This window comes from Cetorhinus maximus, chromosome 1 (genome assembly GCF_964194155.1).
Source record: "Cetorhinus maximus chromosome 1, sCetMax3.hap1.1, whole genome shotgun sequence".
Lineage (NCBI taxonomy): Eukaryota > Metazoa > Chordata > Chondrichthyes > Lamniformes > Cetorhinidae > Cetorhinus > Cetorhinus maximus.
Window position 1 is genome coordinate 153064693 of NC_135879.1, and position 72089 is coordinate 153136781.

Below are 72089 nucleotides of genomic sequence, written 5' to 3' on the forward strand. Positions count from 1 at the left end.
AGCCTCGTGCAAGCGCCCTCCCACGCACGTGGAGCTGTCCTCCATCACACTCATCTCACTAACCTGAGCATTTTCAGTGCTGCCTGCTCCGGTTCACTTTCAGTTGTCCATCTGAGCTGAGCTGCATCTCCGCCCACCCACTGCTCACACTCCCATGTTGCACCTGATCTCGCCCACCATGAAGCTCCGCCCACTTTCGATTTCGACAACCACGGCCGTCGTTAAGTGTCTGACCAGCTCCCCGTCCTTTCCCCTCCCCCAGTCACCCATGTCCTTTCCCTCATCACTGTTGATCCCCCTGGCATCAACTTCCACCTCCCCAACATCACCTACCAACCAGAATCCTTGTTGTTCCAGAATACCCAGGTGAACATGTTCCCTACCTTCCTGAGAATCCCACCCCCATCCACATTGACCTCCCCAACCTCCCCCTTCCCATCCCCAGGGTCCGTGTCTGCCTCCAAATCCCCCCCAACCACTTTCACCATCCCTTCTTCCGCTACCATCTCACCCTCACACTCCCACCCTTCCGGCTCCCTCTGCCAACTCCTACCACACCCACCCTCAGTTTGCATCCCAGGAGGCAGCCATTGACTGCACAGGCCCCTCCCTTGCATGTTCCCCTGGACATCCCTTCCCCTTACTCCCTCCTCCACTCTTACTGCATCCCGCCCCCAGACACCTTCCTGTCCCTGGACTCCTTCCCCCTTCTAAAGACCTTCACCCACCCCGAGACACCTTCCTCCCCCCAGACTCCTCCCTCACCCCAGACTCCTTCCTCCCCCCAGACCCCTTCCTCCCCCCAGACTACTTCCTCCCACCGGACTCCTTCCTCCCCCCAGACTCCTTCCTCCCACCGGACGCCTTCCTCCCACTGGACTCTTTCTTCCCCCTGGACTCCTTCCCTCCTCTGAACATCCCCCCTCCAAACTCCTTCCCTTACACCTTCCGCCTCGCTTACACCATCCGCCTCCCTTACACCCTCCGCCTCCCTTACACCTTCCGCCTCACTTACACCTTCCACCTCGCTTACACCCTCCGCCTCCCTTACACCCTCCGCCTCACTTACACCCTCCGTCTCACTTACACCCTCCGCCTCCCTTACACCATCCACCTCCCTTACACCTTTCGCCTCGCTTACACCTTCCACCTCGCTTACACCCTCCGCCTCCCTTACACCCTCCGCCTCACTTACACCCTCCGCCTTACTTACACCCTCCGCCTCCCTTACACCTTCTGCCTCACTTACACCCTCCGCCTCCCTTACACCCTCCGCCTCACTTACACCCTCCGCCTCCCTTACACCCTCCGCCTCCCTTACACCATCCGCCTCCCTTACACCCTCCGCCTCCCTTACACCCTCCGCCTCCCTTACACCATCCGCCTCCCTTACACCTTCCGCCTCGCTTACACCCTCCGCCTCCCTTACACCATCCGCCTCCCTTACACCCTCCGCCTCGCTTACACCCTCCGCCTCCCTTACATCCTCCGCCTCGCTTACACCTTCCGTCTCCCTTACACCTTCTGCCTCGCTTACAGCTTCCGCCTCCCTTACACCTTCCACCTCCCTTACACCATCCGCCTCGCTTACACCCTATGCCTCCCTTACACCTTCCACTTCGCTTAAACCCTCCACCTCCCTTACACCCTCCACCTCCCTTACACTTTCCGCCTCCCTTACACCTTCCGCCTCGCTTACACCCTCCGCCTCGCTTACATCTTCCGCCTCGCTTACACCCTCCGCCTCCCTTACACCCTCCGCCTCACTTACACCCTCCGCCTCCCTTACACCCTCCGCCTCACTTACACCCTCCACCTCACTTACACCCTCCGCCTCACTTACACCCTCCGTCTCACTTACACCCTCCGCCTCACTTACACCCTCCGCCTCCCTTACACCTTCCGCCTCACTTACACCCTCTGCCTCCCTTACACCCTCCGCCTCACTTACACCCTCCGCCTCCCTTACACCCTCCGCCTCACTTACACCCTCCGCCTCACTTACACCCTCCGCCTCCCTTACACCTTCCGCCTCCCTTACACCTTCCGCCTCCCTTACACCTTCCGCCTCCCTTACACCCTCCGCCTCACTTACACCCTCCGCCTCACTTACACCCTCCGCCTCCCTTACACCTTCCGCCTCCCTTACACCTTCCGCCTCCCTTACACCTTCCGCCTCCCTTACACCTTCCGCCTCACTTACACCCTCCGCCTCGCTTACACCATCTGCCTCCCTTACACCCTCCGCCTCCCTTACACCCTCCGCCTCCCTTACATCTTCCGCCTCCCTTACACCTTCCGCCTCACTTACACCCTCCGCCTCACTTACACCCTCCGCCTCCCTTACACCTTCCGCCTCCCTTACACCTTCCGCCTCCCTTACACCTTCCGCCTCCCTTACACCTTCCGCCTCACTTACACCCTCCGCCTCACTTACACTCTCCGCCTCCCTTACACCTTCCGCCTCCCTTACACCTTCCGCCTCCCTTACACCTTCCGCCTCCCTTACACCTTCCGCCTCACTTACACCCTCCGCCTCGCTTACACCATCTGCCTCCCTTACACCCTCCGCCTCCCTTACACCCTCCGCCTCCCTTACATCTTCCGCCTCCCTTACACCTTCCGCCTCACTTACACCTTCCGCCTCGCTTACACCTTCCGCCTCGCTTACACCTTCCGCCTCGCTTACACCATCCGCCTCGCTTACACCTTCCGCCTCCCTTACACCTTCCGCCTTGCTTACACCATCCGCCTCGCTTACACCTTCCGCCTCCCTTACACCTTCCGCCTCGCTTACACCTTCCGCCTCCCTTACACCCTCCGCCTCGCTTACACCCTCCGCCTCCCTTACACCCTCCGCCTCGCTTACACCTTCCTCCTCGCTTACACCTTCCGCCTCACTTACACCTTCCGCCTCACTTACACCTTCCCCTTCGCTTACACCTTTCGCCTCGCTTACACCTTCCCCTTCGCTTACACCTTTCGCCTCGCTTACATCTACTTCCCAACTTGCCACATTCTCCCTCGTTACACCCTCCTTCCCCCATACTCCCTCCTCCCCCTTCCCAAACTCACCCTCCTGACAACTTCGGTCCCCACCACCCAACCTCACATTGCCCTGACACCTTCATTCTGCTCCCCCAACCTCACCCTTCCCCAAAATGCCTTCCCCTCCCAGTCAAACCTAGACCTTCCTCTCCCACTCATAGCTGGACCTTCCTCTCTCCCCACTGCCTCGCCGATCTTCCATAGCAGGCCATGGCCATTAGCAGGATGCAAAGCGGGTTTACGCTGGCCTCCAGCAGGATTGCCATTCCACCATGGTGGACACCATCAGATGATCCAGCTGTGCTTTCAGGCCAGCATGAAGCTGACATTTGGCCTTCTCCACCCTCCCCACCTCCCCGCCCACTATGACGCCCAGAGCCAATGGGGCAATAAAATTTCAGTCATAATCTCAAGGAGAGAAGTGTTTCATCAGATCAGACCTATTTGGTTTGCCTGCTTAGCAAGCATGTGAATTTGAGCTGAGCTCTCCATAGTGTGCACACTTGCTGTTGTAGCAGCACTCACTGGAGATGGATTCATTTATTGCTGACTTGTGCACCATGCTGACTGTTTCGATTGTCTGTTTGAGTTTGGTTCTATGTTTCCACACTGATATTTTTTGTGAATGAGCAGAGACTTTGAGATGAAGAATCAGAGAGATGTAGATGTCTTGGGACATTTACTTACATCTGAGATTTTATTATGGGTACATACGATTCATAGGATGCACCACACAGAAATAGGCCATTTGGCCCAACCGGTCCATGCCTCTGTGTGTGCTCCACTTGAACTCCTCCCATCTTTCCTGAAGTACATCTACCATCATAACCATCTATTCTCTTCTCCCTCATAAGCTTGCCTGGCTCCCCCTTAAATGTATTTTTAACAACAACTTGCATTTGTATGATATCTATAATGTAGAAAAAATTCAGAAGGTGCTTAACTGTTTGAGAAATTTGATCATTGCCAAGAAGGCATAACCTGTCTTAGAGGAATCTATGGAGAGAGAATCAAATAATACTTCAGGTTGGTGGCTACTGAGATCACCGACTGAACATTAGCTGTCTTTCTCTCTCCATAGATGCTGTCTGACCTGCTGCATATTTCCAGCACTTTCTGTATTTATTTCAGATCTCCATCATCCACAGTATTTTGCTTTTGTTTGAGGAACCATTGATTGGTTATTACATTCATTACCCTTTTTCACCACAAGAATGAACAACTTGCATTGACATAGCACCTTTCAAGGGAATGGAGGTGGGCAGAAAAAGAAACAAAGTTTTAGGACACCCCAAAGTGCTTTATAACCTCAGAATGGAGGAGCCCCCAGACAGGTATTTGACAATTAAAATTTAGGGGCCGAAAACAGTAAGGCCTGCAAAACAGAGGGGAAACCTTTCCTGCCCATGGCCCCTCTTTGGTTCATAAGGCATCCTGCTCTGAAGGCCCAGCAGACAGCTTGCAGGGAGGCCATCTCCATGAAGTTGGCGGCCATTCAGCATGGTAGGGGTCCAGTCCACCATCAGTAAACTGAGAAACTTATTGAAAAGCAGAATACTGCAGATGCTGGAAATCTAAAATAAAAACAGAAAATGCTAAAAATGCTCAGCATGTCTGGAAACATCTGTGCACAGAGAATCGGAGTTAACGTTTCAGGGGAATTGGGAAAAGATAGAGAGATAATAGGATTTGAGCAAGGGATGGATGGGACAAGGACAAAAGGAAGGTCTGTGAAAGGGTGGAATACAGGAAAAATCGAATGACAGAAAAGATAGTCCTACAGGGCCAAAGGGAATGGAGGTGGACAGAAAAAGAAACAAAGAAACAAAAGATGTGCCGAAAGCAGGTATGTTGCTGTCTGAAGGCAAAAATAAAGAAAACAGAAACATGCAAAGAAAGGGACACAAAATTGGGGGGACAGATTGCTACAGTCTGAAATTGTTGAACTCAATGTTGAGGCTAGAAGACTTTAAAGTGCTTAATCGAAGGATGAAGTGCTGATCCTCAAGTTTATATTGAAAGGAAAGGTGCAGCAGGCCAAGGATAGAGATGTCAGTGTAGATTCTGATAAAAAGTCAGCAACCTAAAATGTTTCTGTGGGAGACATCCCCAGTGGTGAGACAGTAACAGAGACCATATGACCATAAGACATAGGAGCAGAAGTAAGCCATTTGGCCCATCAAGCCTGTTCCGCCATTCAATGGGATCATGGCTGATCTGAAAATCCTCAATTCTGCTTTCCTGCCTTTTCCCCATAACCCTTGATTCCCTTTCTGATGAAAAATCCGTCTATCCCAGCCTTGAATATACTTAATGACCCAACCTCTACAGCCCTCTGCGGAGAAAAATTCCACAGATTCACTACCCTCTGAGAGAAGATATTCCTCCTCATCTCTGTCTTAAATGGGCGCTCCCTTACTCTGAGATTCTGCCTTCTGGTGCTAGCCTCTCCCACAAGGGGAGACAACCTCTCAGCATCTACCCTGTCAAGCCCCCTAAGAATCTTATAGGTTTCAATAAGGTCGCCTCTCATTCTTCTAAACTCCAATGAGTACAGGCCCAACCTACTCAACCTCTCCTCATAAGAAAATCCCTCCATACCTGGGATCAATCTAGTGAATGTTCTCTGGACTGCCTCCAATGCCAGTATATCTTTCCTTAGATAAGGGGACCAAAACTGTTCACAGTAATCTAGGTGTGGTCTAACTAGTACCTTGTATAGTTTTAGTAAGACTTTCCTATTTTTACACTCCATTCCCTTTGAAATAAAGGTCAATGTTTCACTTGCCTTCCCTATTACCTGCTGAGCTTGTATGCCAGTTTTTTGTGATTCATGCACGAGAACCCCCCAATCCCTCTGTGCTGCAGATTTCTTCAGTCTTTCTCCATTTAAATAATATTCAGCTCCTCTATTCTTCCTGCCAAAGTGCATAACCTCACATTTTCGAAAATTATATGCCAAGTTTTTGCCCACTCACTTAACCTGTCTATATCCCTCTGTAGACTCCTTGTGTCATCCGCAAACTTGGCGATAGTACATTCACTTCCCTCATCCAAGTCAAATATATATATTGTAAATAATTGAGGCCCCAGCATCTGATCCCTGTGGCACTCCACTAGTTACAGTTCGTCATCCTGAAAATGCCCCTCTTATCGCAACTCTCTGTCTTCTATTAGTTAGCCAATCCTCTATCCATGCTAATGTACTACCCCCAACACCATCTTGTTTTATCTTATTAAGTAGCCTTATGCGCAGTACCTTATTGAACACCTTTTGGAAATCTAAGTATTTTACATCTGCTGGTTCCCCTTTATCTATCCTTGTTTGTTACCTCCTAAAAGAATTATGATAAATTTGTCAGGCATGATTTCCCCTTCATGAAGCCATGCTGACTCTGCTTGATTAGATTGGTCAGAATTTTAGGCCGGCAGGCAGATGCATGCCTGACCCAATCGGACACGAAATCGCGCAAGATGATGTCGGGTGAGCATCCCAACATCATCAGGCACTCGTGCGACATTTCGGTCATTGGGCACATGCATAAGTCGGAAGTGCGTCCGCTGACAATGAAGAGGCCAATTAATGTAAATAAAGCTGCAATTGTCTCCAATTTTTCATGGTCTGTCCAAAGTTACTGTTGGCGGATGGGCGAATCGGCCAGGCAAACTTAGCATTTTTCGTGAAATCTCATCCAAGGGCAGGATGAAGTTTTTGTTACTAAATTTTAAAGAATCTATGGACAGCATTTTCATCATGTATATGTTCAGGTGACTGATTGTGATGCTTGGACATTTCTCTCCTGATTTTAAAAACTTTATTTAATAATTTTCAAGTCTTCAGCTCCCTGAGGTTGCTCTCTGCCTTCAGGGAGCTTTCATTCAGCACTCGCCTGTACTCGCAATTACATCATCGCCCACTTTCCTCCCTCCCCCACCCTGGCAGTGCAGAGGCTTTCAAGGCACAAGTCGGGAGTGTGATGGAATACTCCCCACTTGCCTGGATGAGTGTAGCTCCCACAACACTCAAGAAGCTTGACACCATCCAGGACAAAGCAGCCCGCTTGATTTGCACCACATCCATAAACATTCACTCCCTCCACCATCGACGCATAGTAGCAGCAATGTGTACCATCTACAAGATGCACTGCAGGAATTCACCAAGGCTCATTCGACAGCACCTTCCAAACCCACAACCACTACCATCTAGAAGGACAAGGGCAGCAGACAGATGGGAACACCACCACCTGGGAGCTCCCCTCTAAGCCACTCACCATCCTGACTTGGAAATATATCGCCGCTTCTTCGCTGTCAATGGGTCAAAATCCTGCAACTCCCTTCCTAACAGCATTCTGGGTGTAGCTACACCACATGGACTGCAGTGGTTCAAGAAGGCAGCTCACCACCACCTTCTCAAGGGCAACTCTGTGTGGGCAATAAATGCTGGCCCAGCCAGCAAAGCCCATATCCCATGAATTTTTTTTTTTTATTCATTCACGGGAGGACAGTACATGGTAATCAGCAGGAGGTTTCCTTGCCCATGTTTGACCTGATGCTATGAGACTTCATGGGATCCAGAGTCAATGTTGAGGATTCCCAGGACAACTCCCTCCCAACTATATACCACTGTGCCGCCAGCTCTGCTGGATCTGTCCTGCCGGTGGGATAGGACATACCCAGGAATGGTGATGGTGGAGTCTGGGACATTATCTGTAAGGTATGATTCCATGAGGATGACTATGTCAGGCTGTTGCTTGACTAATCCGTAAGACAGCTCTCCCAATTTTGGCATTAACCCCCAGATGTTAGTGAGGAGGACTTTGCAGGGTTGACATTGCTGAGATTGAGTCGTTGTCATTTCCGGTGCCTAGGTCGATGCTGGGTGGTCCTTCTGGTTTTATTCCTGTTTTGTGACTTTGTAGCGGTTTGTTACAACTGAGTGGCTTGCTCGGCCATTTCAAAGGGCATTTAAGAGTCAACCACATTGCTGCAGGTCTGGAGTCACATGTGGGCCAGACCAGGTAAGGATGACAGATTTCCGTCCCTAAAGGACATTAGTGAACCAGATGGGTTTTTACAACAATCGACAATGGTTCCATGGTCATCATTAGACTTTTAATTCTAGATTTTTATTGAATTCAAATTCCACCATCTACCGTGGTCAGACTCGAACCCGGGTCCCCAGATCATTACCCTGGCTTTCTGCATTACTAGTCTACGAATGAATAATGAATTTTAAAAAAACCACCACCTGGAAGTTACCATCCCAGCCACAAACCATCCTGACTTGGAAATAAATCACTGTTCCTTCACTGTTGCTAGATCAAAATTCTGGAACTCCCCCACTAACAGCACTGAGGGTGTACCTGCACCACATGGACTGCATCAGTTCAAAAAGGTGACTCGCCACCACCTTCTCAAGGGCAATTAGGGATGGACAATAAATGCTGGCCTAGACAGAGATGGCCACTTCCCATGAATGAATGAAAAAAATGATTTTGAATATCTCTATCAAATTTCTTCTCAAGTCGCAACTTCTCCTATCTTTTTACATAACTGAAGTTCCTCATCCCTGGAAATATTCTTCTGAATCTTTTCTGCACCCTCTCTAATATCTTGACATCTTTCCTAAAGAGTGGTGCCCAGAACTGGATGCAATACTCCGGTTGGGGCTGATCCAGCATTTTACACAGGTTGAAAGTAACTTACTTACTTTTGTACTCTATGCACTTCTTGATAAAGCCCAGGATACTCCGCCTACATTTCCCATCATCGGATATTGGGAACCTCATTGTAATACATCAGCATATCATTATAAGGCCAGCCGGCCGGAATCATCACCATCCCCACCCCCACCAACCCCCCCCGCCCCCCACTCCCCCGCTGTGCCCCCCTGCTGGATTGTCCGCCCACATAGACATCGCTGCATGCTGACCTGTTTGAAATAGCATATAAAAAGCCTGCACTTGGTGGGCTGCACTTTGAGCAGAGTTCGGAGGCGAGTGCACAGTAACATTGCGCAGCACTCACCCGGGTCGTCCGTTGGACTTCAAGGTTGAGGCATGTTGGTGCGGGGGTTGGGAGTGGGGGGGAGGGCTACCCTGTGGTTGAAGGTAGTGCACAAGCACGTGCGGGTTGTGGGGGAGGGAAGTGGCCACGCATTATGGGAACCTTGTACAAAGTGACCATTCCTCCGCAGATGAGACAGTTCAGGCGCAGCCACAATGACGTGCGTGGACTCAAGCTTCTAGCTTACCTGCCCACTCAAGCAACGCAGAGGCATCAAAGTGCATCACATGCTCCAGAGCTTTTCATCCCTTGGGTAAAGACTGTAAACTAATGAGTGTTGGACTGCAGAACAGTTGGACAACTGGACATGTGTAGAATCTCCTCACTAAAGCTGGCCATGGAGCAGTCACTGGTGGAGGTGCTCACAGCCCCTTGCAATGTCAGCATCCCGGTTTGGACCAGTCACCCCCATGGTTCAAGCTAACAGGGCAGCCTTGCAGTGCGGGTTAGGAGAATGCCTGTGCCTGAGCTGGGAGCACAGCATGCAATCCAGTGGGCAAAGCTGCCGCCGATCATTCAAATGGTGTGGGATGGAGGTGGATGGGGTCTCGGGCAACCATGCAGTGCACTAAACTCTGGCTGTCCAAGTGGTGGTCAGCATTCTCCGGAATGCATTAAGGGGTCTTCAGAATCAACCAAGACAGGTTCTTTGTATACCAAGCTAACCCACACATCTCTCTCTTTCATCCTGCAGGAAGAGTACATCAGGATCATGGAGCCTGGTGACATAGCTGTTTGTCTCATAGCTTACAGAGCGCAAAGACAATAGGGAAGGAAGTTACTGAGGCACCTGGCTGCGCAGAGAAAGGAGCAGCATGCTCAGTAAGAAGGGGCAGCTGAGGCTCCCGCACACGCCACTGAAGAGCACAGCAAGCTGTCGCTGGTCGGCACCTAGTGAGACACAGGGTCAATAGAAGCCACCTTTCATTCTTGCAGATGACCGAGAACCAGTGTTGCCAAAGCTTTTGCATGTTTAGGGAACTGGTTGGTCACATCTGCCAGCTACTGCAGGATTTGGCGCCTTAGGGACATGGAGGGCATCCACTGCCAGTGGTTGTGAAAGTGACTGCGGCGCTCAATTTCTACACCAGTGGCTCTTCTCAGGATTCCACAGGTGACTTCTGTGAGATATCACAGGCCTCCACCCACAAATGTATCCATGAGGTCATGGATGCCATCTTTGCGAGGGCACACAACTTTGTGCATTTTGCCCAGGATCAGGGCAGCAAGAATGCAAGAGCGATTGGATTCACCCAGATCTCAGGTTTCCCACAGATGCAGGATGCCATTGACTGCACTCATGTGGCACTCAGATCTCCATCACAACACACGGTCAACTATGTTAACTGCAAGGGATCCCATTCGCTGAATGTGCAGCTGGCGTGCGACCACCACAAACGCATCCTGCAGTTCTGCACAGTTTCCAGGGAGTGTGCATGACTCCTACATCCTCAGTCGGTCACAGATCCCTGAAGTCTTCCAAGATCCACAGTAGCTGCAGGGATGGCACCTCGGGGACAAGGGCTGCCGACAGAGGCTGTGACTGATAATACCCATGCGGCGGCCTCAGACTGCAGCAGAGCGAAGGTATAATGAGGCCCATACTGCAACTCACAACTTAGTGGAGCAGGCCATTGTAATGCTGAAGATGAGGTTCCGGGGTCTGGACCGGTCTGCTGGAGCCCCACAATATAGTTGACTGGCATGAGGCCCTCGCACTGGTTAGATGAGGCAGGCGTGCTCAGGCGGCCCGCATAGCTGCTAGATTTGTGGAGGATGATGACGACATGCAGTGAGGAGACACCATAGATCCTCACATTGCATCTATGAGCGTTTGACTCTAGTCTGGCTTATGACAGCACACACACCCTCTGTGATAATGCTACTGTCATGCAGATGCAGTGGAGGCCCTAATAGTCACGGGATTGCAGGAGGATGATGACGACATGCAGTGAGGAAACTCCAGAGATCTTAACATAGCCTCTGAGAATGTCTGACTCCTGCCTGGCCGAGGGCTGCTCGCTTGTGCTCTGTGATCAGGGTCATATCGTAGAGACGCAGCCATGAAACTTTAAAAGTATCTGATCCTTTGTCCGCCTTCAGCATCTGACCCCTTCAGGAGCACAGTGAAACTGGTCACAGATACCGAAGAGATGGGAGCAAGCCCCACCTTAAAGGAGCTGAGAGCACAGAGAGAATGATTGAACTTTGTGACGCCTGCCCACGACATTCTGGCAACAATGACAAGCACCGTCGAGGTGCAGGCATCAGTAATGTTTCCAGGGAGTGTGAGGCCAGACCATCATTTTGTCTGAAGGCTGCACAAAGCACAGGGAAGAGGCCCTACACTGAGACATCTGAGTGACACGAACACTGCTCATCAGAACAAGAAGCCATAGGCAAGGGGACATTCGTGGGAGTTTATTGACAATAGTGAACAATATGTACAAGTGGCTAACACCCGTGGCTAGACTGCGCAACTCGTAGCCGATGAGGTTTAACCAAGGCACGATTATTGCTTATTCTACATCTTCTTAACCTTCCTAATCCTGCCGCTACGCCCTGGTGCTGCTCTGATATCCACAGCAGAGATGGATGCAGCCTGCTGACTGCTACTCCCTGTCTGTGTTGACCTTGGCGGGCGCAGGCTGCTTTCGGGGTCCTGCTGTGTAGTAGTGGCACCCTCCTCGGTCTGTGGAGATAGATTTGCTGGGGTCACAGGAAGAGGGGATTCGGATCAGCCAGACACTCTCGGAGTCACCTGGGTGGATGGCCTCAGCAAGTGCACCTGCTGATCCCCCTCCCTATGGATGCCCAAGGGTCCCTGGATGACTCCTTGATGAGAAGGGGTAGCTGGAGAGAGATCGAGCTGCCCCACACCCCTCTTACATACATATTGTTGGAGGCCAACTATGGCATCAAGCGATGGAGTTCAGCCCATGCAGGAATGACATCCTGGACCAAGATCTCCATGACAGACGTCATCCTACCAATGTTGACTTCGGTGCATTGGCATACTGGCACTATTGCCTCAGCTTGAAGGTGGATGGACCCCTCCATCATGCCTTGCAATCTGAGGAGTGCAGTGGACATCCCTTCCTGATGTTCCCGAGCTTCCCTTTGCAGCTCCAGCAACTTTTCTTTTTTATATTTGTTCATGGGATGTGGGCATCACTGGCTGGGCCAGCATTTATTGCCCTTCCCTAATTCCCTTATGAACTGAGTGGCTGGCTTGCTAGGTCACTTCAGAGGGCATTTAAGAGTCAACCACATTGTCTGTGCATCTGGAGTCACATGTAGGCCAGACCAGGTAAGGATGGCAGATTTCCTTCCCTAAGGGACATTAGTGAACCAGATGGGTTTTTTACGACAACCGGCAATGGTTTCATGGTCATCATTAGACTTTCAATTCCAGATTTTTATTGAATGCAAATCCATCTGCCATGGTGGGATTTGAACCAGGGGCCCAAAAGAGTGATCCTGAGTCTCTGATTACCAGTCTTATGACAATACCACTACTCCATTGCCTTCTTCTAAGACATAACCAAGTCCAGAGGCTCATCATCTGACTCGGACTCAGCAAATTCCTGGGCTCCAGCAGTCTTCCATGTGCCAGACAGATGGAAATTCCTTGCCTCAGCCTGCTGTGGATCAGACAGTGCTATGTACTCAGCAGACTGTGACCCCATGGCTACTGTAAAGCTAAGTCCCACCGAGGTGTGTGTCTCTGCACTGGTGGAGGGTGTGGGTGAGCGCTGTGATGGGACTTCAGGGAGGGTGCCTTCAAATTCCTCTTCAGGGATTTCTTTGGTACTTGATTGGAGGCCCTGGATCATGGACTCTGTTGGCTGTTTCCCAGATGTGCCTGCGGAAACAACAAGAGATAATTAGTTTATGGCAGTGGCCTGTGAAACAGGACACATCACTCACAGCATGGTTATCGGATAGATGTTGATCTGCTGGATCATCACTTGGTAGAGCACCAACATCACCATCAGCACAGGAACGGTCCATATCATCCCAGCCAGCTGCGTGGCTTTCAGGCATTCCTCCATCAGTAAGCGACGTCTCCACCTTGTTGTGTGCCAGCTTGTCCTGCATGAATAGAGATTGAAAGAGTGTAAGCAGGACACCTGCAAAGCCAGATGATAATTATGCCTGGCATGTGTGGGTGGTGAGTGGTCCCATGGAAGGATGAGGACAATATCGGTGAGTGTGAGAGAGTGAATGGTGATGTCCCTTGAACCGGCAGTGAGAGAGGGCCCTGTGGATGTGTGATGGGCTTGTGAGTGTGAGAACAAATAACAAAGAACAAAGAAAAGTACAGCACAGGAACAGGCCCTTCGGCCCTCCAAGCCTGCGCCGATCATATTGCCCGTCAACTAAAACATTTTGCACTTCCGGGGTCCATATCCCTCTATTCCCATCCTATTCATGTATTTGTCAAGCTGCCTCTTAAACACCACTATTGTACCTGCTTCCACCACCTCCTCTGGCAGCGAATTCCAGACACTCACTACCCTCTACGTAAAAAACTTGCCCCGCACATCTCCTCTATAGTTTTCTCCTCTCACCTTAAATCTATGTCCCCTAGTAATTGAATCTTACACCCTGGGAAAAAGCTTCTGACTATCTACTCTGTCCATGCCACTCATAATTTTGGAAACTTCTATCAAGTCGCCCCTCAATCTCCGTCGCTCTAGTGAGAACAATCCGAGATTCTCCAACCTCTCCTCATAGCTAATAACCTCCAGACCAGGCAGAATCCTAGTAAACCTCCTCTGCACCCTCTCCAATACCTCCATATCCTTCTGGTAATGTGGCAACCAGAATTGCACGCAATATTCCAAGTGTGGCCTAACCAAGGTTCTATACAGCTACAGCATGACTTCCCAGCTTTTATACTCAATACCCCTGTCAATGAAGGCAAGCATGCCATATGCCTTCCTGACTACCTTATCCACCTGCGTTGCCACTTTCAGTGACCTGTGGACCTGTACACCCAGATCCCTCTTCCCGTCGATGCACTTAAGGGTTCTGCCATTTACTGTATAATTCCTGCCTGTATTAAACCTTTCAAAATGCATTACCTCACATTTGTCCGAATTAAACTCCATCTGCCATTTCTCCGCCCAAGTCTCCAACCAATCTATATCCCGTTGTATCCTTTGACAATCCTCTTCACTATCTGCAACTCCTCCAACCTTAGTGTCGTCTGCAAACTTACTAATTAGCCCAGTTACATTTTCCTCCAAATCATTTATGTATACTACAAACAGCAAAGGTCCCAGCACTGATCCCTGCAGAACTCCATTAGTCACAGCTCTCCATTCAGAAAAGCACCCTTCCATTGCTACCCTCTGTCTTCTATGACCAAGCTAATTCCGTATCCATCTTGCCAGCTCACCTCTGATCCCCTGTGACTTTACCTTCTGTACCAGTCTGCCTTGAGGGACCTTGTCAAAGGCCTTACTGAAATCCATGTATATAACATCCACTGCCCTTCCATCGTCGATCATCTTTGTCACTTCCTCGAAAAACTTGATCAAGTTAGTGAGACACGACCTCCCCTTCACAAAACCATACTGCCTCTCACTAATACGCCCATTTGCTTCCAAATGGTAGTAAATCCTGTCACGAAGAATCTTCTCCAATAATTTCCCTACCACTGACGTAAGGCTCACCGGCCTGTAATTTCCTGGATTATCCCTGCTACCCTTCTTAAACAATGGAACAACAATGACCATTCTCCAGTCCTCTGGGACCTCACACATAGCCAGTGAGGATACAAAGATTTGAGAGTTGAGAGTAATGAAAAGAGTGAGTTACCCTGGCGGAACGAAGGAGATCATTCATCCTCTTGCGGCAGTGGGCGGCTGTCCTCTTTTGAAGGGCATTGGTGCTGACCACCGCTGCCACCGCCTTCCAAGCCAGATTAGTGAGTTTGCTGCCCATCCTGCGGCCAGAGTGGGGGTAGATGACATAATGGCGAGCCTCCACTGCAGCAAAAAGGCACTCGAGGGATGCGTCATTGAACCTGGGGGCTGCAGTCTTTTTGCAGCAGTCATGGGCTGGAAGCACTGAGATGTGCGCGCGCGGCTGCACTTTAAATATGGCGCCCGGCGTGCTGAAGCGGTGAGGTGATGGCGTGGTGGATGAATGAGAGCCCACCTGCCATCAAAACAATGTGTTTCCCAGGAATGCATAATTAATGGGACGACACAGCATGAAAAGCTGCTATTGCGGCCGGTGGGTAAAACAACTGCTACCGCACTTAGCATAAATCTAGGATGATTCTGCCTCATGATAGGGTTCCCCTCACCTTCACCTTTCACTCCACCAGCCTCCATATTCATTTTCACCAGCATTCCGAAGGGACCGTTCCCTCCGCAGCACCCTTATTAACTCCTCAGTCACCCCTAACACCCCCTCCCTTCCTTACGGCACCATTCTGTACAAGAGCAGGAGATGCAACGCCTGTCCTTTCACTTCCCCACTTCCCACCATCCAAGACTCCAAACGTTCCTTCCAAGTGAAACAGCGATTTACTTGTACTTCTTTCAAGTTACTATACTGTATTTGCTATGTGGTCTCCTCTACATTGGGGAGACCAAACGCAGACTGGGTGATCGCTTTGTAGAACACCTCCGTTCAGTCCTGTTCAGTCCTGAGCTTCCTGTTGCTCGTCATCTTAATTCTCCACTTTGCTCCCACTCCGTCCTTTCTGTCGTTGGCCTGCTAAAGTGTTTTACTGAAGCTCAATACAAGCTCAAGGAACAGCACCTCATCTTTCATCTTGGCACTCTACAGCCTTCTGGACTCAGTGCTGTGTTTGACAACTTTAGATTCTAACCTCTGCCTCCAGCGGTTCTATGTGTTTTTTTTTTATTTTTTGCTGGTTTGTTTCTTTCTTTATCCCTTCATGTTGCATTCAGGTAGCTGCTATGTAGTCATTCGCACCATCTTTGTTTCTTTATTATGCCCATTACCGCTATCTTTGGCTTTTTCATCATGAAATCTTTTGATAGATAATCTCTCCTACACGTTCCATACAACCATGGACCTTCCCTTTTGTTCTTCCTGCCCCCACCCTCTTTCTATTAGCTTAAATCTCTTACATTTTTATCTCTCTTCAGTTCTGATGAAATGTCAACGAACTGAAATGTTAACTCTGTTTCTCCCCACAGTTGCCTGACCTGATGAGCATTTTTAGCACTTTTTTTTTGTTCCTCTTTCGTTTACTCTTTGTTTCCTGTCACTCAGCCCATTTCATATCCATGTCCTTTTTATTCTATGACTATAACTTTGCAAACAAGTCCATTATGTGGAACTTTATCAAATACCATTTTTTTTGTTCATTCATGGGATTTGAGTATCGCTGGCTAGGCCAGCATTTATTGTCCATCCGTAATTGCCCTTGAGAATGTAGTGGTGAGTCACCTTCTTGAACTGCTGCAGTCCATGTTGTGTAGGTACACCCACAGTGCTGATAAGGAGGGAGTTCTGGGGTTTTGACCCAGTGACAGTGAAGGAATGGTGACATATTTCCAAGTCAGGATGTTGAGTGTCTTGGAGGCGAATTTCCAGGGTGGTAGTCCCATGTGTCTGCAGCCCTTGTCCTTCTAGGTGGTAGTCGTCGTGGGTTTGGAAGGTGCTGTCTAAGGAGCCTTAGTGAGTTCCTGCAGTGTATCTTGTGGATGGTACACACTGCTGCTACTGTGTGTCGATGGTGGAGGGAGTGAATGTTTGTGGATGAGGTGCCAATCAAGCAGGCTGCTTTGTCTTGGATGGTTTCAAGTTTCTTGAGTGTTGTTGGAGCTGCACTCATCCATCTTTTAGATGTCCATGCACACCACATTAACAGCATTACCCTCTTCAACCCTCTCTGGTACCTCATCAAACTCAAGCAAGTTAGTTAAACATAATTTACCCTTAACAAATCCATGTGGCTTTCCTTAATTAACCCACATTTGTTTGAATGACCACTAACGCTTTCCAAATTATTGTTTCTAGAAGTTTCTGCATCACTAAGGTTAAACTGACTGGCTTATAGTTGCTGGACTTATCTTTATCCTCTTTTTTTGAACAAGGGTATAACATTTGTAATTCTCCAGTCTTCTGGCCCCACCACTGAGTCTAAGCAAGATTGGAAAATTATGGCCCGTGCCTCTACAATTTCCACTCCCACTTCCTTCAGTACCCTTTGATGCATCTCATTCAATCCTGTTGCCTTATTACATTTCAGTACAGACAACCTACCCAATACCTCCTCTTTATCAATTTTAAATCCTTCAAGTGTCTGAATTATTTCCTCTTTCACCATTTTTTTGTCAACTCCCTTCTGAACCTTCTACATTTTTGCTGGTTCTAATTGTATTATCCACTTGACACCTGTCATAAGCACAGTTTTTCTGCTTACTTTCTATCCCTTCTGCCACCCAGGGAGCTCTCGAGGGAACTAAGTAATAGATCAGGATTTCAGCAGCAGTGAAGCTGAGGCAGAGAGCAATGTTACAGAGATGGAAATAGGAAATATTAGTGATGCCACAGATATGTGTTTGGAAGCTCACCATGGGGTCCAATACAACATCCAGACTGCAAATAGACTGTTTTAGCCTCAGATAGTTGCCATGGAGAGGAATGGAGTCAGTGCCTAGAGAACAGGGTTTACAGTGGGGAATGAAGACAATGGCTTCTGTCTTCTCAACTTTAGTTAAAGGGATTGCCTGCAAATCTGGTATTGGATGTCAGATAGATCCTCGTGGGATAGATCCTTGCAGAAGCAGAAGTGGAGATAACGATGCAGGAGCAGGAAGGGTAGCTGTCACAAGTGATCCCTTGGCTGTATCTGGGTAGGTAATAATGGAAAAGGCAAGTGCAGTCCCACCAAGCTAGTTAACAGTGGAGATAATGGTTGGATAATGAAGGAGCATGGTGCAGTCAACGGTTTCAAAGTCCATGGACAGGTCAAGGAGGATGAGCTGCAACCTTTGTTGCAATCATATTGGGTGTCATTTGTGACTTAGATAAAATTCATTTTGATACTGGGGTGGGGTGGTAAACTGATTGGAGGGATTCAAACATTGAGCTCTAGGAAAGATAGGCACAGATTTAGGAAGCAACAGCACATTCAAGGATATTGGAAAGGAAAGGGATGGGAGATGGGATGACAGATTGCAAGGACAGTGGAGTCAAGGGTTTTTCTTTAGGAGACGGGTGGTGATGGCAGATTTGAAAGAAAGAGGGACAGAACCTAAAAAGAAAAACATTTTTACAATGTCGGCTAAGATGGGGTCAGGAAGAGGATTTGGGTGTCGAGTAGTTTAGTGGGAGTAGACTCAGGGAGCAGAAGGTGACTCTCATAGATAAGATGAGCTTGGAGAAGACATGATAGGAGATAGGAAGGAATCTAGAGAACAATGTAAGATCAGGGCTAGGAAATGGGGTAACCTTAGAGAAGTTCATCATTGGAGAAGATAGGGAAGGAGCAGAGGCAACTGATTGGATGGCCTCAATCTTAGTGACAAAGAAATCAATGAACTCTCATACTTGTTGTTGCAGGTGAGGGTGAAGGAGATAGCAAGAGGGGTTTAAGAAGATGACTGACCTTTATTCTGTTATTAATGCCAACTTTGGACAAATGCTTTGTTTTCTTACTTCTACAATTACCATTCTCTTTGCCTTTTGTTGCATGATATCTTTGTCATTTAATGTCCCCCGCCCTCTAACCTATCCATGAGCTTCCCTTTTGTTCCACCTGACCCTACCCTGCTTTTTAACAACATAAAACCCATCACATTTCTGCCTTTCTTCAGTTCTGAATAAAAATCATATTGGACTTGAAATGTGAACTATGTTTCTTTCTCCACAGATGCTGCCAGATCTGCTGAGATTTTTCAGGCCTTTCTGTTTTTATTTCAGATCTCCAACATCCAAAGTATTTTTCTTTTATTTTAGGGTTTAAGAAGATGGTTTGCAGTAGAGAAAAGAACCTGGGGTTACCTTTGAATTGCAGGATGATCCTGGAATACTCAGCAATTTTGGCAGATGAGAGCAGGACCCCTTAGTGTTTAATGTGGTCCAGCCAGATCTGGCACTTAATGGTTAAACCAGTTGCCCACTATTTACATTCAAGTCTACATCCCTTGGACTTAAGGGAGTAGCGATAAGGGCCATACAAGGGGCAGCAAAGAGGGTGAGAAAGAGCAATTGCTTTAATGGGGACAAGGGTGTAACAGGTGGAGGTGAGGATCTGCTTCAGCTGCAAAAATGTTGTGGGGAATGGAGGGCCAAAGGCTAGACAGATGGGATTTTGAAAGTGCCTTTGTAAGAGGGATTTTTTTTTCCCAATGATGGACACGGAAAGAAGTAGGATTGGGAGGGAAAAGGCAGATGTGGCTGGAGAGTGATACCAGGAATTGACCAGATATGGCCTTATCTACGATTGACATGATAGGAGTAGTGAGGCTACTTGAGATGGCAAGGTTAAGGAGGTAGGTGTAAATATGGGATTGTGGATTTTATAAAGTGATAAAAACTAAGGGAGGATAAGAAGGAAGTGAAGTCAGAGGAGAGAGAACATAATGAGTTGAGATGAAGGTTGAAATCACTGAGGATGAGAGACACTCAATGCAGAGGTTGAGGGAGGAAAACAGTGAAGATATCTCAGTAAGCAAACTTCCGTGGTACTTGGTTGGGCGGTAGAGTGTAAGGATTTTAGATAAGAAGCAAGGGAGTGAAACAAGGTGAGAAGCTCAAAGGGAGAGAAGGTGCCAGAGGAATCAGGAGACAGAAGACAGTGTAATTTGGTAATAAAAGCCATATGACTGCCACGATGATCTAGGTGGGGTAAGTGGTGAAAATGCATAGCCAGTCAGGGAGGCTTAATTTACAGGGAAGGTGGCGTCACCCCTCAACCAGGTTTCTGTTAAGGCCATGGTGTTGATGCAATCATACACAAGTGAACAGATATTCTGGTGGGAGTTGCAAAGAAGGGCAATGAGAATTGATCCACTGGCAGAATCCACTGAGTCAGCAATGGGAGGGCTGAATCAGATGGGAACAGATTGGCAAGATTTTCTCCCAGTGCCTGCACTGGGCATGAAAGTCAGTGACAGGGTAGGGGGCAGTTGGGGTTCCTGCTCAAAAGGAGACAACAATGGGTGCCACAATGGGACCTTTAGAAGATACCAAGGGGGCAACAGAGGAAAGCTTGCTAGCTTAGTTAAGAGGGAGTCAAGCCTGGGACAGCAGCTGGAGATTAGGAAGGCTGTTGTAACTGTTTCTATTAAGGATTATATTAGGAGTTAAGAATGTAGAGTTTTTGTTTCAGTATAAGGTGAATTAGGGGTTTTGTACTTTTGGTTTGGATTAGTATGCCTGGGTTCACAAATAATGCTTGAACTTTTGACCCAGCTGAGAGGCTTTTAGAAGCAAGAAAGCCCTGAGGTTGCTATGGAGAAAATTGCTGAGGGTGGGGCTATGCTCTAAAAGGAAAACTGGTGGTTTTTGGTTTGCCAGGAAATGTAAGTGTAAGAGAAGTTGACCTGGTGGCTACAGACATCCAGTCTGTTATGCTTAACCAGAGAACTCAGTTTTGTGCACTTAGAGAGGGACAGAGGGAGTTCTAAGAATTGGGTAGGACCAAGTAGCTCTGTAAAGAGAGGCGAAGTCCAGCTACAGAATAGATGCAAAGGGAGAGTCTTTGTGTGTCTGGTGGCTTATTGCATGTGACCATCAGTGACACCTATGTTTGGACCAGGATGTCATGTTGATAGGAAGATATCATGGACCTGAACTGCAGCCAGACTCAGAGACAAAGGATAAAAACAAAGAGATAAAAACAAAAAGCTAAAAGCTACTGCGGATGCTGGAAATCCATAACATGGTCATGAGGACTCGAAACATTAACTGATTTCTTCTCCACCGATGCTGCCAGACCTGCTGAGTTTTTCCAGGTAATTCTGTTTTTGTTTCAGAGACAAAGGAACTGCCTTCCAGTGTATGAGTATGTTTAAAAGCATATCAGAGTGAAAGCCACAGTAAAAAGGTTAAGCTGCGATAAGTCTGTCGGGTGAGTTTAAGGTTGGAGCTCATATTGTTTAGAATCATTATCTTATTTGCTCAGATATCTATTTGCTCATTGTTGTTTAGGTTTGTTTTGTCCAAGTTTGTATAGTAAAGACTCTTTGGTGCTTCAATTTAATCTTCGAGCTCTGTGCTTATTTCTTTACCCTTGGTCCTTCCATGCATTACATTTTTTTTAATGATTATGATCTATCAAGCCAGATCCCAACAAGTATCCAGCTTGTCCAGAATTCTCATAACTGAGATCATAACAAGGCCAAGAAGTGCTGAAAGATTGGGTCAGGGATATGGCAAAATACCCAAGAGGAGAGGAATGAAAGGATATATGAGGACAAGAGAGAAGGATCTGGGGAGAGTACAGAGAAAAGAAAAATACCTAGTTAACCTTCATTGCAATCTCGAAAACAAGTAAACCCTTCCTTAAGTAAGGAGACCAAAATAGTATAAAGTAATCTGGTGTGGCCCTAAATAATTGCAGCATGATTTCCCTACTCTTATACTCCAACTCCCCTGCAATAAGAGTGAACACACTGGTCGGAAGTCTCGCCACCAGGGTCGAAAGTGGGAGGCAACCCTGCTTTGGCCAGCAGCCAGACCAGTGCAGGCATATTCCTAGCGGTGGTCAATTAATAGGTTGCCACCATGTTGCTGTAGCAATAATGGATGGTGGCGCACCCCTAAGAGTTGTCAGTCAAACCATAGGGTCAGCAGCCTCAGCAGCTCTACCACTGGCAGTGGTTATTGCTGGGGCTGCAGCTGCAAAGAGAATGTGCTTCAATGGTGGATGTGCCCTCAAAGAGGGGTAAGTGGGGTCAGGGGGCACCTAGGCCAGTCCCTTAGGCCCTGGTGATCGAGGGTGACGTTGATAGGCAGAAGTGATGCAGTTGCCGCGGGGTCAACCGTTGTCGCCAGGAGACCCCTCCATGGGCCATTGTGTGTCCAAAAAGGAAGACCATCCCTGCCCCACCAGAGGTCCTTGCTGAGGTGGAGATAGATGAAGTGCTCTCTGAAGGAGGATATGGCCTTCCATTGAGAACTCTCTACCTCCTTCCCACTTTGCACTCAGCGTCCCCTCTCTGCTGCCTGTGCACCATGTCCCTGACATGCTGCAACCGCAGAGGAAATGTAACTATAAACTCTATTATTGATAGGAGGCTCATCTCTGCTGGCAGGAAATCAATGTCCTCTGAATTCCTTGGAAATGTCTAGCAACAATCCCTTCTGAGACCAAAGCCTTTTCGGAACTCCTCAACAAAACTGAGCACAATACTTCCACTCTGCAGCTGGAAAAGAAAGTCAAAAGCACCTCAGCCAAAAGTCCTATGTTGATCCCTTTAAATAGCAGTAGTGAGCAGTAGTTGCCATGATAATAGTTGGTTGTGATAGTGGACTCCAGTATTAGATACTATACGGCACTCTGTACTAGGATTGGGGCCACAGGACCATGGTGAAAGAGGAGGTAGTTCAGATGCTTGACGGGTTTAAAATTGATAAGGATGAGGTATTTGAAGGCTGACTGTACTTGAAGCTGATAAAACAATAGCACTGTATGAAATGCATTCATGGATACTGAGAGAAGTGAGAATAGAAATTGCAGAGGAACTAGCCATAATTTTTCTATCTTCCTTAGACTCAGGGGTGGTGTCAGAAGACTGGAGAATAACAAATGTTACACCCTTGCCCAAAAAAGGGTGTAAAGATAACTAACAGTCCATTCAGTTTAACCTTTTGTGAGAAAAGTTAGAGCTCATTGAATAGAAAGGATAGTAGGTGTATGGTTATAAAACTGGATGAGTGATAGGAAACAAAGAGTGGTGGTGAACAGTTGTTTTTCAGACTGGAGAAAGGATTGTTGTTGTGATTGCAAGTAAAACCTTTCATATTGCTGAGGATCACATGACTGTATAGATGAATCAGCCTTAAGTGCGGGTAATCCTATGGGCGGAACTTTCCAACCTTGGTCTTGGTTCAAGCATGCAGCTTCATCAGGAACTCTGTAAATAAAGTTTACTGTTTCTAATAAGAAATCTGTCTGGTACACCTAGTTCATTACATTTATAATGGAGTTCCCCAGGAATCTCTGTTAGGGCCCCTGCTCTTCCCGATATATATTAATGATGTAGGCCTTGATGTAAAGGCACAATTTCAAAATTTGCAGATGATACAAAACTTGGGAATATTGTGAACCATGAGGAGGGTAGTGTAGTACTTCAAAAGGACATAGACAGGTTTGTGGAATGGGTGGGCAAGTGGCAGGTGAAATTGAATGCAGAAAAGTGTAAAGTGATTCATTTTGATAGGAAGAATGCAAAAAGATAATATAAAATAAAAAGGGTGTGGGTGCAGAGGAACCTGGGTGTATATGTGCATATCATTGAAGGTGGTATTTCAGAGCGGTTAATAAGCATACAGCATCCTGGGCTTTATCAATAGGGGCATAGAGAACAAAAGCAAAGATGTAGAGGGAGAAACTTTAAACTCTTTTAAAAAGTACCTGGATCTGCACCTAAAGTGCTGTAAGCTGCAGGGCTATGGGCCAGGTGCAGGAAGGTGGGATTAGAAAGGGCACCTGGGTGTCCTTGGGCTGGCATGGACAAGATGGGCCGAATGGCCTCCAACTGTGCTGTAACTTTTCTATGGTTCTATGGTTCTATGTTATGTTAAACATATATTAAACACTGATTTGGCCTCAACTGGAGTATTGCATGCAGTTCTGGGCACCTCACGTTAGGAAGGATGTGAAGGCATTAGAGAGTGTGCAGAAAAGCTTTACAAGAATGGTTCCAGGGATGAGGAACTTCAGTTATGTAGAAAAATTGTAGAAGTTGACACTGTTGTTCTTGGGAAAAGGGAAGGTTGAGAGGAGATTTGATAGAGGTATTCAAAATCATGAGGGGTCTGGACAGATAGGGAGAAACTGTTCCCATTGGTGGGAGAATGAAGAACCAGAGGCCAAAGATTTAAGGTAATTGGCAAAATAAGGAATGGTGACATGAGGAAAATCTTTTATCATGCAGTGAGTGGTTAGGAACCCAAATGCACCACCTGAGTGTGGTGGATGCAGGGTCAACTGAGGCTTTCAAAAGGGAATTGGTTCATTATCTGAAAAGGAAATAAATTGAAAGCTACATGAAAATGGCAGGGGAGTGGCACTAGCTGAATTTCCCTTAGAGGGCCAGCATAAACAGTTCTCTGCTGCAACCAGTCTAGCCCCAGATTTACATTAAGTTGGGTAGCGGATGGGTAAAATGACATTTACACACAGGCGATGGTGGGTTTCCATGCCGTATCATCCCAAACCTGCCACACTATTTATGCATTCCCAGGAAACATGCTGTTTCCATGGCAGGCGGGATCGCATTCACCCACCTGGCATCACCTTGCCACTTCATCTCACCGGGCACCATATTTAAAGTCCAGCCACGCACACACCTCTCAGTGGTTCTAGCCCACGACTGCTGGAGGGAAGATGTCCAGGAAAGGCAAAAAGACTGCAGCCCCCAGGTTTAGTGACATGTCACTGGAATGCCTTTTGGAGTCCGACTGGTATGTGCCATACCCACGTTCTGGCAGCAGGATGGGCAGCGGCGTGACCAACCAGGCAGGGGTAGTCAGCGCCAACGCCCTTCAAAAGAGGACAGCCACCCAGTGCCGCAGGAGGATGAATGATCTCTTTCGTTCTGCCAGGGTAAGTCACTCTTCTCATCACTCTCAACTCACACTCACAAATCCATCACGCATCTGCAGGGGTTTCACTCACTGCCAGTTCAAGGGACATCATCATTCACTCTCTCACACTCACCGTCATTATCTTCATCCCATCTATGGGACCACTCAACAACCACACAGGCCAGGCATACTTATCATCTGGCCTGGCAGGCACCTGCTTACATTTTCTCCATCTCTATTTATGCAGGACAAGCTGGCAGGCAACAACAGGGAGAGGTCGCAGACTGGTGGGGGAATGCCTGAAATCAAAGTCCTCATGGACTTTGAAAACAGAGCCATCCAGCTGGCCGGCGACAATCTGGACTGGTCCCGTCCTAACAGTGAGGTTGGTGGTGCTCAAATAAGTGAGGGTCCAGCAGTGCAACATCCATCAGACAACCATGCCGTGAGTGATGTGTCCTGTTTCATGGGCCACTGCCATGCACTAGTTATCTCCCCTTGTTTCTGCAGACACATCTGGGGAACAGCTGACCAAGTCCATGACCCAGGGCCTCCAATCAAGCCCCGAAGAAACCTCTGAAGAGGAATCTGAAGGCACCCTCCCTGAAGTCCCATCAGAGCGCTCACCCACACCCTCCAGCAGCTAAGAGACACACACCTCGGTGGGACCTAACTTTAGAATAGCCTCGGGATCATAACCTGGTGAGTGCATCACACTGTCTGATCCACAGCAGGCGGCGGCAGGGACTTCCCAGGTCCTCAGCACTTGGAGGACTGCTGGAGGCCAGAAATTTGCTGAGTCCGAGTCAGATGACAAGCCTTGGGATTCGGTCATGTCACGGTAACTGGACAAGGCAAGCTCGGGAACATCAAGAAGGGATGTCTGATGCACTTCTCAGATTGAAAGTTGCGATGCAGGAGTCTATCTGCCCTCGCTCTGAGGTGATATCGCCGGCATGCCAGTGCACCGAGGTCAATGCTGGTAGGATGGCGGCTACCATGGAGACCTTGGTCCAGAACGTCACTCCTGCACTGCTGTGCAGGCTCAACTCCATCACTGATGCCATAGTTGGCCTCCGACAGTGTGTATGAGAAAGGGGTGCGGGGCAGCTCGATCTCTCTCCAGCTTCCCCTTCTCCTCAAGGAGTCAACCGGGGCTGCTAGGCACCCATAGGGAGGAGGATCAGCAGGTGCATACCTCAGGGCCATCCACCCGGTGACTCCGGGAGTGTGTGAGCCATCCAGGTCCCCGCTTCCTGTGACCCCAGCAGCTCCAGCTCCACCAGCCGAGGAGGGTGCCACTGCCACACAGCAGGACCCCAAAAGCAGGACAGGGCCCTTCAGGTCTCAGCCCTCCAGAGGACGCACAGCAAGGTCATCACAGACAGGGCGTCGCAGTCAGCAGGCTGCCTTCATCTCCACTGTGGATGTCCAGGGAGTACCAAGACGTAGCAGCAGAGCTAGGAAGGTTAAGAAGAATTAGTTGCACAGCCCGGGCACAGGTGTCAATCACGAGTACATAATGTTCACTATTGTCAATAAACTGCCAAGAATGTCTCCCTGCCTGTGCCTCCTTGTTCTGATCAGCAGCGTTTGTGTCACTCAGATGTGAAACCTTTCTGCACAAGATAAAGGCAGGTGACTCAGTGCAGGGCCTCTTCCCTGTGCTTTGTGCAGCCTTCTGACCAAAGTGATGACCCAGTCTCACACTCCCTGGACAGGTGACTGATGCCTGCACCTCAGTGGTGCTTGTCATTGTTGCCAAAATGTAGTGGGCAGGTGTCACAGAGTCCCGTCATTCTCTCTATGTACTCTCAGCACCTTTAAGATGGGGCTGGCCCCCATCTCTTCAATATCTGTGACCAGTGTCACTGTGCTCCTGAAGGTGCTAAAGGCAGACAAAGGATCAGATACTTTTAAAGTTTCATGGCTGCATCTCTATGATATGACCCTGGTCACAGAGGTCAAGTGAGCTGCCCTTGGCCTGACAGGAGTCAGATATTCTCAGAGGCTATGTGAAGATCTATGGAGTGTTCTCACTGCATGTCATCATCATCCTCCACAAATATAGCAGCTATGAGGGCCCCCCAAGCCCACCTGTATTGTTTAGCCAGTGCGAGGGCCTCAACGCCGTCTTCGTCGTCTTCGAGGAACTCCTTACCCTCATCTCCGTCACTGTCCTTCTCATCAGAAGAGACTTCCAGCTCCCCCAACTCCTCCTCAGCCAGCTCCTCTCCCCGCATTGCAATGCTAGGTTGTAAAGGGCGCAGCAGTCGACAACAATGTGTGACACCCTCTACAGACTGTATTGCAGGGCTCCACCAGACTGGTCCAGGCACCAGAACCTCATCTTCAGCATCCCGATGGTCTGCTCCACCAAGTTGTAAGCTGCTGCGTGAGCCTTATTATACCATCGCTCTGCTGCAGTCATGGGCCGCTGCACGGGTGTCATTAGCCACACCCTCTGAGGGTAGCCCTTGTCCCCGAGGAGCCATCCCTGCAGCTTCTGTGGACCCTGGAATACTTCAGGGACCTTTGACCGACTGAGGAAGTAGGAGTCGTGCAAACTCCCTGGAAACCGTGCACACACCTGCAGGATGCATTTCTGGTGGTTGCACACCAGCTGCACGTTCAGCGAATGGAATCCCGTGCGCTTGATGTAGTTGACTGCCTGTTGCAAAGGAGACCTGAGCACCACATGAGTGCAGTCAATGGCGCCCTGCACCTGTGGGTAACCCAAGATCAGGGCAAATCCAATCGATCTTGCATCCTGGCTGTCCTGGTCCTGGACAAAATGCACAAAGTTGTGTGCCCTCACATAGATGGCAGCCATAACCTCATGGATACATTTGTGGGTGGAGGCTTGTGATATCCCACAGCGGTCACCTGTGGAGCCCTAAAAGGAGCTGCTGGCATAAAAATTGAGCGGCCACTGGCAGTGGATGCCCTCCATGTCCCTGTGGCACCAAATCCTGCAACAAGTGGCAGATGTGACTGACCAGTTCCCTAGACATGCGCTGTCTTCAGCGACACTGGTTGTCGGTCATCTGCAGAGATGAAAGGCAGCGTCTATAGACTCTGGATGTCGCTAGGCGCCAGCCTGCAATGACTCACTGTGGCTCTTCAGTGGTGTGTGCGGGAGCCCCATCCTTCACTTCTTCCAGAAATTGCTGGTCCTTCCCCTGTACAGCCAGGAGCCTCAGTTGCTCTCTCCTCCATCACCTTCGGTCTCTGTAGGCCATCAGACATACAGCTAATTCACCAGGTTCCATGCTCCTTATGTACTCCTCCTGCAGGATGAAAGAGAGAGACATGTGGGTTAGCATGGGTGTACTAAGAACCTGTCCTGGTTAAGTCTGAAGGCCTCTTAACGCTTCCTGGAGAGTGCTGGCCATCACTTGGATGGCCAGAGATTAGTGTGCTGCATGGGTGTCTGAGACCCCACCCACCTCTGCCCCGCTCCATCTGACCGATTGGCGGCAGCTTTGCCCACTGGACTGCATGCTGTGCTCTCAGCTCAGGCACAGGCATTCTCCTAACCTGCACTGCAAGACTGCCCTGTTAGCTTGAAACATGGGGGAGACTGGTCCAAACCTGAATGATGACAATGCAAGGGGCTGTGAGTGCCTCGACCAGTGACTGCTCCATGCCAGATTTAGCAAGGAGATTGTAAAACGTGTGCAGTTGTCCAACTGTTCTGCCATCAACTAAAACATTCATGACTTTGCAATCTGTGCCAGGGGGGTGAAGTGGGTGAAAAGCTCTGGAGCACTTGGTGGCACTTTGATGCCTCTGCTTTGCTTGAGTGGACAGATAAGCTAGAGGCCCGACTCCAATCATATCAATGTGACTGCGTTTGAACTGTCTGAGTTGCAGAGGAATGGTCTCCTTATATAAGGTGCCCCTAGTGCGTGGTCACTTCCCTGACCAACCCTACACCCCACCCCGAATGCTTGTGCGCTATATTCAAACGTAAGGCAGACCTTGCCCCCGCCCCCTCACAAGTTGCCTCAACAGCAGGGCTGCACCGGCCCCCCTCTTCCTGACAACACCGCCTCAAGCTTGAAGTGCAACAGGCGACCCTAGTGAGTGCTGCACATCGTTTCTGTGTAATCACCTTCAAGTTCCCCTCAAAGTGCAGCCTGTCAAGTGCATGCCTTTTATGTGCTGTTCTGAAATACGTCGGCGTGTTTTCCCGCCAATGTGGACGGATGATCCAGCGCGGGGGGGGGAACGATTCCAGCCGGGTGGCCTAATAATGATATGCTGATGTATGACAATGAGGCTTCTGACATCCGATGGTGGGAAACCCAACCAACCGTCAGTAGGCTGGGTGGACAATTGCAAACTGGTTTCACGCTGTCGTGAAACTGATCATGCCATGTTGTCCACTCACACGACCAAACATGCCCGAAGCCAGCGGACACGGAAAATCCCGGCCAATGATTCTATGAAGTCACACATAGACCATTTCAGATCATTTCTCTATTTGTGAAACAGTCATTAAAGTATCTTTTATATCAAAGGTATCTTAATTGCCTTAAGGAATCAGTGAGGAGTTTCCCTAAGTTTTTGATCTAATTAGCCGCGGTTCTTTTTTCCCTTTTATTTTTACTTTTCTCTGGAATGAGCACCACAAGTAATTGGAGAATGGGAGACACAAAGTTGCATCATGTGACAGATTTAGTGAACCATGAATTTGGTGGCCTAATGCTCCTTTTTACTCTCCTCAGATGTTCTTTTACTACATTAGAATGTTAAGATAAAAGACCACACTAAGGGCGGAACCTGGTCCTTTTTAAGAATAATCCTGGCACAGGAACATTTACAAGTCCCATCCCCGCCCTTGCTGTCAGTGCATGAACCACAGAATAGCCTGCAGCCACAGCTGTGACCTGCTGATCTCTTCTGCTCCAGCGGAGGGGTAAGCATAGGGACACCATTTGCACCTCCCTCGGGGAGGGGTGCAGGGGCATGTCTTACTGGTGGGGTCCCAATCTTCTCACAATTGTGACTTAATCATTCGAATGGGCTGTCCATTTCTGCCAGACAGGTAGCCATTGCCAGTCATGACCCACCTCTGGGATGATAGCCTGCAGGTTGGAACGTGCCATGCCACTGACCCAGTGCCTTCATATCAGAATTTCCTCCTGGCCCTGTCTTCCAGCCCACCTCTGCAGGACCAGGAATACCCTGCTCTATAAGAGGACCTACAGTTTTTAACATCTATCGAGCTGAAAAGCTTTCACTTCTCCTGGCATCACACCGATTAACACAGCTAAATTAAACAAGTTAACAAATGCTTTAAAATAGAACACAAAAGAAATGTACATAATTGTATTAATCAATGTGCCTGCAGCGGAAACTAAGCTCCTTGGTGTGTATTTGTTTTAGAAAAAATAGTTGTGTGAATAGAAACTAAAGATATTTAAAACTTTGACATTTTAATCACTGTTTTCATTTTATTGAAATAATATTTTTCTGTCATATTTAACAAATCTATATGTTAGAACATTGCTATAATTTCTGATTTGAAGATAAAAGATGATAAATCAAGCAAATTATAGGAGAACATTTCTTGTGAGGGTGTAATTTGGGGCCTACATTCCACCCTTCTTTAAGTGCGAAACAAATTACAAACAAGGGTGAAGGAGGAGAACATTTCTTCAGCCTGATGGGGAGGGAAGTGGGGTGGGGGGGGGGTTGGGGGGGAGCGGGGGGGAGTGTACTTATTTGAGGAGAGGAGATATGGATGCTTCAGTCTTATTTTCTCTCCTCTACTTCTTCATGTTGTTTTTCCATCCAGTGTTTTAACCCTCCCCCAAAGCACTAGCTACACTGGATGATTGCATGGTGGTAATGTTATTGGACTTGTGATCTTGAAGACCGGACTAATTTTCCAGTGACGTAAATTCAAATCCCACCACAGCTGTGGTGAGAATTTAAATTCATATAATTAATAAATCTGGAATAAAATACTAATCTCATTGATAGTCATCATGAAACTACCGGATTATTGCAAAAACCCATCTGCTTCACTAATGTCCATTAGGGAAGGAAATCTGCTATCATTATCTGGTCTGGTCTACACATGACTCCAGACCCACAGAAATGAAGTTGACTCTTAACCGTCTTCTGAAATGAATAAGAATAAAACCTGGAAAAACCCAGCAGGTCTGACAGCATCTGCGGAGAGGAACACAGTTGACGTTTTGAGTCCGTATGACTCTTCATCAGAACTTCATCATTAGTTCTAATGAAGAGTCATACAGACTCGAAACGTCAGCTGTATTCCTCTAGGCAGATGCTGTCAGACCTGCTGGGTTTTTCCAGCTATTTTTGGTTTTGTTTCAGATTTCCAGCATCTGCAGTATTTTGCTTTTGTCTAAGAATAAAACCTGACCTACCATCTGGCATCAACCAAATGGAAATGACAAAGGCACACCCTGCCCATTCGGTGCTGCAAAGGGCTCATCACTAACACCTGGGGACTTGGTGCAAAAATTTGAAGAGCTGCCCACAGACTCATTAAGTAATAACACCACCATCACCATCCCTGGATACATTCTGCCCCACCAGCAGCAAAGTAGTGTGTGGTCAGGAGGGATTGGTCCTGGGAGTCCTCAACATTGATTCTGGACCCCATGAAGTCTCATGGCTTCAGGTCAAGCATGGGCAAAGAAACCTCATGCTTATTATCACCTACAGCCCTCCCTCAGCTGATGAATCAGTGCTCCTCCATGTTGAACACCACTTGGAAGAAGCACTGAGGGGAGCAAGGGCACAGAATGTACTCTGGGTGGGGATTTCAATGTCCATCACCAAGAGTACTCCGATAGCACCACTACTGATCAAGATGGTCAAGTATCTGATGGGCTGGCCCTGCAGTAACTGGTCAGAGTACCAAGGTTAGGGAAAACCCTGCTTGAACTCCTCCTCACCAATCTATCTGTTGCAGATGCATCTGTCCATGACAGTGTTGGTAGAAGTGACCACTACACAGTGTTCTTGTGGGAATGAAGTCCCGGCTTCATGCTGAGACCATCCTCCATTGTCTTGTGTGACACTACCACCATGCCAACTGGGTTAGATTCAGAACAGATCAAAACTGACAATTCATTCAGAATTGTGAGCCCATCATCAACAGAATTGCATTCAAACACAATTTATTAGCTATATCCCTCATGCTATCATTATCATCAAGCTAGGTGATCAATCCTGAGTGCATGAGAACTGTAAGAGATCATGCCAGGAAAAGCACCAGGCATACCTAAAAAATGAGGTGTCAACCTGGTGAAGATATAACATGAGATTACATGCATGTTAAACAGCAGAAGCAGCTTGTTATAGACAGAGCTAAGCGACCCCACAACCAACGGATCAGATCAAAGCTTGGCAGTACTTTCACATCCAGTCATGAATGAAAATGGACAGTTAATCAACTAGCCATAGGAGGAATGTCCGAAAGAAATCTCCAACATCAATGATGGGGGAGTCCAGTACATTAGTGCAAAAGGCTGAAGCATTTGCAATGATCTTCAGCCAGAAATGCAGAGTAGATGACCCATTTTAGCCTCCTTCTGAGGTCCCAAGTATCACAAGTGCCAGTTCTATTCAACCCACGTGATATTGTCATGTCCAATAAAAGCATGTCATATTCATAACTTTTAAAACATGAACTATACTCAGTGTGGAATCTTCTTGCACTGACTTTTCTTTTTAAAATGGACAATGATGGGCTGCAAACAATGGCCAACAAGGGTCACGTGACTCTCAGTCTGTGGATTCAAAAACTGCCACGTGCCTCAAAAGGACAAAATGACATAATCCAGGCTAGAGGCATCACTACCCATCTCCTGAAACCACCCAAAAAGGTATTTCTTAACTTGAATGAGTTATTTTGAAACGAAGATAGTGATTGTCTCAAACCCCCAGGGTGAATGTTGCAAACAATAAATCAGGTTGTGGCTTATTAACTTATGCTCAACACCATATTTGCAAGGGAGCCATATCGATCTCCCTATTTAAATCTTTAAATGCTGCCTGCACAACACAACACCAACTGCAGAAACAACAGCAGCAGAAAGGGAAGCAACTCCTATGCCTTAAGAACTGCAGACTGCAACAGGTCTCCAAGCTTGTTCCTTTTCAAGTCCATAATACAGCAAACCAACCTCCTGGTAACAAGACTACTGTGTAATTTTGTGAGCTGCAGAAAGTCCACCTCTTTGAGAGAATCCTGAAACGACTCTGGTATATAACTTTGGCTATTGAATTCACCTAACTACATATCAGGAGTGAAAAAAACCTCTTCTTCATTAGGCCATACCATGTGTTTTCCAAGACAAGTCAGTCACATGAATTATGAACTATTCTTTTGTTATAGCTTGTAAAAGTGCACTATTTTCTTTAACTGTACTTTCCTCGAGCATGTGAGGGTGTGTGAGTAGGGAGTGAAGTAGTGTTAGATTTTCAGTGTGAATGCGTGAATAAATAATCCTCTTTATTTAAACCCAAGAAAAGCTTGCTGCTGGTTATTCAAATTGCCCACACTCAAGGGTTAAGAAACACACACCTCTTACCTTTTTTAAAAATAACACATTGATTGGACAGTAAGGGAAGGGAACAGGAATTTCAGTTCTCTCTCATCCCTGTCTATAACAATATCAAGAAACGGCCAAATGCACTGGATACAGGAAAGGCTATGGGCCATGACAAGATCCTGGCTGTAGTATTGAAAACATGTGCTCCATAACTAGCACCGCCCCCCCAACCAAGCTGTTTTCAGTACAACTAGAACATTAGCATCTACCCAACAAAATTGAAAATTGCCCAGTTATGTCCTGTCCACAAAAAGGAGGACAAATCCAATCTGGCCAATTACCACCCCATCAATCTACTCTCAATAACTATCAAAATGATGGAAAGTGTCATCAATAATGCCAAAACATTGCACTTACTTAGGAATAAGCTGCTTATCCATGCTTAACTTGGGTCCGCCAGGATATTAGGCCCCAGACCCCACTACAGTCTTGGTCCAAACAAGGGCATAAGAGCTGAATTCTAGAGATGAAGTCAATGGGAATCAATGGAAAAACTCTCCACTGGTAGGAGTCATACCAGGTGCAAGGAAAAATGATTCTGGTTGTTGGAGACCAACCATCTCAGTCCCAGGACACCACTGCATCAGTTCCTCAGGGTAGTTTCCTAGGCCCAACCATCTACAGCTGCCTCATCAATGACTTTCTCTCCATCATAAGCTCAGAAGTGGGAACGTTCATTGATGATCACACATTGCTCAGTACTATTTGCAAGTCCCCAGATACTGAAGCAGTCCATTCTTCCATGAAACAAGACCTGGAGAACACTCGAGTTTTGATTGATAAGTGGCATGTAACATTCACATCACACATGTGCCAGCCAATGACAATCTCCAACAAGAATCTAACCATCTCCCCTTGACATTCAATGGCATTACCATTGCTGAATCCCCCACCACCAACACCCCGGGGTGTTACCATTGATCAAAAACAGAACTGGACCAGCCACATAAATACTGTGGCTACAAGAGTAGGTCAGAAGCTGGGAATTCTGCAGCAAGGAACTCATCTCCTGACTCCCCAAAGAAGGCAGATGTCAGGAGCCATTATGATTTATGATTTTACAAAATTTCTTAGATTCTGGAAAAGCCCCAGCAGATTAGAAATTAGCAAATATAACACTGCTATTCAAGAATGGAGGGAGAGAGAAAACAGGGAACTACAGGCCAGTTAGCCTGACATCAGTCCTTGGGAGAGTGCTTGAAGCTATTATTAAGGAACAATGCGCTTAGAAAATCATAATACGATCAGACAAAGTCAATATGGTTTTACAGAAGGGAAATTATGTTTGACAAATTGATTAGGGTTCTTTGAGGATTTAACTAATAAGGTAGATAAAGGGAGTCAGCAGATGTAGTATAGGACAAAGTGCCACAAAAAGTTTAATATGTTAGCTAAAGGCTTATGGAGTTGGGGAAAATATATTAGCATGGATTGAGGACTTGTTAACGGACAGGAAACAAAGAGTAGGGGTAAATGGGACATTTTTGACTTATTAAGGTTCCTTCAAAAACGTTTTCCAAACCCATCCTGATTTGGAACTATATCGCCATTCCTTCACTGTCACTCGGTCAAAATCCTGGAATTCCCTCCCTAACAGCATTGGGGGTGAATCTATATCACATGGACTGCAGCAGTTCAAGAAGGTGGTCCATCACCCCATTATCAAGCACAATTGGGGATGGACAATGAATGTTGGCCCAGCCAGCAAAGCTAACATCACATGAATGAATTTTTAAAAAATATTTATAATGAGGAGATTTGTGAATGTGCAGTGTACATGCAGGGGGTTAAATGCATGCGTGCGGTAAGAGATGTGAGTGTATCTGTATAGTAAGGGCTGTAAGAGCATTTAACATGACAGTAAGCTTATGGGTAAATGTGTGCCCAGTGAGGCATGTGTGAGTGTGTGTTATCAAATACAGTGAAGGCTGTGTGTGTGGGTGTGTGTATGTGTGAGTATGTATCCAGTCTTTAACAGCAGAAGCCAAAGAAACATCTAATGTCCCTCCTTTTGTACAAATTGCAAGGATAAATTTCATAAGCACCATTGCATTTAAACAACTAAAGTATTTTATTTGAGATAAAGCCATGGTTTTGAAGAATATTTGAACTTAGCCAGTGAGCATTAAAGATATTATGCCTGTTGAAAATTGTACCAGAGGATATCAATACAGTCATATGAAAATCCAAATTACACAGACTATCTCTGACTTTGAGGCAGTAAAAGGAGAAAACAGGGGGGTGGATACTGTCTACAGGAACAGGCTAATCCGTAATTGCAAAGCCAAAAAGAGTCCTTTGTTGAAGGGATAATAGAATTGAAACATGGGCTATCACTGACATGGAAAAGGAAGTGGGTGGAGAAGAACAAATACTTCTTTCCAAAAGTGCTGAAGGTGAGGTAGCCGCTGGGATAAATGGAGCAGAGCTACAACCACTCCAGCACTTCAGCAACCCATTTATCTGGGCAGGTACCCCTCCTCTGAGACTTAGTGAAAATAAAGTACACTTTAATTAAAACTCTCAATTTTGCACTTTTTAGCAAAAATTAAAGTTTGCTTTGCATAGTTGCATTGAGATCATGTATGCACCTATGTACATGTATCACAACCCAAATTCTATTCTGCACTGAAAGTGGTATCCACTTTGTTAACTCATATTAAATTATTTACTGAAGTCAGTGCATGAGCACAACTTGCTGGAGGATAGACTGAACATATATTAATGTTATGATTATAAGTAGGTCAGACAAAAGATACATTCCCTAGAAATGTCAATAGGTCTGCAAGATAAATTGGAATTGCAAAATTTAAATAAAAGAAAGCAAAGGTGAGAAAGAAAAGCAGGGAATTTTTTCTTAGAAAAGTGTCAGTGCTTTTCTCTCCTCCCTTTGTCACCTCCCATTGTGACTTGACCATTGCTTATTTCAGAATGAAGAAAAAGGGGAATAGAAAAGGGTAAGGGGAACAAGAAAAAAGATAGATAGGTGAGGAGATAAACGCTGAATACCAAAGAAAGAAAGAAGGTTGAGCAAATAAAAAGAAGAGGAGACAAGCTGCGAGGAGAGAAAGCAAGAAGGAGGAGAGATGCAAGAAAGGGCTGAAAAAGAGAGAACATAAAGGAGCTAAAAGTACAGATAAATATCAGACAGTTTCTAGAGGAGAGACAAGATTGTTCACTTTCCTTTTTGGAGGTAAACAGCATTCCTCGGTTATCACATCACTTGTGCTTCTTTGAAAATACCTCAGCTGTCAGTATCAAAGGATGATCCAAAGTTCAACTACCCGACTAACATGAGGGCAAAGTGTTATGATTTCTAGACCACATTCTATAACCAGAATGTTTGTTTCAAAGAATGCCTTGATTTAATGTCTCTGGTCAATGGTCATTCCTTAGTTTTGAGTTAAGGGACCCTACAACTAATGGCTCAGTTCAAGGTTACATCAAGCCATGAATGGTGGTAGAAAATTAAACAACTAGCCATATTAGAAGGTGGCTCCACAAATATCACCACCTTCAATGATAGGGGAGTTTGGCACATCAGTGTCAAAGACAAGGCTGAAGTTATTAAACCATCCTCTGCCAGAAGTGCCGAGTGGATGATTAATCTCAGCCTCCTCCTGAGGTCCCCAGCAACACAGATACCAGTCTTCAGCCAATTCAATTCACTGCACCTGATATCAATAAACATCAGAATGCACAGAATACAGTGCCAGTCTAGAACCAGGGAGCACAGTCTCAGAATAAGGGGCAGGCCATTTAGGACTCTCTTCACATAGAGGGGGGTGAATCTTTGGGATTCTCTATCCCAAAGGGCTGTGGAAGCTCAGTCATTGTGCACGTTCAGGACAGAGATAGATAGATTTCTGGATACTAATGACACCAAAGTGCAGGAAAGAGGTAGATGATCAGCCATGATCTAAGTGAATGGCAGAACAGGTACAATGGGTCATATGGTCTACTCCTGCTCCTATGTTACTATGTTCCTTGACAACATCTCAGCAGTAGCACTGAAAACCTGTGCTCCAGAACTAGCCACCTCCCCCAACCAAGCTGTTCCAGTACAGCTACAACACTTGCAATAGTATGGAAATTTGTCATAGTATGCCCTGTACACAAAAAGCAGGACAAATCCAATCCAGCCAATTACCACCCTATCAGGCTACTCTCAGTTAAAAGCAAAGTGATGGAAGGTGTCATTGACAGTGCTATTAAGCAGCACTTACTTAGCAACAACCTGTTCACCAATGCTCAGTTTGGGTTTCACCAAGACCGCTCAGCTCCAGACCTCATTATTGCTTTGGTCCAAACTTGGGCAATATAGCTGAATTCCAGAGGTGAGGCGAGAATGATTGTCCTTGATATTAAGGCAGCATTAGGTGGCATCAAGGAGCCCTAGAAAAACTTGAGTCAATGGAAATCAGGGGGGATCTCCACTGGCTGGAGTTGTACGTAGCACAAAGGAAGATGGTTGTGGCTGTTGGATGTCAATCATCTGGGCTCCAGGACATCGCTGCAGGGGTTCCTCAGGTCAGAGTCTTAGGAACAAATATCTTCAGCTGTTTCATCAATTACCTTCCCTACATCATAAGGTCAGAAGTGGGGATTTTTGCTGATGATTGCACATTTTTCAATATCTTTCACAATTCCTTAGTCTGTGTCTACATGCAGCAAGACCTGGAGAATATTCAGGCTTGGAGCATTTGCACCACACTTGGGCCAGGCAATGACCATCTCCAACAAGAGAGAAAGAATCTAACCATCTCCCCTTGGCATTTAGTGACATTACCATTGCCAAATATCCCAACATCACAATCCTGGGAGTTATCATTGACCAGAAATACTCTCACAGCAAAAGCAGGTAAGTAGCTCAAAGTTCTGCAGAAATAACTTACCGCCTGGCACTCAAAGCCTGTCCACTATCTACAAGGCACGAGTCAGGAATGTGATCGGATATTCTCCACTTGCCTGGATGTGTGCAGCAGCTCCAGCAACACTTAAAACATTTGACACCATCCGAGACAGAGCAGAGCTTGTTGGCACCCCATCCATCACCGCAAACATTTATTCCCTCCTCTAATTGCACACAGTGGCAGCAGTTTGTACCATCTACAAGATGCACTATAACGAATTGCTAAGGCTCCCCAATAGTGCCTTCCAAACACATGACATCTGCCACTTAGAAGAGCTAGGGCAGCAGATACATGGGAACATCACCTCCTGGAAGTTTCCCTCCAAGCCAGTCACCATCCTGACTTAGAAATATATCACCATTCCTTCACTGTCGCTGGGTCAAAATCCTGGAACTCCCTCCCTAACAACACTGTGGGCGTACCTACACCACATGGACTGCAGCGGTTCAAGAAGGCAGCTCACCACCACCTTTTCAAGGGTAATTAGTGTTGGGCAATAAACGCTGGTCTAGCCAGTGATGCCCGCATCCAATGAGTGAATTAAAAAGTACTTATACATATTTGCACTGCTGAAAATTATACAGAAGCATCCAGTTTAATACTTTAAATACAAACTGGTACAAGTATAACACCATTTTAATTCTAATTATATTTTGGTGACTGATGTCCTCAAAGGCAAAAAAATTGAGGGGATTGGTAGGAATGGTCAGTGCAGAACAATCTACCCTGGCAATTTCTACATAGAATTCCACTATATAGTACCTTATCCATGTAATTGGTGTATAAGTAAAAGAATGTGGGATGCACTGAAATTATTGTTTCAGGTTATCTAACGATGCCGTCAAAATCTGTCTGAGTGAAATTCTTTGACAGTTTTCACTTTTCACTGATTCCTCTGGGATTTGAGTAAAAGGTCTTAGATCCTCCTCACTGCTCCAACTCACACTCTAATGCAGACTTTATACCACAGTAAGCCAAAAACACTGCCAGAATGTTTGATCTTGCAAAACAAATCATTCTTTTTTCATTCCTGTTCTGTTTGAAGATCACTTCTGTACAAAGGTCTCTGTGAATTACTGCAGTGTAGTGATTATGCAACTTCACAAAAAAAAAGCTGTTAGTGTCTATTCTTGGCCAATATAACCTGGTAACTAGAGAGCTGTTCAGGCTTTGCTCATGATGCAGGAAAGAATTGCAACCAGAAACCGATAATTTATATACAGTGCAAAATCTTTCAGGTCATTTACACAGCATGGTTTAAATATATACCAGCCTCACATTAATACAAACTTTGGAGTACAATTGGGAAAGCGAAGTCAGTCAAAATCAAATGCTGGCAAGCTCTGTAAGACCAACACGAGAAAGCTTCACTCTCACTAGTAGCATAACAGTATTTAGTGTAGTGAACTTTACAGTGTTTCCAGGTAGTTAACCGGAGCATCCATGGATTTTATAAACTTTAGTTTTAAACCTTCAACTGTTGGCAGAGCCAACCATCCTGTTGGCTCTTTGGTGACATTAAAAAATGGCATTTTGGTGCAAGACGTAAAGTTTTGAGTATTTATTCAATCATACATCTATCAACCTCCTTTTTGCCACACCACTATAAATCAGGACCACTCTATGTCTCTCTAAGCAGTTCCCTGTCTCAAACAGTAATATAATAGGAATTTATTCAACTTAACCAGTGTAACGCTCTTGAACGTCATGTTGACCGAAGATATGTTCACACCTGTCCTAAACAAAAACTTACAAAATCTGATGAGGGATTTGACAATTTGAAGAGAAACACAAAAATGCAAGTTTATATATTTGCATTTGCAGTTACCCAATTCATTTGAAACAATTCTTGACTGCCTGCCATGACTCTAGCTTTAATACCTATCATTGAAAGGAATTGGGATTAAAAATCAAATAAACAGTGGGGATCTTGAGAGGAAAAGTTAACTGAAAACGTGTTATCACAAATATAATTATAGTATCATGGAAAGGTTACAGCACAAAAGGAGGCCATTCAACCAATTGCATCTGTGCTGACCCTCTGAAGGAGCAATTCAACTGGTGCTACTCCCCTGCCTTTTCTCTGGGCAAAATCTTTAGCTCGGCGGGCAGGCAAGCGCCTGACCCACTCAAGCGTAAAATGACGCATGCTGACGTCAGCCGGGCGTCCCAACTTCAATGCGCAGTCACACGATATTTTGGTCACCGGGAATCGACAGTGTGCCCGCCAATAATTAAAAGGCCCGTTAAGGCCATTAAAAAGACAATTGACTAACATTTTTCGCTGCCCATCCAACAGGCAGGATGAGGTTTCCTAAAGCAAATAAAAATAAAATTAAAATTTTAAAATTTAATTAATTACACGTCCCTGCTCATGTGATAGAGTCACATGAGGGGGCATGTTTTATTACATTATTAATTTCTTAATTTTTTTTTTTGAAAACGCTGCATCTCCCTGAGGCAGCTCTGTACCTCAGGGAGGTTATGAAGGACGCACTCGCGTGCATGCGCAAAGTTCACGCTCGCCTCACGCGTCCTCCTCCCCCAACCGCACAGGCAGCGTTGAGTGCTGCAGCTCGCATTTCACGTAAAATCGCCTTCCGGCCTCAATTGTGGGTGGCGGTTGGCTTCCCGACCGCCCCCGCCGAGCTCACCTGACAAGGGCAAGATTCTGCCCCCTGTAGCCCTGCAATTTTTTTCCTTTTCTGATAATGATCCATTTCCCTTTTAAAATTTCAACTGACCCTGCCTCCTCCACAGTATCAGACTGTACATTCCAGATCCTAATCACTCGCTGCATGAAAAATCATTTGTCATATCGCATTGTTTCTTTTTCCAATTACCCTAAATCTTTGCCCTCTGGTTCTCGATCCTTCCACCAGTGGGAACAGCTTCTCCCTATCTACTCTATCCAGGCCCCTCATGATTTTGAATACCTCTATCAAATTTGTTTTCAACCTTCACATCTCCAAGAAGAACAATACCAACTTCTCCAATCTCTCTACATAACAAAAGTTCCTCATTCCTGGAACCATTCTTATGAAGCTTTTCTGCACTCTCTCTAATGTCTTCACATTAAAGTGTGGTGCCCAGAACTGGACACATTACTTAACTTGAGGCCACACCAGTGATTTATACAAGTTTAACATAATTTCCTTGCTTTTGTACTCTATGCCCCTACTGATGAAGCCCAGGGTGCTGTATGCTTTATTAACCGTGCTCTCGACCTATCATGATTTATGCACATATACACCCAGGTCCCTCTTGTCCTGCACCCCCTTCTGAATGTACCCTTTATTTTATATTATCTCTCTATGTTTTTCCTATCAAAATGAATCATTTCACACTTCTCTTCATTAAATTCCATCTGCCACTTGTCCGCCCATTCCACCAACCTGTCTACGTCCTTTTGAAGTTCTACACTATCCTCCTCATGGATACTTCAATACTTCCAAGTTTCATATCATCTGCAAATTTTGAAATTGTACCCTGTACACCAAGGCCTAAGTCATTAATTTACATCAGAAGACCAAGGGTCCTAAAGCCAATCCCTGAGGAACTCCACTGGCCTTCTTCCAGTCTGAAAAGCAACCATTCGCCACTACTCCTTGTTTCCTTTCTCCTAGCCAATTTCATATCCATGTTGCTGCTGTCCCTTTTATTCCATGAAGTCTAACTTTACTCACAAGTCTGTTGTGCGGCACGCTATCAAATGCCCTTGGGAAGTCCATGTACACCACAGCAACAGCATTACTCTTATCAACCCGCTCTGTTACCTCACCAAACTAGAGAAAGTTTGTTAAACATGATTTTCCTTAACAAATTCATGCTGGCTTTCCTTAATTAACCCGCATTTGCCCAAGTGACTTTTAATTTTGTCCCAAATTATCAGCTTCCCCACCACTGAGGTTGAACTGACTGGCCTGTAGTTGCTGGGCTTCTCTTTACACCCTTTTTGAACAAGGGTGTAATATTTACAATCCTCCATTCCTCTAGCACCACCCCTGAGTCTAAAGAAGATTAGGACATTTTGATTAGAATAACTTTCAAAAGTGTGTGTGCAATTCTTTAAATGATGGTTCTTTGTTTGCTTGCAACAGACAGCTAGAAAAATGGCTTCAAAGTCTTGCAGAGTATTTTTTTCAGGTCTGTTTTCCTATAAAGTCACCAGATACATCAGCTAACTTAATTTTAAAGCACCAAGACAATTCTTCAGAAAAGAAAAATCTTAGCTATTTTAAAGTAAGAAAAAAGGAATCTTTCCTGCATTCTTCTTATAGTTAAAACTGTCAGAACCGGTCAGTGGTGACACCACTGAGCAAAAGGTCAAACTGTTCCCTCTGAAAGAGAGTGATACTCTGCTGTGCCTTTTGTCTATGGCATTTCTGACTAATCACCAGAAATCGGCACAGAGATTTTTTTCCCTCTTCTGTTAAATGCTGGGAACCACCCGGGCTAACAGTCTTTAAGCCACTGGCTGCCCAGCTGGTTATTTCCACTACTTTTACTCTCCTTTCACCACTTAGCCTGGGATTAGGTGTTAATTTTCCTCACTGCACTTTGTACAAAATGTGGGCTTGTTTCACTGTTGACAATTTAAAAGTCAATTACCGAGCATTTTCTCAACGAATCTATAGGTTTGATTTTGTTGCACTGGGAATAAGCCTTCAGAATGGATTGGGAAATGAAGGAGCAGTCCCAGGAGATTAAAAAATGTTGATTACTCTCCAACCCCCAACACATTTAATGCCAAGGACACTGAATGTCAGGATGACAAGAAAGTTGATCACAGGTATGTTCCAACATCCCACAATCTAGATGGACTAATGCTCTGGTCTTATATCTATATTTGCATATTCTTATATATACAAGCACATACAATAAATGAGAATATATGCTATTTTCATACATTTGTATATAAATGGCACCATCTACTCAACGCTACATTTATATTTTGAGATATGATTTCCTGTGAAGTGCTTTGACTTGCACAAAGTTTGCAAAAATGCCATTTGTTAATCCTTTGCAGAGAAATGTGTTGATCCAGAAATTTTAGAGGATAACATGCAAATGATAGTGTTTGTTGTATGGTGTACATGCTGCTGGTATGCAATGTTCCACTTAGTTTTGCCATCAGATTTGATAGCCAGATATATGGTGAAACAATTTAGCTGCCAAGAAATTTTTTCATAACAGAGACCTGCTGATACTTTACAAACATGATGGCATAACAAGGCTAAAAGCACAGATTAATATGATAAAAATAATAAAATAATAGTGTGTTGAGGTACCACAATGGAATAGTGAAAACTACAGTTTTTTTTATTCATTGAGAGGATATGTGTGTCACTGGCAAGACCAGCATTTATTGCTCATCCCTAGAAAAGGTAGTTGTGAGCGGCCTTCCTGAATTGCTGCAATTTGCGTGGTGGAGGCACGTCTTGAGTGCTGTTGGGGAGGGTGCGGGGAGGAGAGGGTGCAGTGGAGGGTGGGGGTAGTTCTAGGATTTTCACCCAGTGACAGTGAAGCTACGGTGATATAGTTCCAAGTCAGGATAGTGTGTGATTTGGAGGGGAACCTGTAGGTTGTTGTGTCCCTGTGATTTTGTTCTTCTGGGTGATAGAGGTTGTAAGTTTGGAAGATTCTGTCAATGGAGCCTTGGTGAGTTTCTGCAATGCATCGTGAAGGTGGTACACACTTCGGCCACATTGCACCAGTGGTTAAGTTGGTGGATGTGGTGCTGATCAAGCGGGCTACTTTATCCTGGATGGTGTTGATCTTCTTGAGTGTTGTTGAAGCTTCACCACCCAGGCAAGTGAAGAGTGTTCCAGCACACTCCTGACTTATGCCTTGTGGATGGTGAACAGACTTTGAGGAATCAGGAGGTGAGTCTCTAGCTGCAATTTGTATAATGATACTCTGAATTAACATTTGAACCCACTGTGTTGTGGGAGGTACAAGCTATGGGCAGACACCTCCTTGCAAAGTTGCAGGGTGGGGGGAGGCTGGGAGGGCATCTGCTGAGTCATTCTTCATTTGGTTTTTCTTAAATATAACCCAGGCGTATACATTGCAGTGATCCAGTGATCATTCACACAATCTTCTCAAATTTAGGAGGTCCACCAGCATATATCATACCCTAAACAAATGATATCATACATATGATTAGAATGAGATCACCTGAGATTGTCCCAGATAATATGTTAGAAAGTGTGGAAGGGAAAGTGAACTAAATTCAGTATAAATACAAATACACCCAAGTGAAAAAATCCATCAGAATCACTAAGCAGAAGCAGGACAGCATCAGAGCCAATGATAAGGAAGCAGATTCATTGTCATTCTTTGCAGATACAGTGATATCTGTACCCAGTTCTTACACCCCATTACTGTTGGGCACAAGCCCAGACTTGCTACTAGGTAATGACATCTTTAAACGAATAGTTCCAATTATATCTTCTAAGCCCTGTGCAAGTGTGGCATTCAGACTGATCCTCAAGGCATCTAATGGAACATCAGAAGCTGCCACCCTGGAAACCATCAATGTCCTCAGAGAGTTTTCCTGATGTTTTAATACTACAGAAATCTCCTGGGCTGTCCCAGGCTCTGGGTAGTTCGACAATCTTCCTGAAATGTGTTGTTGATTCAGGAGTAGGCTTCTCCCAAGTATCTATCACAAGAACGCAAGAAATAGGAGCAAGTTGAGTGTATGGCCCATCAAGCCTGCTCTGCCATTCATACAATCATAGCTGACCCTGGGGTTCAGTTCCATTTTTCCGCCCACTTCCCATATCCCTAAATTCCCTGAGACACCAAAATCTGTCTATCCCAATGATGAAGCATCCACAACCGCTGAGATAGAGAATTCTAAAAGATTCACGACCCTTTGAGTGAAGCAATTTCTCCTCATCTCAGTCCTAAATGATCGGTACCTTATCCTGAGATTGTGCCCCCATGTTTTAGATTTCCGGACCAGAGGAAACAATCTTTCAGCTTCCACCCTATCAAGCCCCTCCAGGATTTTGCAGATTTCAATGAGATCGGCTCTCATTCTTCTAAACTCCAAAGAGTATAGGCCAAATTTACTCAGCCTGTCATCAACGGACAACCAGCTCATCTCAGGGACCAATTTAGTGAACCTTCGCTGTACCACCTCAAATGCGAGTATATCTTTTCTTAAATGTGGAGACCAAAACTGCCCACAGTACTCCAGATGTGGTCTCACCTAAACCCATTACGATTCAGAATCACAAAATCACAGAATCACACAGTGCAGAAGAGGCCCTTTGGCCCATCGGCTCTGCACCAACACGTGAGAAACACCTGACCTACCTACCTAATCCCATTTACCAGCACTTGGCCCATAGCCTTAAATGTTATGACGTGCCAAGTGCTCATCCAGGTACTTTTTAAAGGATGTGAGGCAACCCGCCTCCACCACCCTCCCAGGCAACGCATTCCAGACCGTCACCACCCTCTGGGCAAAAAAGTTTTTCCTCACATCCCCCCAAACATCCTGCCCCTCACCTTGAACTTATGTCCCCTCGTGACTGACCCTTCAACTAAGGGAACAGCTGCTCCCTATCCACTCTGTCCATGCCCCTCATAATCTTGTACACCTCGATCAGGTCGCCCCTCAGTCTTCTATACTCCAACGAAAACAACCCAAGTCTATCCAACCTCTATTCATAACTTAAATGTTTAATCCCAGGCAACGTCCTGGTGAATTTCCTCTGCAACCCCTCCAGTGCAATCACATCTTTCCTATAATGTTGCAACCAGAACTGCACACAGTACTCCAGCTGTGGCCTCACCAAAGTTCTAAACCACTCCAACATGACCTCCCTACTTTTGTAATCTATGCCTTGATTGATAAAGGCAAGTGTCCCATATGCCTTTTTCACCACCCCACTAACATGCCCCTCTGCCTTCAGAGATCTATGGACACACACGCCAAGGTCCCTTTGTTCCTCAGAACATCCTAGTGTCATGCCGTTCATTGAATACTTCCTTGTCAAATTATTCCTTCCTCACGCTTTTCACGGTTAAATTCCATCTGCCACATATCTGCCCATTTGACCATCCTGTCGATATCTTCCAGTAGCCCAAGACACTCAACCTCGCTATTAACCACCCAGCCAATCTTTGTGTCATCCACAAACTTACTAATCCTACCCCCTACATAGTCATCTATGTCATTTATATAAATGACAAATAATGGGGGACCGAGCACAGATCCCTGTGGTACGCCACTGGACACTGGCTTCCAGTCACTAAAGCATCCTTCTGTCATCACCCTCTGTCTCCTATAACTAAACCAATTTTGAATCCATCTTATCAAATTACCCTGTATCCCATGTGCATTTGCCTTTTTTATAAGTCTGCCATGTGGGACCTTGTCAAAGGCTTTGCTGAAATCCATATAACCTACATCAATTGCACTACCCTCACCTACACAGCTGGTCACCTCCTTAAGAAAATCAATCAAATTTGTTAGGCATGGCCTCCCTCTGACAAAGCCATGCTGACTATCCCTGATCAAACCTTGCCTCTCCAAGTGGAGATAGATTCTCTCCTTCAGAATTTTCTCCAATAGTTTCCCTTCCACTGACGTGAGACTCACTGGCCTGTAGTTCCCTGGCTTATCTCTACAACCCTTCTTAAATAGCGGAACCACATTAGCTGTTTGTAGCAAGATTTCTGTACTCTTGTGCTCCAATCCCCTTGCAATAAAGGCCAATATGCCATTTGTCTTCCTAATTGCTTGATGCACCTGTATTGTAACTTTCTGCAGTCCTTGTAGGAGGCACCCAAGTCTCTTTGAACATCACACTTACAGTTTCACACTTTTTGAAAAACATTCTGCTTTTCTATTCTTATGATCAAAGTGAATAACTTTACACTTCCTTACATTATATTCCATCTGCCATCTTGTTGCCCACTCACTTAACCTGTATATCTGTTTGCAGCCTCTTTGTGTCCTCCCCACAGCTTACCATCTCACCTAGCTTGATATCATCAGCAAATTGTACACATTACTCTCTGCCTCTTCATCTAAGCTATTAATATAGATTGTACATAGTTGAGACCCCAGCACTGACCTGTACGGCATTCCACTATTTATAGCCTACCAACTTGAAAAAGCTTCACAAGAGGATGTTTCCTCTTGTGGGAGAATCTAGAACTAGGGGCCACTGTTTAAAAATAAGGGGTCACTCATTTAAGACAGAGATTATGAGAATTTTTTTCTCTCAGAGGGTGGTGAGTCTTTGGGACGCTCTTCCTCAAAAGACAGTGGAAGCAAAGTCTTTGAATATTTTTTAAGGCAGAGCTAGATAGATTATTGATTAACAAGGGGGTGAAAGGATATCGGGGTTAGGCAAGAATGAGGGCTCAAGGTTACACTCAGATCAGCCATGATCTTATTGAATGGCAGAGCAGGCTCGAGCGGCTGAGTAGCCTACCCCCGCTTATTTGTATGTATTTTTGTATGTTCGTATGGCCACTCTTTGCTTTCTATCCATTAACCAATCCTCTATCCATGCTAAAATGTTATCCCAAACTTCATGAGCCCTCATTTTGCCTATTAACTTATTATCTGGCATCTTATTCAATGCCTTTTGGAAATTCAGGTTCTCTACTACTGCTATCCTAATACCCTACAAGCTATATCCTCAATAAATAAATTTGTCAAACAGGATTTCTCTTTAGTAAAACCATGTTGACTTGTTCTAATCATATTCTGCTTTTCAACTATAGCTATCATTTCAACTGTACGTGTGGAAACCATCTCCACGGCTCTACATGACAATGATGTTTCTGAATCATTTCCCATTAGAAGATTGGGCCCCTGACAGCTGGATCTGCATACATGTCAGAAACACCTCCTCAGGTGCACTGAAAATCTAGGGCCCTTCAAGCCACTGAGGCTTCTACTCCTCCTGCCATCTTATTGAAAAGTGATGTTGTCCTTTAACTACCTCCAGCCTTTTAAACATTGTTCCAGAACTACTGTTCCCTCAGTTGCAAGGCATTGAAGGGCAGTTTGTTCTTCAAACCATCCTACAAATCTAATGAGGGTTCTGGCAGATTCACACTGGCAGGTTTAAGACCACCCTTCCGTAAACCTGCCAACTAATGTCTGCAGGCCATGGAGCACAATTGCCATTCACTCTTTTCAACAAAGTTCACCTGATAACATTAGGAGCAAGAACCCTAGACAATTGTTCTTTCCACAACCAGAAGAGCTGAGAGCAATTAAGCAACTCTGTCATCAATCTAGATGAGATCAGCTAACCCTACACAGAGAGGGATCTGAACTTCAAAACGTATTGTTGTTGATAACTCTTGGTTCAGCATATCAATATACCAGTAGTACAGGCAGGTTTGTGCTTCAATCATGCAGTTTTGTGACGGCCTTTTGGCCAGCACATTTAAAGCGTGGGGTTTCAGCACATTTCATTGTGGTAAAGAAGATCAGACTGAGTCGTCAATAAAAAATTTCAAATACACTGAAAACTTAGGGTAGAATTTTGCCCTTGTCGGACGGACAGAGACGGGCAGGGGCAGTCAGGAAGCTGACCACTGCCTGCAATCGGGGCCAGACCGCGATTTCACACTAGCGGGCCAATTAAGGCCCACCCAGCATGAAACACATGCTGCAGTGCTCAGCGCTGCCTGTGTTGCGGGGGGAAGGAGGGCAAGTGGGAAACTTTGTGCATGCACATGGGTGCGCATTGGAAAAGCTCTCTGAGGCACAGTGCTACCTCAGGGAGATGAAGAGTTCTGAAAAACAAAACTAAGGAACTTTTAAATGTTAAAAAACATGTCCCCTCATGTGACTCTGTTATGAATGAGATGTAAATTTTTTTATTTTATTTTTATTTGTTGTTGGAATCCTCATCCCATCTGTGGATGTGCAAAAAGTGCAAAGGCCGCTTGGTCTTTTCGCCTGCCTGCCAACAGTTAGGTTGGACAGGCAGCGAAAAATTTAAGTTAATTAATACTTTAATAGCCTTAATAGGCCTTCTAATTGTCGGCGGGTGTGCTGCCGATTCCTGCACGTGCCCGCTGACTGAACTGTTGCGCAACTGCGCGTTGCCGTCGAGGGGGCTCGCCCGACGTCATCACCCATCATTTCATTTCGTAAGTATGCAAATTAGGCAGATGAGTCACATCAGTCAGAACGTAATTCTGATTTGACTCCAGTAGAGCTATTTTTGACCCTAATGCTCCAACTCTTGCCTTCTCTTAACCTCATACATGTGAACATCTGTTCAGTAAGGACCTCCCTACCAGTGCTATTTAAAAAAATCATCAACCACTTTCTGATTAGCTGCTGATTGATTTCTACTGGTTGTTTCTACTGGTTCTACTGACTTAGTCGAAGTGTTGGGAGGTTTGTACTGCTACTTAAAGTTGGTGCGGCATCTACTAATGACCTTAGTTCTCAAATCAAGGGTTCTGCTTAGATCAATTACTCCCAGACATGGTTGCAAAAGCTTCCCTCTCTGTTGATCTGCACCATTACACATGATCAAGCAGAGGCGACAAAGGGGAGGACAAGCTGCTCAAAGAGAGGAAGAGGGAGAGAAGGGTCTGTAAGCAGGAAGACATTATTACGAAGATGGGCTATTTAAAATATTAATGTCATCAGCCAGCCGTATATATTACATATATTGAACTTCTTGAAAAAATATTTTTTCTAAGAACAGGACACTAGCCTACAGCAGCTACCATGTTGCAATCATGAAGGACACAAGCTCTTTTATGGAGACACAGGGTGGAATCATCCCAGATTTGCACAAAGTTTGATAGCAAGCAGGAAAAGAGTCTTTTTACCTGCCGCCCGCATTGGCGGGTTTTCGTACCGTATTGTACAATTCCCGCCTCATTAATTATGCAGGCACAGGAAACACGTCATCTCACTGGCAGGCGGTCTTCGATTTGCCTGTCACGACATTACCTCACCGCTTCCTTACTCAGGGCGTTATGTTTAAATCACAGCAGCACGCACACCTCTCAATGCTTGCAGCCCAGGACTGCTCCAGTGAATACACGGCCCCAAAAACCAAGAAGAGTGCAGTCCCTGTCCGATTCATCCCTGGGATGCCTTTTAGATGCCATGGAGGCCCGTCGCGATGTCCTGTACCTCCGCAGGAGGCCCATCAGTCTCACCACTCCAGCTTGGGAGGCAGTGGCAGAGGTGGTCAGTGCCAGTGCTGAACACAAAGTCAGCCATCCAGTGCAGAAAACGGATGAATGATCTCATCCGTGCCACCAGGATAAGGCAACCATCACTCACTGATGTCTCACTCACTGCCAGTTCAAGAGGCATCACCACTCACTCTCTCAGACACACCCTCACATCTGCACCTGGCCTCATCTCCCCTCGAGACTGCCTCCTCAGCCCTCACCATCTTGAGGCCATTTAAACAGATCAACATGTGTCCCCACACATACCCTAAGATACTCTCCTTCCCCAGTAGAGCCCTCGCCCTGCAGCCTCTTCCCTTTCCTGAGGCCGCTTCTCCCCCTTCCCCAAGCAAGCTCTAGCCCTACAGCCATTGAAAAGCCACCCCCACCTTACCACTGGGCTGGTAGGTAAAGACCTACCCATGAAGCCCCTAAAAGTGATGCAGTGCTGCCTGCGAAGCCTGGAGCTGATAACCGCGAGTGTTGCCCGAAGCAAGGTAGCTAAACAAACCTTGAAGTGCAGATCGCCAGGTGCACATCGCTTTGGTACAGCTGTGAAACACATCGGCGTGCCATCATATCAACGTGGCCGGATGATCCAGCATGGGGGATGATTCCGGCAAACAGGGCTTATAATGAGATGTGAAAGTTTTGAAATTAGGTTCCCAATGTGCAGGATATGCGCCCCGCCATTAATGCGTAGAGCGGATGATCGCAAGCTCCTTTCACAACAGCATGAAACCGATTTTTGGCCATCTCGCCATATTGCCCTACCCCATTCACCAACGCCAATGGGGAGGGAAATTTCCGGCTACAGAGTCTACGGAGCTCTCAGAGACAGTGGCTGAGATAAGTCCAGACTGAAACCAGCTGTGTCACATGACCCAGTTCATGGGTGAAATATACTGACTTTGACCTAAGAAACAGAGACTGCCACAGGGGTAAAACTCCAAGAAGTATGACTAATGGGAATCAAAGCAGCAGGTTAGCATGTGGAGGGGTATATTCAACTTCATGGAAAATTATGAAAAAACTGAAAAGAAAGGAGAGCCCAGGAGAGGCTATTAAAGTCTCCAGAACACAAAATAGGACAGAGTGTTTGGAAAGGGCTAGGAATCTAACTTCAAGCACATCAGATAAAGGGACGACAATGAGAAAGGGGACGGGAAATACAGGACTGAAGGTGTTGTATCTGAATGCACGCAGTATACGAAATAAGGTAAATGAGCTTGTGGCGCAGATTGAAATTGGCAGGTATGATGTGCTGGGCATCACGGAGACATGGCTGCAAGGGGATCAGGACTGGGAGCTAAATATCCAAGGATATACATCCTATCGAAAAGATAGGCAGGTTGGCAGAGGGGGTGGTGTTGTTTTGTTAGTAAGAAATGAAATTAAATCGATAGCAAGAAACGACGTAGGGTCAGATGATGTAGAATCTGTGTGCGTAGAGTTGAGGAACCGCAAAGGTAAAAAAACCATAATGGGAGTTATGTACAGGCCTCCGAACAGTAGTCAGGATGTGGAGCACAAGATACATCAAGAGATAGAAAAGGCGTGTAAGAAAGGCAAGGTTACAGTGAACATGGGGGATTTCAATATGCAGGTAGACTAAGAAAATCAGGTTGGTAGTGGATCCCAAGAAAAGGAATTTGTGGAATGTCTACGAGATGGCTTTTTGGAGCAGCTTGTGGTGGAGCCCACTAGGGAACAGGCAATTCTAGATTTAGTGATATGTAATGAGGCAGATTTGATAAGGGAGATTAAGGTGAAGGAACCCTTAGGAGAAGTGACCATAATATGATAGAATTTACCCCGCAATTTGAGAGGAAAAAGTTGGAATCAGATGTAATGGTATTACAGTTGAATAAAGGCAACTACAGAGGCATGAGGGAGGAGCTGGCCAGAGTTGACTGGGAGATGAGCCTAGCAGGAAAGACAGTGGAACAGCAATGGCAGGAGTTTCTGGGAGTAATTTGAGAGACACAGCAAAAATTCATCCCTAGGAAGAAGAAGCATACTAAAGGGAGGACGAGGCATCCATGGCCGACAAGGGAAGTCAGGGACAGCATAAAAGCTAAGGAGAAAGCATACAATGCGGCGAAGAGCAGTGGGAAACCAGGGGATTGAGAAGCCTACAAAGACAAACAAAGGACAACTAAAAAAGAAATAAGGAGGGAGAAGATTAAATATGAGGGTAAACTAGCCAGTAATATAAAAGAAGATTGCAAGAGTTTTTTAAGATATATAAAGGGTAAGAGAGAGGCAAAAGTGGACATTGGGCCACTGGAAAATGACGCTGGAGAAGTAGTAGTGGGGAACAAAGAAATGGCGGTGGATCTGAATAGGTACTTTGCGTCAGTCTTCACGGTGGAAGATATGAGTAACATCCCCAAAGTTCAAGAGAGTCGGGCGGCGGAGGTGAGTATGGTGGCCATTACCAAGGAGAAGGTGCTAGGAAAACTGAAAGGTCTGAAGGTGGATAAATCACCTGGCCCAGATGGATTACACCTCAGAGTTCTGAAGGAGATAGCTGAAGAGATAGTAGAGGTGTTAGTGGTGATCTTTCAGGAATCACTCGAGTCAGGGAGGGTCTGGAAAATCGTTAATGTAACCTCCCTGTTTAAGAAGGGAGTGAGGCAAAAGATGGGAAATTACAGGCCAATTAGCCTGACCTCGGTCGTTGGTAATATTTTAGAGTCCGTTATTAAGTATGAGATTTCAGAATACTTGGAAGTGCATGGTAAAATAGGGCAAAGTCAGCATGGTTTCATCAAGGGGAGGTCATGCCTGACAAATCTGTTAGAATTCTTTGAGGAGGTAACGAGTAGGTTAGACAAAGGAGAGCCAATGGATGTTATCTACTTGGACTTCCAGAAGGCCTTTGACAAGGTGCCACACAGGAGGCTGCTCAGTAAGATAAGAGCCCATGGTGTTAGAGGCAAGGTACTAGCATGGATAGAAGATTGGCTGTCTGACAGGAGGCAGAGAGTGGGGATAAGTGGATCCTTCTCAGGATGGCGGCCGGTGACTCGTGGGGTTCCGCAGGGGTCAGTGTTGGGACCACAACTTTTCACTTTATACATTAATGATTTAGATGAAGGAACTGAGGGCATCCTGGCTAAGTTTGCAGATGATACAAAGATAGGTGGAGGGATAGGTAGTATTGAGGAGGCAGGGAGGCTGCAGAAGGATTTGGACAGGTTAGGAGAATGGGCAAAGAAGTGGCAGATGGAATACAATGTGGGGAAGTGTGAAGTCATGCACTTTGGCAGGAAGAATAGAGGCAGAGACTATTTTCTAAATGGGGAGAGAATTCAGAAATCTGGAGTGCAAAAGGACTTGGGAATCCTAGTCCAGGATTCTCTTAAGGTTAACTTGCAGGTTGAGTCGGTAGTTAGGAAGGAAAATGCAATGTTGGTATTTATTTCAAGAGGACTAGAATATAAAAGCAGGGATGTGCTGCTGAGGCTTTATAAGGCTCTGGTCAGACCACATTTGGAATATTGTGAGCAATTTTGGGCCCCGTATCTCAGGGAGGATGTTCTGGCCCTGGAGAGCGTCCAGAGGAGGTTCACGAGAACGATCCCAGGAATGAAAGGCTTAACATATGAGGAGCGTTTGAGGACTCTGGGTCTATACTCGATGGAGTTTAGAAGGATGAGGGGGGATCTGATTGAAACTTAAAGAATACTGAAAGTCCTGGATAGAGTGGACATGGGGAAGATGTTTCCATTAGTAGGAGAGATTAGGACCCGAGGGCACAGCCTCAGAGTAAAGGGAAGACCTTTTGGAACAGAGATGAGGAGAAACATCTTTATGCAGAGAGTGGTGAATCTATGGAATTCATTGCCACAGAAGGCTGTGGAGGCCAGGTCATTGAGTGTATTTAAGACCGCGATAGATAGGTTCTTGATTGGTAACGGGATCAAAGGTTACGGGAAGATGGCGGGAGAATGGGGTTGAGAAACTTATCAGCCATGATTGAATGGCAGAGCAGACTCGATGGGCCAAATGGCCTAATTTCTGCTCCTATGTCTTATGGTCTTATGGTCTTACCCTGTCTTCTGCTCTGAAACCTCTCTCATCAAAGCTGAGCTGCTTGTGATTTGAAAACCCATCAGAAGACCTCATTGCTGCAAATCAAGAGCTATTAACGATGGATTCCAAATCAGCACTACTGCCTGCAAGAGAAAAGAGAATCAACCAGCTTTGACTGCTCCAGTGAGAAACCCAAGTACCCAGCAGCTATTGTGGAAAGTGAACCTTCAGCTGTAAAACAAGCATCCGCACAATCAGTGAATATTTTTGTTCTGGCTTTAATTTTTATTTTGCCAAGTTTTAAGATCTGATACTCTACAGAGTTTTATTTCATTTTTGCATGCTTGTGCAGGTGGTGCTGGCGGTGATGGGGGGTTATGGGTGCGTTGCTTTTGCACGACTGGGTTCTTGGGCTTATTTGTACATTTTAAACCTTTTGTTAATAATGTCTGGTGGAGAGGTTTGGGAAGTCAGCAGGTGAGTTACTTGCTGCAGGATTCCGAGTCTCTGACCTGCTCTTGTAGCCACAGTATGTATGTGGCTAGTCCAGTTCAGTTTCTCATACTGATCATCACATTTTTCACTTTGCCACAATGCTACAAAAAAGCCATCACAAAACAAACATTCCCAACCAACTTTATAATTCAAACCGCCCAAATTTCCAGACAAAAGTCAACCAATCAAACCTGTGCATTCCCTTAGTTCCTGTCCTTCATGTGTCTTTTCTTGGCCCAGTTCATCTACACAGTCCCAGTGGCTGCAGCATGGCTGGTGGAAGGCTGGTGGCTTTCACTGGGGAAGACTCCTGATAGCCTAGCAGGATGACGTCAAGCAGCTCTGGTCCTAGAGTCCCAGCTTTGGAGTGCACCACCTCAGCAAGGCTGGCAGCAGTCATGGAGTACGAACCTGCTGCACTCCCTCAGCATGACAGCATTCATCCTCTTACCCCTGCCACTCCCCCGGGCTGGCATCTCTGCAATCCTAGCAACATTTTGGAGGATAACTTGCTGGACTGCTGTGAGACCCTGCAAGCCCTGGTATCCACAGTAGTCTCAACTTGCGTGGCAAAATGCTGCACCCATAAAGGTATGAACTTCCACTGCGGCACTGAGACATTGTTTGGCTTCTACTTGTGTTGCAATGGAGCTGAGACATTGGATATCAGTTGTGAGATATGGATGTGAGGCTTGCAGCAGTGTGAAGTATGTGAGGCTGAATTGACGCTATGAATTGAGATATGAGTCCTGGTTGATAAAAAGTTTGTCGATAGGTAAGTTACGTGGGCATGATAAATTGAACAGTATTTTAAATCATGGTGCAGGTGGTGGGATAGGCATTTCAAGATTTATTTACTAACCTCAACCACTCATGTGAGGTCATTGAACTTTTTGCTGCACTGAATCCAGTGGCTACACTTCTTGCATTAACTATGATAGTTATCTGCTACAACTGCCCTCATGGTATCTTTTTGGTGAACCTCTGAACCTCTGTGGACAGAGGACATCTCTCCTCCTGTCCACATCCTGCATTAAGGCCTGCAGTGCTGCATTGGAGAACTTTGGAGCCCATTGTCTGCCAGTTATGTCATTCGTATGTATTCCCAATTCAAATTCACTTTTAGAATGATTTCCAGCACTTGTTCAAATAGGTCTTCCTTTTAAGTCATGCAGGCTTACTTTAAGCGGTGCAGGCTAGCTTTAAGTCATGCTAGCCTCTCACAATTTTACGACCCCCGGTCAGATATGTAGCCATTCAACAGTGTGCTCTCCGCTGGCTGCACAAAACAATCATGTAATTGAGCAGGCAGCACAAAGTTTCCTGCATCAGAAGGAATGGGCATAGGTTAACCTTGCATCACTCCAGTTTTCAGGGTTATCTGATTTTTCCCCCTAATTATTGTTTGATACACTATACAAGTAATTTGAGACAATATCATATGGTATTTCTAGCATGCTTGGGAGGAACAGGTGGCTTTGGGCTTATGTTTTCCAATGCTTAACAGCACTGTGGTGTCCACACTTCACTCTGTCTGTTGTAGACTAATTGACAGAAATTGATTGCCATGATTTGTTATTAACTACATTATTGTATCGTGGGACTACCAGGATGGCAGAAACCAAACTATGGATGGTACCATGGTCTTGGTGTTTTATCATCTAACAATTTTCATGGTCATAGCAGCTATGTTAGCAGCTCTAAAAAGCAATGAGAGGCTGTAGCATTTCAGGGTATACAGCCTTCAAATATTTTCAAGGATTCTGTTTGGAGTTCAACCAACTAAAACTGCACCGCATACCAGAATTCTTTCTTGTCCAGTGAGTTCTATTCATTAGGACAGTAAATTGTAAATTTACCTGGAACCAAGCTGAAAGAACGCTAGCCCCAGTATAGACCAACCCTACAGGTGTGACCAGGCAGTCAGGCTGGCTGGTCAGGCAACAACTGTGCTCTGGGATACTGTGGAAGTATGAGGACAGCCACAGGGGGTTGACTTGGTTCAGAGCTTCCATCACTCATTTCATTGACGGACCAATCCAACCACTGGCACCAAAGGTTTTCAGGGCCTTGACAGCCCTTGACCTTGCTCAGGCGAGTTTCATTTCTGCTGGCTCAGCTTGGTTTAAACCAGCAATCAGCGCATTGTGTGTGGCCAAGGGAATTCCCAGCATGGAATATCCCAAACCTCAGTCCCACCATCTGATCCTAGCAATCATGTGTGAGAACTCCTTCCAGTGTTGCACTGCGGCTTTTGCCCATCAAGGGGCACAAAAGACGTGGGGTGGAATTTTCCATGCCCACTGGCGTTGGGCGTGCTTGGCAGCATCAGCGGACAATATGGTGAGAAGGCTAAAAATCCGTTTCGTCACGAAACCAGTTTGCGATCATCTGCTCAGCCCATCAATGGTGGGCCACATTTCCTGCCCTCGGACGTCCAGAACCTTATTGTAATACATCTGCATATCATTATAAGGCCAGCCCGCCGGAATCATCCACCCGCTGAATCGTCTGCCCACATCAGCGTGATTGCACTTTGAAGGGAACTCAGGGGTCAGTGCACAGTAACGTTGCGCCATGCTCACCTGGGTCGCCTGTTGGACTTCAAGTTTGAGGCATTTTGGAGGGGGTGACAAAGGCTGCCCTGCAGTTGAGGCACATTGGAGGGATGCCCTGTGGTTGAAGGTAGTGCGCAAGCACATGCAGGGTGCGGGGAGGGAAGCAGCCACGCATTATGGAAACCTTGTATAAAATGACCATTCCTCTGCAGCTGAGACAGTTCAAGCGCAGCCACATTGAAAAGCGTGGAGTTGGGCCTCTAGCTTATCTGCCCACTCAAGCAACGCAGAGGCATCAAAGTGCCAACAAATGCTCCAGGGCTTTTCACCCCTCGGGCACAAACTGCAAACTAATGAGTGTTTTAGTGGACTGCAGAATAGTTGGACAACTGGACATGTGTACAATCTCCTCACTAAAGCTGGCCATGGAGCAGTCACTGGTGGAGGTGCTCACAGCCCCTTGCAATGTCAGCATCCTGGTTTGGACCAGTCTCCCCCATGGTTCAAGCTAACAGGGCAGCCTTGCAGTGTGGGTTAGGGAATGCCTGTGCCTGAGCTGAGAGCACAGCATGCAGTCCAGTAGGCAAAACTGCCGCCAATCAGTCGGATGGAGTGGGGCGGAGGTGGGTGGGGTCTCGGTGGGGATGGTGATGGTAATGCCATTGAACATCAAGGGACGATGGTTGGATTCTCTCTTGTTGGAGATGGTCACTGTCTGATACTTGTGTGGTGCAAATGTTACTTGCCACTTGTCAGCCCAAGCCTCGATATTGTCCAGGTATTGCTGCATTTGGACATGGACTGCTTCAGCGTCTGAAGAGTCGTGAATGGTGCTGAACATTGTGTAATCATCAGCGAGTATCCCCACTTCTGACCTTATGATGGAAGGAAGGTCATTGATGAAGCAGCTGAAGATGGTTGGGCCTAGGACACTACCCTGAGGAACTCCTGCAGTGATGTCCTGGAGCTGAGATGACTGACATCCAACAACCACAACCATCTTCCTTTGTGCTAGGTATGACTCCAACCAGGGGACGGTTTTCCCCCTGATTCCCATTGACTCCAGTTTTACTAGGGATCCTTGATGCCACACTCGGACAAATGCTGCCTTGATGTCAAGGGCAGCCCCTATCACCCCTGAAGTTCAGCTCTTTAGTCCATGTTTGAACAAAGGTTGTAACGAGGTCAGGAGCTGAGTGGCTCTGGCGGAACCCAAACCGGGCATCAGTGAGTAGGTTATTGCTAAGCAAATGCAGCTTGATAGCACTATTGATGACCACTTCCATTGCTTTACTGATGATTAAGAGTAGGCTGAAGGGGCAGTAATTGGCCGGGTTGGATTTGTCCTGCTTTTCGTGTATAGGACATACGTGGGCAATTTTCCACATAGCCAGGTAGATGCCAGTGTTGTAGCTGTAATGAAACAGCTTGGCTAGAGGCACAGCAAGTTCTGGAGCACAAGTCTTCAGTACTATCACCGTCAATTACCATCGATTACAATGAGAACACTCCATAGATCTTCATGTAGCCTTTGAGAATGTCTGACTCCTGTCTGGCCGAGGGCACATCGCGTCCGCACTGTCATCAGGGTCATATCATGGAGACGCAGCCATGAAACTTTAAAAGTGCCTGATCCTTTGTCAACCTTCAGCATCTGACCCCTTCAGGCGTATACTGTCATCGGTCACAGATGCTGATGAGATAGGCACCCCCCCAACTTACAGGTATTGGGAGAATGATGGAACTCTATGGCACCTGCCCACAATATTCTGGCAGCAATGACTAGCACCATTGAGATGCAGGCATCACAAATGTGTCCAGGGAGTGTGAGGCCGGACCATCACTTTGGTCTGAAGGCTGCGTAGAGCACAGGGAAGAGGCCCTGGATTGAGATACCAGCCTTTATGTTGTGCAGAAAGATTTCACATCTGAGTGACACGAGCACTGTTCATTGGAACAAGGGGCCATAGGCAGCGAGACATTCTTAGGAGTTAATTGACAATAGTGAACATTATGTACAAGTGATCAACACCCATGCCCAGGCTGTGCAACTACATCTTCTTAACCTTCCTAACCCTGCAGCTGCAACTTGGTGCTCCCCAGACATCCACAGTGGAAGTGGAGGCAAACTGCTGACTGCTACACCCTGTCTGTGATGACCTTCACTGGCGTCCACTGGAGGGCCGAGACCTGGAAGGCCCTGGCCTGTTTTCGGGGTCCTGCTGTGTAACAGTGGCACCCTCCATGGCCTGAGGAGCTGGAGCTGCTGGGGTCACAGGATGGGCCGTATACTCCCGGAGTCACCTGCGTAGATGGCCCCGGGGTTTGCACCTGCTGATCCTCCTACCTATGGGGGCCCGACGGCCCCAGGCTGACTCCTTGAGGACAAGGGGTAGCTGGAGTGAGATTGAGCTGCCCAGCACCCATCTTGCATACACAATGTTGGAGGCCTTATATGGCATCAGAGATGCAGTTCAGCCTGCGCAGTAGTGCAGAAGCGATGTTCTGAACCAAGGTCTCTGTGGTGGCCACCTACCAGTGTTGACCTCAGTGCATTGCAATGCCAGCGCTATCACCTCAGCCTGAAGGCAGACCAACTCCTCCATCGTGCCTTGCCATCTGAGGAGTGCACCAGACATTCCTTCTTGATGTTCCCAAATTTGACTTTGCAGCTCCAGCAATTGTGACATGATCGTCCAGAGACTTGTCATCTGACTTGGACTCAGCAAATTTCTGGCCTCCAGCAGTCCTCCGAGGGCCAGGCACCAGGGAAATCCCTGTCGCCGCCTGCTGTGGGTCAGACAGTGTGATTTGCTCACCAGATTGTGATCCCGAGGCTTTTCTAAAGCTAGGTTCCACAGGGCTGTGTGTCTCTGCGCTGGTGGAGGGTGTGGGTGAGCGCTGTGACGGGTCTTCAGGGAGGGTTTCAGTGGATTCCTCTTCTGAGCTTCTCCTGGGGCTTGATTGGAGGCCCTGGGTTGTGGACTCGCTTGGCTGTTTGACAGGTGTTCCTGCAAAAGCAAGTAAAGATAGTATGTTTGTCTGATGGAAGTTGCTCTGCTGGACCCTCACTTGGTAGAGCACTGCCAATCTCACCGTCAGTGCAGGAACAGTCCAGATGGCCACTGGCCAGCTGAATTGCTCTATTTTCGAAGTCTGTGAGCACCTTGATGTCAGGCATTCCTCCACCAGTAACTCTCCCTGTTGTTGTGCGCCAACTTGTCCTGCATGAACAGAGATGGAGAGAGTGTAAGTGAGATGCCTGCCAGATGATAAGTATGCCTGGCATGTGTGGGTGGTGAATGGTCCCATGGATGGGATGAGAACAATGAAGGTGTGTATGACAGGGTGAATGGTGATGTCCCTTGAACCAACGGTGAGCGACGGCCTTGTGGATGTCTGACAGGTTTGTGAGCGTGTGAGTTTGGAGCAATGAAAAGAGTGACTTACCCTGGCAGAAGGGAGGTCATTCATCCTCTTACGGCTCTGGGTCGCTGTCCTCTTTTGAAAGGCATTGGCGCTGACCACTGCTGCCACCGTGTCCCTTGCTGGATTCCCAGAGGGAAGAATCAGTAAAAACTGCAAAATAAGAGTACTGGTCCAAACTACTTTTTCCCTCTGGGTTGGTGATGCCGCTGCCCCTCCTGCAGCCAGAGCGGGGGTAGAGGACATCACGGCAAGCCTCCACAGCATCCAAAAGGCACTTGAGGGATGCGTCACTAAACCAGGAGGGCTACAGTCTTTTTGCATTTCAGGCCCATCCTGTCTTCTGTGGAGCAGTCCTAGGCTGGAAGCACTGAGAGGTGTGCACACGGCTGGACTTTAAATGTGGCGCCCGGCGTGATGAGGGGGCGAGGTGATGGCGTGGCAGTTGAATGAGAGACCGTCCGCCATTGAAACGGCATGTTTCCCAGAAATGCATAATTAATACAGTGGGCTTGGGGCGATACGGCGTGAGAAGCCGCCATTCCAGGTGGCAGGTTAAACATCATCTTCCCTGACCGCAACCGCGCTTAGTGCAAATCTGGGACGATTCCGTCCTTGCTCTTCGCTGCGCAACAAATTCAAGAGAAGTACAAGGAACTGCACCAACCGTTGTACATAGCCTGTTTCGATCTCACAAGAGCCTTTGGATCTGTCAACGACAAAGGCTTATGGAATGTCCTACTCAAATTTGGCTGCCTTCAGAAATTTGTTACCATCCTCTGCCTGCTCCATGATGACATGCAAGCTCTGATCCTCACCAACAGAACCACCACAGACTCTATCTTACTGAATACAGGGTCAAACAAGGTTGTGTTATTGCACCAGCTCTCTTCTCCATTTTCCTCACTGCAACATTGCACCCCACCTCCAGCAAATTGCCCATGAGCATGGAGCCCAGAGTGAAAAAATATTAAAAATGGGGAAATTAAATTACTGGCCTGAACTGGCCTTATATACCTTAAAATGGAACACCAATAAAAACTAGGAAATAAGGGTACTGATCCGATCTGTTTTTTTCCCTCTGGAAGATAATCTACAGAACTGATGGGAAACTGATCAACCTACGCCACCGTCAATCTAAAACCAAAAACACCCAAACCTCAGCCAGAGAGCTTCAGCATGCAGATAATACTTGTGTGTGTACTCATTCAGAAACTGAGCTCCAGGTCATTGTTGACTCCTTCTCCGAAGCATATGAGAAAATGGGCCTTTGACTAAACACCCGGAAAACTAAAGTCCTCTTCCAATCAGCTTCCACAGCACAACACCTCCCCCCATCGATTAGCATCAGTGAGATCCTGAAAAATGTGGACCATTTCTATATCCTGCAAGCCTCCTCTCGATGAAGACAGACATTGATGTCAAAATTCATCATCGCCCCCAATATGCTGGCTCACTCTTAAGCTGACTTCTCTTTTATTCATTCATGGGATGTGGGTGTCACTGGCTAGGCCAGCATTTATTGCCCATCCTTAACTGCCCTTGAGAAGATCATGGTGAGCTGCCTTCTTAAACTGCTGCAGTCCATGTGGTGTAGGTACACCAAAAATGCAGTTAGGAAGGGGGTGCCAGGATTTTGATCCAGTGACATTGAAGGAACGGCGATATATTTCCCAGTCAGGGTGGTGAGTAGCTTGGAGGGGAACTTGTAAATGGTGGTGTTCCCATCTCTCTGCTGCCCTTGTCCTTCTAGATGCCAGTGGTCGTGGGTTTGGTAGGTGCTATCTAAGGAGCCTTGGTGAGTACCTGCAGTGCGTCTTCTAGATCATACACACTGCTACCAGTGTGCATCAGTGGTGGAGGGAGTGACTGTTTGTGGATGGGGTGCCGATCAAGCAGGTTGCTTTCTCCTGGATGGTGCAAAGCTTCTTGAGCGTTATTGGAGCTGCACTCATCAAGAAGTTGAAAAGTCACTCCTGACTTGTGCCTTGTAGATGGTGGACAGGCTTTGGGGAGTCAGGAGGTGAGTTACTTGCTGCAGGATTCCTAGCCTCTGACCTGCCCTTGTAAGCACAGTATTCAAATGGCTAGTCCAGGTGAGTTTCTGGTCAATGGTAATACCCAGATGTTTATCGTGGCGATTCACCGATGGTAAGACCATTGAATGTCAAGGGGTAATGTTTAGATTCTCTCTTTTTGGAGATGGTCATTGCCTGGCACTTGTGTGGCATGAATGTTACTTGCCATTTATCAGCCCAAGCCTGGCAAGTCCAGGTCTTGCTGCATTTGGATATGGGCTACTTCAGCACCTAAGGAGTCACAAATGGTGCTGAACATTGTGTAATCATCAGCGAACATCCCACTTCTAACCTTATGATGGAAGGAAGGTCATTGATGAAGCAGCTGAAAATGGTTAGGCCGAGAACACTAACCTGAGGAACTCCTGCAGTGATGTCCTGGAGCTGAGATGACTAAACCTCCAACAACCACAGCCATATTCCTTTGTGCTAGGTATGACTCCAGCCGACAGAGCGTTTTCCTCCTGATCCCCATTGACTCCAGTTTTGCTAGGGCTCCTTGATGCCACACTCAGTCAAATGCTGCCTTAATGTCAAGCGCAGTCACTATCACCTCACCTCAGGAGTTCAGCCCTTTTGTCCATGTTTGAACCAAGGCTGTAATGAGGTCAGGAGCTGAATGGCCTGGGCAGAACCCAAACTGGGTGTCAGTGAGCAGGTTGTTTTAAGCAAGTGCTGCTTGATAGCATTGTTGATGACCCCTTCCATCACTTTACTGATGTTGGAAAGTAAACTGATGGGGTGGTAATTGGTTGTGATACAATTCTTCTGCTTTTTGTGTACAGGACATACCTGGGCAATTTTCCACATAGCCAGGTAGATGCCAGTGTTGTAGTTGTACAGGAACAGTTTGGCATGGGGCACGGAAAGTTCTGGAGCACAAGTCTTTAGCACTATTGCCAGAATATTGTCACAGCCCATAGACTCTGCAGCATCCAGTGCATTCCTAATTTCTTACTATCACATGGATTGAATTGTACTGGCTGAAGATTGGCACCTGTGATGCTGGCGACCTCCAGAGGAGGCCAGGGTGGATCATCCACTTGGCACTTTTGGCTGAAGATGGTTGTGAATGCGTCAGCCTTGTCTTTTGCACTGATGTACTGGGGTTCCCCATCACTGAGGATGGAGATATTTGTGGAGCCATCTCTCCAGTGAGTTGTTTAATTGTCCACCACCATTCATGACTGGATATAGCAGGACTGCAGAGATTAGATCTGTCCGTTGGTGTGGAATCGCTTAGCTCTGTCTATCATTTGCTGTTTATGCTGTTTGGCATGCAAGTAGTCTTGTGTGGTAGCTTCACCAGGTTGACACCTCAGTTTTAGGTATGCCTGTTGCTACTCCTGGCATGCCCTCCTGCATTCTTCATTGAACCAGGGTTGATCCCCTGGCTTGGTGGTAATGATAGAGTGGGGGATATGCTGGGCCATGAGGTTACAGATTATAGTCTAGTACAATTCTGCTGCTGCTGATGGCCCACAGTGCCTCATGATTGCCCAGCCTTGATTTGCTAGATCTATTCAAAATCTATCCCATTTAGCACAGTGGTAGTGCCACACAACATGACTGAGGAAGAGAGCATTTGAGGACCAGAATTTCAAACCCACGACTAAAGTCATCGCTTTCCCAGGAAACAGTGATCCTCACACTCCTATATGCTTCAGAAAACCCACAGTAGGCACTGCAAATCACTGGACAAGTACCATCAACCGTGCCTTCAGAAGATCATCCAAATATGGTGGCAAGGAAGTTGATCCAACAGCAGCATCCTCTGCCAAGGCAATTTGCCCACCATTGAGGTGCTAATCACTCAAAACCAGCCCTGCTGGGTGGGACATGCCATTCATATGCCTCACATCCGAAGCAACTTCTCTACTCAAAATTCGGTTGTGGCAGGAGACTCCCAGGAGGACAGCAGAAACACTTTAGCGATGTCCTTAAAGCATCCCTGAAGAAATCAAACATCCCCTTCGACACTTGGGAGTCCTTGGCTTGTAACCAACCAAAATGGGGAAAGTTTATTTGGTAAGGCACCACATCGTAAGACTTTGTCAGGAGTATGCAGAGATGAAGTTGAGGCGCAGAGAGAGCACATAAACCTCCAAACACCTCATCTTCCTGATTCTTCAAACCCAACCTGCCTCCCATTTGGAAGAGTCTGCAGATCAGACATTGGACTTATCAGCAATCTCAGGACCCATTGAACTGCAGTGTAAGCAGGTCATTCTCAATCCCAGGGGACTCCCTAAGAAGAAGGATTGCATTGGATAAAAATTATGGTGTTAAAGCTCATTGTGGTTTCAAATACCTTTATTACTATAATGTAAGCTGACCATTTCTGTCAAAAAGAAGTGACCAACATAGGAAGACCAGAACTTTCGTGGAACAGCCAGGAAAAATCAAACTCCTCCTGTATGAAAAGAAAATGTAATAAGAAATATGTCAAAATCTTCTTTATGATTTAATTTTCTCTTAGGCTACTGACTGGGCATTAAACTGAATTATTTTTTCCTGCTAAATTTCTTTACTTTAGCAGGAAGAAAGAGCTTCACTCAACATGCATTTGTGATGACCTTTTGCCTGGAAGCAATAACAGTAAGGAAAATTTGTAATTATTTTAAAACATTTGGAGAATCTGTAATTGTTCTGAAAAATATTTGAAAATGACTTTGAAGAATTTGTATCACTTATAAAGGGACCAATTATAGTTTTTGATAATAAGAAATACCGGTCCATGTGACCTGACTTGGAAGCAGTACCCAGAGGAAGGAAGTAAGTTAAAATACAGAAGCTGTGTGGTTCAGGGAGAGAAAGTGAAGCAAAGGCAGAAGAGCTGGAGTGGGGTGCAGATAGATTCACACCACCATGACCAACAGGAGCTGAGAGTGGAGAACGTTCCGAAAAGAAATGGGCCACATAGGGAAGATTGCATGGGCAGAATCAGATGGAAGCTGCTGCCTATGGAGAATCAGCTAACTCCTTGAAGGAAAGGGGCTACAATTCTGTTTGGAAGGACTATGTGACTGAAACTGGGACCATAGATATCTGGATTGCCTATAAGATTCATGAGATAGTCTTTATTGCGTCTGCTATTCTATGTGTAATTTATAGCTTGTACTGATTGTGATTTGTCTGTTAATTTGTGCTTAATTTACATTGATTCTGATTTGTACTAAATTAAAAATTACAAAAAGTGAAATCTTGTCCGATAAATTTCTTCATTTGGGGGTAGTTCAGTAAATTTGGTCTTTTGGTTTGCTGATTCCCACAGGGATAGTAATACATTCTAATAGCTCAGATGCATTACAATAACACAGAATTAAGCAATCAATCAGAAAAAAATAAACTTGTAATAATGGTGCTCAATCACTCATTAGCCCCTTGAGGAGCATGTAAACCTATAATAACCAATCCAGGGGTGGACTTCACAAATTCAAGTACCACACCAGTCAGATCTGTAAGACATAGAAAGGTTTGCTTTACTGTCAAGGTTTTCATATTCCTGAGAATGGTGTGAGGAAATGGAGGATGTTTCTCCATCTCCCAAGACCCAGAAGAACATAGGTGCGTAGGATGCCATGCTGAAGAGTTCAAGGGTCATTGACATGAACATTAACTCTTTCTTTCTCCATAGATGCTGTCTGACATGCTGAGTATTTCCAGCCTTTTCTGTTCATATTTCAGATTTACAGCATCTATAGTATTTTGGGGGTTTTTTTTATTAGTGTTAGAAGTCTCTCTTTTAGATAGTAAAGGCTACTTTACAAAATAGCAAGCCCAGTCTACAGCCTCACCTACTGCAAGTATATATCAGCAACTCGTGCATACCCTTCTCGAGTCCCTGCAGTGACAGTGCTGCAGTGGACAGAAAAGGAAGTTCAAGAAGAAACTAAGCCTGGGAACTGGATGCCTGGGTAAGTCCAGGGGCTCCCAGGGCAGGGGTCTCAGGGGAGAGGGTGTGGGGAGCACTCGACTTCAAAAGGAGCTTTCTGATGGAGGCTCCCCACCCCCCTTCTCCCTCTTCCCCCCCTCTTCCTCCCCCTTCCCCCCCTCTTCCTCTCCCTTCCCCCCCTCTTCCTCCCCCTCCCCCATCACCCAACCTCAACCCCTCTCCTCCCCCTCCCCCCTCCACCCCTTCCCCCTCCACCCACTCCACCCCCCCTCTCTCCCCCCCTCCCCTCGTCTCCCCCCCTCCCCCGTCCCATCCCCTCCCCTCCCCTCCTCCCCCCCTCCCCTCCTCTCCCCCCTCCCCTCCCCTCCCCCCCTCCCCTCCCCTCCTCTCCCCCCTCCCCTCTCCCCCCCTCCCCTCCTCTCCCCCCTCCCCTCCCCTCCTCTCCCCCCTCCCCTCCCCTCCTCTCCCACCTCCCCTCCTGTCCCCCCTCCTCCACCCCCTCCTCCTCTCCTCCTCTCCCCCCTCCTCTCCCCCTCCCCCCTCTCCTCCTCTCCCCCCTCCTCTCCCCCTCCCCCCTCTCCTCCTCTCCTCCTCTCCCCCTCCTCTCCCCATCCCCTCCTCTCCCCCCTCCTCTCCCCCTCTCCCTCCCCCTCCCCCTCTCCCCTCACCCCCCTCCCCCTCTCCTCCCCTCCCCCTCGCTCCCCCTCCCCCCTCGCTCCCCCTCCCCCCTCGCTCCCCTCCTCCCCCTCACCCACCTCCCCTCCCCCTCCCCTCTCTCCCCTTCACCCCCCTCCCCTCCCCCTCCCCTTCACCCCCCTCCCCCTCCCCTCTCTCCTCCTCCCCTCCCCCTCCCCTCTCTCCCCCTCCCCTCCCCTCCCCTCCTCGCCCCTCCCCTCCCCCCTCCCCCTCACCCTCCCCCCTCGCCCTCCCCTCCCTCTCCCCCTCCCCCTCACCCTCCCCTCCCCCTCCCCCCTCTCCTCCTCTCCTCCTCTCCCCCCTCCTCCACCCCCTCCCCCCTCTCCTCCTCTCCTCCTCTCCCCCCTCCTCCACCCCCTCCCCCCTCTCCTCCTCTCCTCCTCTCTCCCCCTCCTCCTCCCCCTCCTCCTCCCCCTCCTCCTCCCCCTCCTCCTCCCCCTCCTCCTCCCCCTCCTCCCTCTCCTCCTCTCCCCCCTCCTCCTCCCCCTCCTCCTCCCCCTCCCCCCTCCTCCTCTCCCCCTCCTCCACCCCTCCTCCTCCCCCCTCACCCCTCTCCTTCTCCCCCTCCCCCCTCTCCTCCCCTCCCCACTCCCCACTCCCCCCCTCCCCACTCCCCCCTCCCCACTCCCTCCCTCCCTCCCCACTCGCCCCCCCCACCCCCCCCCTCCCTCCCTACTCCCCCCCCCCCCTTCCCCCTCCCCACTCCCCCCCTCTGCCCTGCCTTCCCGCTCTGGATGTAACTTTGATGTATTTTGGGCTTCCCCCTCAGAGGTTCAATCTTCCGGCCAGCCTACAAATTGAGGCTGGGTGGTAAATAGCCCTTAAGTGGCCATTAGGTGGCGATCTAAGGGCCTCAACTGAGGCAAGGGCAGGTTTCCCATCCAAGGCTTTGCAAGCCCCAGTGTAAAATCGCTGTGAGGTCAGGCCGGCAGGAATCCCGTCCCTTCAATTTCATGCTCCTCCATGCCTAAAAACCCGCCTGTGGGAGAGAGCAAAATTCAGACCAGAGTTAATGATTCAGGTTGATGACCTGTCATGTTGCTTCAGTTACCCAAATGCATAGAGGGATGTATATAGAAAAAGTACTATGAGTTGAGGATAGCAACTAACATAAAGAAACAATTTGCATTTTTGTAACGTCTTTGACATCCTAGGATGTCTGAAATTGTTTCGAGACTTAGGAACAGAATTAGGCCATTCAGCCCCTCGAACCTGCTCTGTCATTCAATTAGATCATTGCTGATCTGTACCTTCACAACCAATACAATACATTTGAAGTATAGCCATTGTCGACAAACATGGCAATTTACAAATAGCAAGTTTCCTCAAACATCAATAACATAAATGGCCAGCTAATGTATTGTAGTGATGTTGATTGTGGACAGGATACTGGGAGAAATCCCTGATCTTCTTCAGATAGTATCATTGGATCTTACACAGGTGGAGCAGAATCCTGGAAAAACCAGGTTCAATCACAAACTTCCCTCATCCTCCACCCCCTTTCAAACTGAAATCAAGCTTTAGGCCTTCTCTAACCCCTTGTTCAACAAGCACATTCTTGACTTTACAAGTAGCTATTAAGGCATTAACAAGGATACCTTCCTCTCCAATTTTGCTATGCAGTTGTCACTATTTACCATGGAAATAAATCGCATTTAGCCGATAATAATAATGAATACAAAATTACATTTCCTCACAACTTTATCAGTGAATTTACACAAGGAATATACAGTCCCAAGAATTTAAAATATCAACGACAATCCAGTAATTTTTCCTAGTTTGCAAACACAACTGTATGATTAAACCAGTTGCTCAATTATAGTTTTGTGGACAGCTTCACTTTTCCTTACAAAATACGTCTTAAATAATTAATGAAATAATCTGTAGTTTGCCATTTAAACATAAAATCGGTGCAAGGAGAGTGAACAGAGACAAACAAATAAAAATCACCCGACAGTAGATTCCATCTTTTTTTTTGTCAGTACGTTCTCAAACTACAAGCCTAAGAAGTTTCTTGTAATTAGAGTTTTATTTTCTCCAGAAGAATTAATTTGCATAGGCTTTCTCTTCCACCATTTCATCTTTCTGGTGCACCAGGTGTTGATGGGAGAGACACTGGAATCACAGTTCTGATTTAGAAGCCAAGTAGATGTTTCTTATAAGTGTTCCTCTAATCTCTTATCCTATGTCAGGCCATTTTAGCATGCTTCACGGTGATTTTACAGCCAATTATAGGCAAGCTGATTGCAATTTCACTTTCTGTGTCAGAAAATAATTGCCTGCAGGTGGCACACCTGGAATGGAACTCCACCTTCTTAAGACCTTTAGGCAAAATACATAGAATTGATCAGGTTTTTCACAGAGGTGGCCCAAGAGGATCAGAGGGAAAAACAACACAGTTCTGCGAATCCCAGAAATACATTCAAAGGAGCTATACCTTTTGAATGGCCTCCATCAGCGTCGTTTAGTAACTGTGACATCTCATCTGTCTGACATCTCAGTCATTCGACAAATTACCCCAGTGTTAGTTTGTAACTACAGTGACAATCAAAGTGAATGGTAGTGGATTTAACACCTGATTGATCAATGTCAAAAACAGTTTTGAAGAAACTGTGTGAAAATGGTTTGTGTTATTTCAAGGGGATTCTGTGGCAATTTAAGTTATTAACTGCATGTGGATGTGTTTGTGTGTATGTGTTCATGCTTAGTGTTAGTGATCACTGTATAAAACATTGTATTTGTTAACATATTTTCACTGGTTTTATTGGTCTCTTATTCAAAGATTCATTCCTTACCCCTAAACCCAAGTCTATTTGTCTTTAAAAAAACTGATCTAGTTTCATTCCTATTTGACAGGCACCTTGATGTCAATGCTTGATCGTGCACAACTTTAAAAAGTCTCTCAGAAAACAAAAGCATGTTAAAAAAATCTAAAAGAGATAAAGTTCTGGATTAAGATTATTGGATTTAAGTTACAACCCAAAAGTGCATGTTGTGAGAGAAGCAGATTTGTTGTTGACACATAGCAGATTGTAAATGGTGAAGGTAAATGTGTGATTATAGCCAGGCCCCACATACCCAATGCACAATCTTCAAGCTTGCCCATATTAGTGTGCCAAAAGCAGGAGACAAACCAAATAATGCTTTCACTCCAGTCTCCAGAGCTCTGTTTCAGGTTTGGGCTTTGGATGTCTGTGTGTTTGCCTACACCAATATGGTAGGTGGTATATTTCTGGCTCACAATGAACTTCCTGCCTGCCATATTAGGAGCCTAGCACCCAAAAAAACAAGGGATGTGCAGATGAATTTCTAAACTAAAATATGGTCAAGTGAGCAGGGAACCCAGGCTGAATTTTTCCTTTATCCATCCCTGATCATTGAGGCCAATTGTAACTTGGCACTTTGACGGAAAACAACTAGCTCCATACAGACCTGGAGAAACCTGGATCATTCTAGTCTGTGGACTTAGTACCACACACAACACAACTTTATCTCTTTCACTGTTGGGGAGACAGTTTTTTTTAAAAAGGTCAAATAATTGATAATACCATTTCTCTTGAGTACCTTCCTTACCAGCCTTTCCCTGTCCCCTTTAACAACTTACCTGAGGGCTGCTGCTGGCATTGCAATAGCCCAACCTTTGGGTCCTCTTCCCTGACAATAGGCCTTAGATGCCAATCGGGTGTCCACAGCTCGTCAGGTCAATAATAATGCGACATAGAAACATAAAAAATGGAAGCAGGAGTAGGTCATTCAGCCCTTCAAGCCTGCTCCGCCATTCAGTATGATCCTGGCTGATCCTCTATCTCAACAGCATACTCCCGTGCTCTCCCCATACCCTTTGACGCCGTAGAGCTCCAGTGTTAAGTAGGCCTTTAGCCTATACATTCAGTAGTGGGGATCCCTGCTACACGTAAGGCTTTAAATTTATCATTAGGAAGTACTGCTTAGGAGATTACAAAAAGAGCACCTAGGAGGTAACAGTTAACCTGTACTTCAGATATCAGAATACTGTTAAACAGTAACTTGGTTGATAAATTTAGTTTTAAATTATAAGTTGTCATTCTAGTTAAGAAACAGTGATTTTTCCACTTGAAATGACCTTGGATCCTAATTTTCTTTCTTTTTGCAGAACAAGAATACTTTTGTCTTTGTGGTTGCATAGATGGACCCTTGGTGGTGGTGGTGGTGGGGAGTGGTGGGGGGCGCGAGGTGTAAAGGACTTATTCACCAATGAGGCAAAAGCACTAAGAACAGCCCTCTCCAAAACTCCATACATGTAAAATTCAAACAAGATTAACCAGAAAATAAGATGTATAAAT